General features: G+C 35.7%; 2 protein-coding genes across 2 annotated transcripts; both read left to right on the top strand.

Annotated features, from left to right (window-relative positions):
* Positions 1–25181: 25181 nt before the first annotated feature.
* Positions 25182–27987, top strand: LOC131611413 (uncharacterized). Its single transcript, XM_058883443.1, has 5 exons — positions 25182–25523; positions 25641–25738; positions 26741–27079; positions 27431–27479; positions 27599–27987. Exons 1-5 carry the CDS (start codon positions 25288–25290, stop codon positions 27678–27680), a joined length of 804 nt encoding a protein of 267 aa, XP_058739426.1. The 5' UTR covers positions 25182–25287; the 3' UTR covers positions 27681–27987.
* A 4244-nt stretch (positions 27988–32231) lies between these two features.
* LOC131609083 (probable 2-isopropylmalate synthase) lies at positions 32232–55668 on the top strand. The gene is made up of 10 exons (XM_058880724.1): positions 32232–32895; positions 35167–35380; positions 36573–36653; positions 47448–47540; positions 47619–47705; positions 47795–47895; positions 51344–51377; positions 51462–51536; positions 55029–55113; positions 55209–55668. Exons 1-9 carry the CDS (start codon positions 32351–32353, stop codon positions 55104–55106), a joined length of 1308 nt encoding a protein of 435 aa, XP_058736707.1. The 5' UTR covers positions 32232–32350; the 3' UTR covers positions 55107–55113; positions 55209–55668.
* Positions 55669–72089: the final 16421 nt, after the last annotated feature.

Below are 72089 nucleotides of genomic sequence, written 5' to 3'. Positions count from 1 at the left end.
TTTATAATTCCATCGAACCAAATTATTATTACACTCAATATTATATTACAGAGACTTAATTTGTACTAAACCGACACGAGACAATTTTCTTTTGCCACAACATTTAATTAACAGAACCAGTTTCTTATCGATTTCTAAAAAGAACATCACAACAGCAACAATAACACAGACAATAACAACACCAACACATACAACAACAATACCAACCACAGTATAAATTTTAACGACCCAAGACCCCACATATCATCCATCATATTCCCGGTTATAGAGTCAGAACTCCACCCTTACCTTGAATTGGAGACCGCTCTATAATTCTCTGATCGAATCCGAGCTTCGCCGTAGATTCCAACCTTTGCCTCTTCTGCAACTTTTCCTCTTCACCGCAACTCTTCGTATCTTCACCAAATCCTTGTGCCTCTTTTCCGATAACCTAAAGAAAACCCTCACTGCTACTTCTAATTCTGTTTTCTTATTATTCCACTTAATCAATATAATATCATTGTTATTACCTCATTCTCATTGGGCCTAATATTCACACCCCTAATAATGCTACTTCTAACCATTCAAAGTCCATAATAATAATAATAATAGTATTATTCTAATACTATTTCTTCAATTTAATCAACCAATTTAACTCAACTAATAACACCACAGCTTAAATAACCATTTCACAATGACTCACACTTCGACAATTTAATCGCGAAAATATTCAAAAATATTTAACATAAATAATTAAATATCGGGCGTTACATATAGACATAGGCGACAGACTGAACTCGGTAGAGTATTCAGTGAAGGAGAGTTACAAGATGCTACGGGAAGAGAACATGACTGCATGCAGAAAGACGTGGTCTATGATATGGCACAAACCAATACCTTCAAAAGTATCGTGCCTAGCATGGAGACTACTCCACAATAGACTGCCGACGAAAGATAACCTAGTTAAGAGAGGTATCATCTGTCATAATAGTATTTGGTGCGCTAGCGGGTGCAGAGAGGTTGAGTCGGCTTCTCACCTTTTTTTTAAGTGTCCTATTTTTGCAGGAATTTGGCCTCAGGTTATCAAGTGGCTAGGTTTGCAGGCGGTGCTGCCAAAAGAGTGCAAGGATTATCTTGAACAATTTGAAGCATTACTCGGCTGTGGCAGGAATACTGTAACACCCCAATTCTACCCAGGCTTATAGGTACAAATATCAGAGTATAAAAATTAAATTCATAAAAACAATTAGGGCGTTACACTTAAGTAACCACATAACCAAACATAACATACTCGCAAAAGATGCGTAACACAAATAATCAAAGAGGACGGATATTCATAAACACCTGAATGTATTCACACTTATATAAATGCATCGGTAACAAAGTATCCACAACATTCCTCCAAAATACATCGCATGAGAAGGTATCCAAAATACATAATACGAATGCATCTAAAGGATCAAATATACATCAAAGGATCCTATAAGCATTATCTACAAAATAAGTGTTCGATCCCCCCTAGGTGTTACGTATCACGAGCGGACGACACCAAAACGGACGACTACAAAGAGAGCACCTACACTTGCGGATCACCTGCACGTTACCCACGAGTAGGTAACATTAAGGCAGAAGGGTGAGAATATAATTCATAATGAAAGCATGATCAATATAGTAATGCCCACAAATATCATTAAGAATCATATAACAAGATAATCCAACAAGTCAACCACAGTCAATATATAAGTAATGCGGTACATGAATGATAACATAATTATAAAGACTGACGATGATGAATGAGACTCGACTATGCGTATGCATGTGGTACCAAATCCGGAGTAAAACTCCTCCTTGTCATTATGACAAAAACACCTGCCAAGCATTATGCTGGGACTTTATTCCACTCAGGAAGCCCGCAGGCTGTCGTCATCGAGCATTTAGCTCCCACTGATGACCTCTTGCCACTAAGGCTCATTCCGTTACTGAGCATTAAGCCCCTACTGGTAACCATGCCCGCAGGCCATCTGTTAACAGCATTCCGCCATTAACGTATTGAAATGTTATGCTGTGCAAATATAAGACTCTTTTACACGACAACAACATCATCAACAATATAACACGATCATACACTCACGTTACATCGTTTATATTCTATCCAAAAGGATACATCACCAATTAATAACATCGTTATCAATTACATCACACCATAATTACCACACAGGCATTAATAAGCACACAGCACACATATACCGTCAAAACATACTTGATTAGCGAATATCATTTCACAAAATACATTTATGAAAAATTCATTCAACCACCAATACACTCCTCTTTATCATAAAGCATGCTCAATAAGCTTCATAACGATTCGAACGGCACATAGAAACGACCTCCGGTTCAAAAGATAGAGCAAAACGAAGTTTGGAAAAATAAGTTCCAGCACTGGCCGCTTAGCGGGTCGCAACTGGTCGCTTAGCGAACATTCCAGTAGCAAAATGAAAAAATATGCAAGAAGCTCCGCTTAGCGGCGCACTAGCGGTTTCTGCGAAATTTCCAAAAATATCTTCTTCCGCTTAGCGGACCCAGGGCCGCTTAGCGAACCTGCGAAAACTCAGAAAAACCAGTCCTGCAACAGACCTGCTAAACCCAAATCAACCATCCCAAAACCTCATGTGAACTTCCCTACACCTCCTACACAATCCACACATGCCATATATTCATGCTAACAACCAATGATTCATGGTTCATTCACTAAATGTAAAATAACCTAATAATTCCTTCATCAATAATAAGACATGGAGAAATGTAAAGCAACCATGATCAATGAAGATATCTATCTTCATACAACACATACACACCACAAAATCATATTCATAACTTCAAAACTCACAAAACTCATAACCTAACATTTTTGGCAAAAGCATAGAAAATGTTCAAGAACAAGAACAAAAACAAACTACAAGGATCATACAATCAAGATAAACTATATTCATCCCCCTTACCTTGGTTGGATTCTTGGCTCTAGCTTGGTTTGGATTCTACAACTCTCTTCTTCTCTTCTCTTCACAAGTTCCTTTCTTTCTCTCCAAAATATCTCTCTTTCTTTCTATATCAAAATATCTCTTTTTCTCTCTATATCTCTTTCTATTTCTCTACTTCTCGTTTTCACCCACTTAACTCTCATTAATTCTAATTTTGGCCCAAATGTCACTAAACATTAATTCTAACCAATTAACACCCAAAACCTAATAATTACACACATGGAAAGTAATAATTAAAATATTAGCATAATTAATATTTACCGACTGACTCGACTCAAAAACGGTAAAATTAGGAAAATGTAGCAAACATCACAATTAATCAGAAAAACACATTTACGGGCGTTACAACCCTCCCCCACTTAAAAGATTTTCGTCCTCGAAAATAAAAATTTACCTGCTACAAACAACTCAGGATAGGAGCCTCGCATCTTACTCTCCAACTCCTAGGTCATACTCTCACCTGCCGCACTTAACCATACGACTTTCACCAAGACGATCTCCTTGCCTCGCAGAGTCTTAGTCTCACGATCCTCAATACGCACTGGCATCGTCTCAACCGTCAGGTTCTCACGCACTTGCACATCATCCATCTGAATCACATGGGACGGATCCGCAATGTATCTCCTCAACTGAGACACATGGAATACATCGTGCAGATTAGCAAGACTTGGCGGCAACGCCACCCGATACGCAACTTTTCCAACTCGCTCCGATATCTGATAAGGACCAATAAAACGCGGAGTAAGCTTCCTCGATTTCAAAGCTCGTCCAACACCCGTCATAGGCGTAACTCTTAAGAATACATGATCACCCGCTTGGAATTCCAAATCTTTCCTTCGCCTGTCATGATAACTCTTTTGCCTACTCTGTGAACTTCTCATCTTCTCACGAATAAATTTCACCTTCTCTGTAGTCTCTCTTACTATTTCAGGTCCGAGTACCACACTCTCGCCCGATTCAAACCAACACAATGGAGTTCTACACTTACGACAATATAGCGCTTCAAAAGGTGCCATTCCGATACTAGAATGAAAACTGTTGTTGTAAGTGAATTCTATCAACGGAAGATAAGTATCCCACGAACCTCCCTTCTCTAGAACACACGCCCTCAACAAGTCTTCTAACGATTGAATAGTCCTTTCGGTCTGACCGTCTGTCTGAGGATGATAAGCCGAACTCAACCTCAACTTAGAACCTAGAGCCTCTTGCAAACCTTTCCAAAAATCTGATGTGAACCTTGGATCTCTATCCGACACAATACTCAACGGTATACCATGTAGTTTCACAATCACTTTGATATAAATCTCAGCTAACTTCGCAACTGGAAAAGTGATGTTAATAGGAATAAAGTGAGCAGACTTTGTCAACCTATCAACAATCACCCAAACCGCATCGAAGCCTCTCACAGTATTTGGTAAACTCGTCACAAAGTCCATAGAAATACTATCCCATTTCCACTCTGGAATATTCAACGGTTGCAACAACCCTGCAGGACGCTGATGTTCCACCTTCGACTTCTGACATACCAAACACGCATATACAAACTGAGCCACATCTCTTTTCAAACCAGACCACCAAAAGATCTTCTTCAAATCCTGATACATCTTATTGGCTCCCGGATGAATACTCAAACTGCTTCTATGACCTTCCTCTAAAATCATCTTCTTCAGCTCGGAATCATCAGGTACACAAATCCGACCACGGAATCTCAAAACACCCTGACCATCCACTCTGAAGTCGCCATCATCACTTTGATTTGCCACTATAAACAAATCAACAAGTTTCACATCCATCCTCTGTCTCTCGCTAACGGTTGACAGAAAATCATTCGTCACTTTCAACATACCCAACTTCACACTATCTGGTGTCAATTCACATACCAAACTAAGATCACGAAACTGCTCCAAAATTTTCCACTCCTCCGCCATCATCGCGGACATATGCAAAGATTTCCGACTCAAAGCATCGGCAACCACATTAGCTTTACCAGGATGGTAATTCAAGCTAAAGTCATAGTCCTTTAGGAATTCCAAACACCTACGTTGTCTCATGTTCAATTCTTTCTGATCAAATAAGTATTTCAAACTCTTATGATCACTAAAGACCTCGAACCTTGCACCGTAGAGATAATGCCTCCAAATCTTTAATACAAAAACAACTGCAGCTAACTCTAAATCATGAGTGGGATAATTCTTCTCATGAATCCTTAACTGCCTCGAAGCGTAAGCCACCACCTTACCTCCCTGCATTAAAACACCACCTAACCCCATATGCGATGCATCACAATACACCACAAACGGTTCCTTAGGATCAGGTAAAACCAAAACCGGAGCTGAAGTCAACCTTCTCTTCAACTCTTCAAAATTCCTTTCACAAACTATGTCCCAAATAAACGCCTTACCCTTGCAAGTAAGCTGAGTTAACGGAAGTGCCAACTTCGAGAAGCCTTCTATGAATCTTCGATAATAACCCGCCAAACCTAAGAAGCTTCTGATCTCAGTAACTGATCTCGGAACCTCCCATTGTAGCACTGCATCTACCTTGGATGGATCCACTGCAATCCCGTTACCTGAAATCACATGACCAAGAAAACTCACCTCTGATAACCAGAACTCGCACTTGGATAACTTAGCATACAACTGCTTCTCCTTCAAAACCTGTAGCACAACACGCAAATGCTCCTCATGCTCTTCCGGAGACTTAGAATAAATCAAGATGTCATCTATGAAGACCACAACAAACTTATCCAACTGATCATGGAATATGCGATTCATATATTCCATAAACACACCAGGTGCATTAGAAACCCCGAACGGCATTACCAAAAATTCATAATGCCCGTACCGAGTCCTAAACGCAGTCTTCTGAATATCCTCCTCCTTCACCTGAATCTGATGGTAACCAGATCTTAAATCAATCTTGCTAAACACACTGACTCCCACCAACTGATCCATCAAGTCGTCAATCCTAGGAAGCGGATACTTATTCTTAATCGTCACCTTGTTCAACTGGCGATAATCAATACACAACCTCATGCTTCCATCCTTCTTCTTTACCAACAAAACTGGAGCTCCCCATGGTGAAACACTAGGCCTCACAAAATGTTTTGCTAGCAACTCTTCCAATTGTTTCTTTAATTCCACTAACTCTGATGCCGACATTCTATATGGCGCCATAGAAACAGGCCTCGTATCAGGAACTAGATCTATGGAAAACTCCACCTCTCCCCTTGGCGGCACATCAGAAAAGTCTTCAGGAAACACTTCGGGAAATTCTCGCACAACTGGAAAATCCCCAACTGCAGCTCGACTCTCCACAGTCAACGATGCAAACACACCAAACAATTGTGCCCCATCTTCTAACAGTCGATTCAACTCCTTGGTAGATAAGACATCAAAATCCACATCCTTCTCAAGAAATGGAAACCTCACCAACTTATGATAACAATCGATATGGACACGATTATTCATCAACCAATCCATTCCCAGAACCACGTCTAACTCGTTCATCGACAAACAAATCAAATCAACAGTAAAGTCCTTACCGAAGATTGATACCGGACAATTCTTACAAACCAAAGAAGTAGTCACCGACCCCATTGCTGGTAAATCGATAACCATCTCACCACCCAAATCAGACATAACAAGACCTAATCTTTTAACACAATCATCGGCTATAAAACAATGCGAAGCACCCGTATCAATAATAGCAATTAAAGAAATGCCATTAATAAAACAAGTACCTCTGATCAGTCGATCACCCTTATCCGTCTGAGTTCCAGCCAACGCAAACACCTTCCCACCAGCTTGAACTTTCTTCTTCGGACATTGACCGCTCATGTGTCCCTCTTCACCATAATTAAAACACACTATTCCCTTGAACGTACAGTCGGATGACATATGTCCTGCCCTCCCACACTTGAAACATTTCCTCGCATCACCATTGCAGACATTACTTTTATGGCCAGGTTTACCACACTTAAAACATACAATCTTAGCAGGAGCATCTCCCCCACTAAACCTTGGTCCATAATTCATCCTTTGCTTACCCTTCCCTCCATCATACGGCTTCCCACGATTCTGCGGACCTTTGTTCCTCTTTTCATTAATCACCTTATGATGAGCATTATTATCCTCATCATAAATCCTACAGCTGTCCACCAAATCTGGAAACACCCGAATCTTCTGATAACCTACCGCCTTCTTGATATCAGAACGCAACCCATTCTCGAACTTAATGCACTTAGAAAATTCTGCCCCCTCACCAACAAAGTGTGGGTAGAATTTCACAAGTTCATTAAACTTTGCCGCATATTCAGACACAGACATGTTGCCTTGAACCAACGCTAGAAATTCAGTCTCTTTCTTTCCACGGACATCCTCCGGGTAATACTTCCTCAAAAACTCCCTCTTGAACACCGTCCAGGAAATCTCTTCACCGGTTGCTTCTAACCTTGCCAAAGTCTCCAGCCACCAATCATCAGCCTCCACGGCTAACTGATGAGTGCCATACCTGACTTTCTGCTCTTGCGTGCAATCCATCACACGAAAGATCCTCTCCATCTCCTTCATCCAAGTCAAGGCTCCCTCGGGGTCATGCGTTCCCTTAAACACAGGAGGATTCTCCCTCTGGAAAGTCGCTAAACTCCGAGTCCTTGCATTCTCATCCGTATGCATAGCTTCAGCCATAGCTTGCAATGCAGCAGCAATAGCAGCGTCATTACGTCCAGCCATCTCTAAACTTCACAATAACACCAAGAGAAGTAAGCCCAAAGAATAACACAAGAATTGTTAGACCAACGACACGACACTTGGTCGGACAAGACCGACCCGCTCTGATACCACTAATGTAACACCCCAATTCTACCCAGGCATATAGGTACAAATATCAGAGTATAAAAATTAAATTCATAAAAACAATTAGGGCGTTACACTTAAGTAACCACATAACCAAACATAACATACTCGCAAAAGATGCGTAACACAAATAATCAAAGAGGACGGATATTCATAAACACCTGAATGTATTCACACTTATATAAATGCATCGGTAACAAAGTATCCACAACATTCCTCCAAAATACATCGCATGAGAAGGTATCCAAAATACATAATACGAATGCATCTAAAGGATCAAATATACATCAAAGGATCCTATAAGCATTATCTACAAAATAAGTGTTCGATCCCCCCTAGGTGTTACGTATCACGAGCGGACGACACCAAAACGGACGACTACAAAGAGAGCACCTACACTTGCGGATCACCTGCACGTTACCCACGAGTAGGTAACATTAAGGCAGAAGGGTGAGAATATAATTCATAATGAAAGCATGATCAATATAGTAATGCCCACAAATATCATTAAGAATCATATAACAAGATAATCCAACAAGTCAACCACAGTCAATATATAAGTAATGCGGTACATGAATGATAACATAATTATAAAGACTGACGATGATGAATGAGACTCGACTATGCGTATGCATGTGGTACCAAATCCGGAGTAAAACTCCTCCTTGTCATTATGACAAAAACACCTGCCAAGCATTATGCTGGGACTTTATTCCACTCAAGAAGCCCGCAGGCTGTCGTCATCGAGCATTTAGCTCCCACTGATGACCTCTTGCCACTAAGGCTCATTCCATTACTGAGCATTAAGCCCCTACTGGTAACCATGCCCGCAGGCCATCTGTTAACAGCATTCCGCCATTAACGTATTGAAATGTTATGCTGTGCAAATATAAGACTCTTTTACACGACAACAACATCATCAACAATATAACACGATCATACACTCACGTTACATCGTTTATATTCTATCCAAAAGGATACATCACCAATTAATAACATCGTTATCAATTACTGAAGGATAGAAAAACACTTAGAAAGGGGGGGGGGGGTTTGAATAAGTGTAGCTTTAAAAACTTGACAGATAAAAATAAATTGCACAGTTATTTTTATCCTGGTTCGTTGTTAACTAAACTACTCCAGTCCACCCCCGCAGAGATGATTTACCTCAACTGAGGATTTAATCCACTAATCGCACGGATTACAATGGTTCTCCACTTAGTCAGCAACTAAGTCTTCCAGAGTCTTCTGATCACACACTGATCACTCCAGGAACAACTGCTTAGATACCCTCTAAGACTTTTCTAGAGTATTCTGATCCACACGATCACTCTAGTTACAACTGCTTAGATACCCTCTAAGACTTTTCTAGAGTATTCTGATCCACACGATCACTCTAGTTCCTTACAACTTAATGTAATCAATTCTAAGAGTATTACAATTGCTTCTTGAAAGCTATAATCACAAACTGTGATATTTCTCTTAATGTTTAAGCTTAATCTCACTAATATATTACAACAGCAATGTAGTGAGCTTTGATGAAGATGAAGATTCTGAGCTTTGAATAGAACAGAGTGTCAGCAAGTTAATATGAATTGTTTTGTGCAAAATCGTTAACCTTGCTTCTCATCAGAACTTCATATTTATAGGCGTTGGAGAAGATGACCGTTGAGTGCATTTAATGCTTTGCGTGTTCCGTACAGCATCGCATTTAATGTTATACGCTTTTGTCAACTACCTCGAGCCTTGTTCACGCTGTGTCTACTGACGTTGCCTATAGTAGCTTTTAACGTTCCTTTTGTCAGTCAGCGTAGCTTGCCACTTGTACTTCCTTCTGATCTGATGTTTGTGAATACAACGTTTGAATATCATCAGAGTCAAACAGCTTGGTGCAAAGCATCTTCTGATCTTCTGACCTTGAAGTGCTTCTGAGCGTGATACCATCAGAACTTCAGTGCTTCTGATCTCATGTTCTTCTGATGCTTCCATAGACCCATGTTCTGATTCTGCTTCGACCATCTTCTGATGTCTTGCCAGACCATGTTCTGATGTTGCATGCTGAACCCTTTGAGACAAAGCTTCTGAGCGCTGAATTATGCATACTCTTTATATATTTCCTGAAAAGGAAATTGCATTGGATTAGAGTACCATATTATCTTAAGCAAAATTCATATTATTGTTATCATCAAAACTAAGATAATTGATCAGAACAAATCTTGTTCTAACAATCTCCCCCTTTTTGATGATGACAAAAACATATATAAATGATATGAATTTGCGATCAGAAAGAGCAGACGGCAAAAGACAAATTACACAGCTATAGCATAAGCATATGAATATGTCTCCCCCTGAGATTAACAATCTCCCCCTGAGATAAATAATCTCCCCCTGAAATAAATACTCGAAGAACTTTAATAAAAGACTTCCCTGATTATTTCGGTAGAGACGATCACATAAGCTTCTGTCTTCAGAGAATTCATAGCTTCTGACTTCTGCTTCCATTGGACAGCTTCAGAACTAGAATTTCTTTAGATCTCTAGAACACTCACAGCTTCTGATTCCTGCTTCCATCTAGGACAGCTTCAGAACTTGAATTTCTTCGATCTTCAGAACATTCACAGCTTCTGATTTCTGCTTCCATTTAGGACAGCTTCAGAACTTGAGCTTTCTGGATCTTTAGAACATTCCCAGCTTCTGATTTCTGCTTCCCTCGGATAGCTTCAGAGCTTTGAATTTCTACCAACATCACTTCATGCTAGATTTGTATCAGAACATTGTTGAATGTACCAGAGCATCATCAGAGCATCTCTACATCCTGAAATGTTACAGAACAAAAACTAAACGACAAAAGTCAGCATGAACGAGTCAGAACATAAAGTGTATATTCGAACACATGATATGTATCAGAGCCATATAGGCTAAAATAATGTATCAGAGCAAATAGAATTTTGTCAGAACAAATAGACAAATATGGATCAAATTCTATTATCAGTGCTTCTGATTCATTCTTCTTTCTTGCTTCTGATTTCTGAAGCTTGACAGCACTCGGCTTGCTTCAGTTTCCATGAGTTTATTCTTTTTACAGAATAACACTTCTTATGGTTTTGCTTCTTGTGTTTGCTTTGAAGATTCTCTTCACTTCTTTATACCTGCAAAACACTTAAACCATATAGAACTTGCAGTTCTTGTTAGAAAATGTGTGGGAGCTTTACCCAGCAACTGATAGATTAATCAAATCATTTATCATTTATCTTCTCCCCCTTTTTGTCATAACATCAAAAAGAATATATCAAAAGATTCAGATGAATAAAACGACAAATAAAATCACTAGAATGTAAAACCAAAGAAACTTTTCATTTATAATCAAAAAAGATTACAAGAGAGGAATGCAGGAAAACAGATGCAACAAGGAAAGAAAACTACTAAGACCAAAAACTAAGACCCTAGCTAAGACAACAATCTGTGCCAGCATGTCTTGAACCCTGTCATTAGTTGCAGTTTTCCTTGCCATGATGGAGTGAAACGCATCATTGACTGCTTCTTGGGCTTCCAGGCCAGGGGTCAGGGAGACTTGGTTCTGATGCAGATCTTCCACAATCTTTATCAGAAACAACATTCTCAGCAGGTGAAGATGAAGAGATTTCTTTGGAATGGGTTGAGGGAGAGGTAAGGTTAGATGAAGAGGAAGTTGAGTCTTGAAGGTAAAAAGATGAGGAAGAAGATGGAGATGATGGAGGGCTTTCACCAGGGGGTTGAAACACACGTCTAGAATAGTTTCCAGACAACTTTGCTTCGAATGGATTCACCTTGAGAGGGTCATAGGTGATCTTTATCTTTTTGGGTTTGGACGAAGATGTTTCAACAGCTTTTCTCTTTTTGTTTTGATCATTTTCATGGTTTCCTGGGCTTGATGAAGAGTTCATGATGGATTTGCAGATACTGAACAGCTAGGGTTTGATATGAATGCAAAAAAAATAGAGAAAGAAAACACAGACGGAGTGTAATAGAGAAAATATAAGAGGGAAGGAGAAGCGTTTGAAGAGAATTTAAAAGAAAATAAAATGAAACAAATGATGGATAGCATTTAATGTTACGTGACATGAGGAGAGATAATAAAGACGAATGAGGTGACTAGCACAGTTACCTATGGTCGGCGTCCCTTCAACTGCACGCGCGCTTATCCATGAATAGTAACAACAGGTTTACCATCCCGAGATAAAACGTTACAGCTGTTTTGCTTTAAAAGAGGTTCTGAATCAACTTAGACAATGAAACGTTAGTAATAACCGAATCATAATTTCTAAAAGAATTCAATCAGAACTTCTGGAAAAAAAAATCCACATTCATTTCAGAAGATACTCATACGTAAGAGCTTCTCATCTTCTCATTCTGGGCATAAATCCATACTGATATTCTTCAGAATGAACTTAAACCTATCTTCAGCCAGGGGTTTTGTAAAGATATCAGCCCATTGATGGTCTGTATCAACAAAGTTTAAAGATATAACACCCTTCTGAACATAGTCCCTTATGAAATGATGTTTAATCTCAATATGTTTAGCCTTTGAATGAAGAATAGGATTCTTAGATAAACATATAGCAGAAGTATTATCACAGAATATAGGAATGTTACTCTCATATATCTGATAATCTTCTAACTGACTCTTCATCCAGAGCATCTGTGTACTGCAACCAGCAGCAGCGACATATTCTGCTTCTGTTGTTGATAGAGCAATAGTTGCTTGCTTCTTGCTATACCAGGAGATCAAATGACTTCCAAGAAATTGGCAACTTCCTGAAGTACTCTTTCTTTCAATTCTGTCTCCAGCATAGTCAGCATCGCAGAATCCTACTAAGTTGTATTCTTTAGATTTTCTGTAAACTAAGCCAACATTAGTAGTACCTTTCAAATACCTTAGAATTCTCTTAACAACAGTTAAATGAGATTCTCTAGGATCTGATTGGAATCTAGCACACAAACAAACACTGAACAGAATGTCAGGTCTAGAAGCAGTCAAATATAGAAGAGATCCAATCATACCTCTGTATAACTTCTGATCTACCTTCTTACTTACCTCATCCTTACCTAGGATGCATGTTGGATGCATAGGAGTTTTGGCTTCTTTGCAGTCTAGAAGATTAAACTTCTTCAGAAGTTCCTTCACATACTTGGTTTGGTGAACATACGTTCCTTCTGATGTTTGATTTATTTGTATTCCAAGGAAATACTTGAGTTCTCCCATCATGCTCATTTCAAACTCAGCCTGCATAGACTCAGCAAACTCCTTTCCAAGTGTAGCATTAGATGTTCCAAAAATAATATCATCTACATATATTTGACAAATTAAAATATCCCTTTTAAAGGTTTTACAAAAGAGAGTAGTGTCCACTTTTCCTCTAGTGAAACCATTATCCAGAAGGAAAGAACTTAAGCGTTCATACCAAGCTCTGGGAGCTTGTTTCAATCCATACAATGATTTCTTGAGTTTAAAAACATGATTAGGAGACATAGAGTCTTCAAAACCAGGAGGTTGATGGACATAAACTTCTTCATTTATATAACCATTTAAGAAGGCACTCTTAACATCCATCTGATAGAGAGTGATGTTATGTTGAGTGGCAAATGAAATTAATAGACGAATAGATTCTAACCTGGCCACTGGTGCAAAGGTTTCTGTATAGTCAATCCCTTCTTGCTGACTATAACCCTGAGCCACCAGTCTGGCTTTGTTCCTTATCACTTCACCTTTCTCACTGAGCTTGTTTCTGAAGACCCATTTTGTACCGATTATATTGAATCCATCTGGTCTAGGAACAAGATCCCAAACATCATTCCTTGTAAACTGATTCAGTTCTTCTTGCATAGCAATTATCCAGTCTGGATCTTCTAGAGCATGATCAACAGAAGTTGGCTCGATCAAAGATACAAGACCTAATTGACAGTCTGCATTGTTCTTAAGGAATGCTCTTGTTCTGATTGGATCATCCTTCTTGAAGGATAGAAAAACACTTAGAAAGGGGGGGTTTGAATAAGTGTAGCTTTAAAAACTTGACAGATAAAAATAAATTGCACAGTTATTTTTATCCTGGTTCGTTGTTAACTAAACTACTCCAGTCCACCCCCGCAGAGATGATTTACCTCAACTGAGGATTTAATCCACTAATCGCACGGATTACAATGGTTTTCCACTTAGTCAGCAACTAAGTCTTCCAGAGTCTTCTGATCACACACTGATCACTCCAGGAACAACTGCTTAGATACCCTCTAAGACTTTTCTAGAGTCTACTGATCAACACGATCACTCTAGTTACAACTGCTTAGTTCACTCCTAAGACTTTTCCTAGAGTATTCTGATCCACACGATCACTCTAGTTCCTTACAACTTAATGTAATCAATTCTAAGAGTATTACAAATGCTTCTTGAAAGCGATAATCACAACTGTGATATTTCTCTTAATCGTTTAAGCTTAATCTCACTAATATATTACAACAGCAATGTAGTGAACTTTGATGAAGATGAAGATTCTGAGTTTAGATTTGAACAGCGTTTCAGCAAGTTTGATATGAGTTGTTTTGGTGCAGAATCGTTAACCTTGCTTCTCATCAGAACTTCATATTTATAGGCGTTGGAGAAGATGACCGTTGAGTGCATTTAATGCTTTGCGTGTTCCGTACAGCATCGCATTTAATGTTATACGCTTTTGTCAACTACCTCGAGCCTTGTTCACGCTGTGTCTACTGACGTAGCCTAGAATAGCTTTTAACGTTCCTTTTGTCAGTCAGCGTAGCTTGCCACTTGTACTTCCTTCTGATCTGATGTTTGTGAATACAACGTTTGAATATCATCAGAGTCAAACAGCTTGGTGCATAGCATCTTCTGATCTTCTGACCGTGAAGTGCTTCTGTTGCGTGATACCATCTTCTGAGCTTCAGTGCTTCTGATCTCATGTTCTTCTGATGCTTCCATAGACCCATGTTCTGATTCTGCTTCGACCATCTTTTGATGTCTTGCCAGACCATGTTCTGATGTTGCATGCTGAACCCTTTGAGACAAAGCTTCTGAGCGCTGAATTATGCGTACTCTTTATATATTTCCTGAAAGGGAAATTGCATTGGATTAGAGTACCATATTATCTTAAGCAAAATTCATATTATTGTTATCATCAAAACTAAGATAATTGATCAGAACAAATCTTGTTCTAACAATCTCCCCCTTTTTTATGATGACAAAAACATATATAAATGATATGAATTTGCGATCAGAAAGAACAGACGGCAAAAGACAAATTACACAGCTATAGCATAAGCATATGAATATGTCTCCCCCTGAGATTAACAATCTCCCCCTGAGATAAATAATCTCCCCCTAAAATAAATACTCGAAGAACTTTAATAAAAGACTTCCCTGATTATTTCGGTAGAGACGATCATATAAGCTTCTTGTCTTTAGAGAATTCATAGCTTCTGACTTCTGCTTCCATTGGACAGTTTCAGAACTAGAATTTCCTTAGATCCCTAGAACACTCATAGCTTTTGATTCCTGCTTCCATCTAGGACAGCTTCAGAACTTGAATTTCTTTGATCTTCTGAACATTCACAGCTTCTGACTTCTGCTTCCATCTAGGACAGCTTCAGAACTTGAATTTCTTTGATCTTCTGAACATTCACAGCTTCTGATTTCTGCTTCCATTCAGGACAGCTTCAGAACTTGAGTTTTCTGGATCTTTAGAACATTCGCAGCTTCTGATTTCTGCTTCCCTCGGATAGCTTCAGAACTTTGAATTTCTACCAACATCACTTCATGCTAGATTTGTATCAGAACATTGTTGAATGTACCAGAGCATCATCTGAGCATCTCTACATCCTGAAATGTTACAGAACAAAAACTAAACGACAAAAGTCAGCATGAACGAGTTAGAACATAAAATGTATATTAGAACACATTATATGTATCAGAGCCATATAGGCTAAAATAATGTATCAGAGCAAATAATGTATCAGAGCAAATAGAATTTTGTCAAAGCAAATAGACAAGTATGGATCAAATTCTATTATCAGTGCTTCTGATTTCTGAAGCTTGACAGCACTCAGCTTGCTTCAGTTTCCATGGTTTTGCTTCTTGTGTTTGCTTTGAAGATTCTCTTCACTTCTTTATACCTGCAAAACACTTAAACCATATAGAACTTGCAGTTCTTGTTAGTGAATGTGTGGGAGCTTTACCCAGCAACTGATAGATTTAATCAAATCATTTATCATTTATCTTTCTCCCCCTTTTTGTCATAACATCAAAAAGAATATTTTAAAAGATTCAGATGAATAAAACGACAAATAAAAAACACTGGAATGTAAATCAAGGAAACTTTTCATTGATAACCAGCAAGAATGATTACAGGAGAAGAATGCAGGAAAAACAGATGCAACAAGGAAAGAAAACTACAAAGACCAAAGGACTAAGATTCTAGCCTACGCAAAATCCGCGCCAGAACATCATGAATCCCGTCAGTGCTTGTAGCTTGCCTTGCCATGAAGGAGCGAAACTCAGCATTGGCTGCTTCTTGTGCGTCCAAACGAGAAGCCAGCATAGCTTGATTCTGATGAAGAGTTTCCAAGGTCTCCATCAGAGCTGAGGTTTCACCAGAAGAAGAGGCACCTGAATTTCTGCCTAAGGGGACAGCAATTTCAGCAGGGTGATCTTCTGGAAGATCTTCAGCTTGTGCATCTTCCATTTCCTCATCTGAGTCTGACTCAGAAGTAGCCTTAGCATATTCTGGTTCAGGCAGCTCAGAAGTTCCATCTTCCAACGCTTGAAGAATAGCTGCTAGGTTTGTTGGAGGAGTAGGACCAGCAGCTTCAGCACGATAAACCACTACTGGAAAGACCATGTGAGGTGCTTTTTCAGAAGGGTTCATTCTGAACCAGTTGAACAGCCACTGAAAATCTCCAGTCAGCACAGGAAACCATGGTCTCCACACCACGATGTCTCTGCAGAGATTTTCTTCTTCCAACTCATCTGCAGGTATCTTCTTCTCAAGAACACTTCTGTTCCTGATGAGATGGTGACGGCTGCTTTCACCAGCTTCCAGCCGAAGACCACGAATACCAGGAGCTTCAGACATGATCCTTCTCTGAGTGTCTGTAGCCTTATCCAGAAAATCCTGACGAAAGGTATTCCAAAGGTTGTTTGTAGCATACTTATCCAGATGATTAAGGTGAGCAGCACCCAGAATCTCCAACCAGCCATTTACATCAGCATGTAAAAGCTCCAGATAAGATTGAGTGGTAGGGGTTGGAGGGATGACAGTGAACCTGGAGTCGGGAAGAACAATACTATAGGGATTAGGTGTTCTGGTGGGAAAAGGGTGTGAGAGAGATGAAGAAATATCTGATGGAAGGGTTGAAGGGGAGGAGATATCAGATGGTGAAGAGAGTGGTTCCGAGAGGATGAATGAGGAGGAAGAGGTGGTGGAGGTCTTTGAAGAGGGAGGTGATTGAGGGGTACCGTCAATGGGTTGATACACTTTTAGAGGGTCATAGGTGATCCTTACTCTTTTTGGTTTGGTTTCTGGTTCAGCAGTTGCCTTTCTCTTTTGTTTCCGATCATTATCTTGATTACCAGAGCTTGACGATGGATTCATGATGAAGTTGCAGATATTGGAAACTGCTAGGGTTTATGATATGAATGTAAAGAGAGAGAACGAAAAAGAAACTGTATGCAAAGTGAGAGAAATATAAGAGGGAAAAGAAACGTTTGAAGAATATATAAAGAAAACTGAAAGGGAGTTAATGATGAAAAGCATTTAATGTTACGTGACATGAGGAGAGATAATAATGACAAAAGACGTGACTTGCACAGTTACCTAAGTAGACGTCCCCTCAACTGCACGCACGCTTGTCCAGGAGTAGTGAACACGTGTTTACCATCTGGATAGCCAGTTACAGCTGTTTTGCTTTTAAAAAGATTCTGAATCAACCATATATAAGAACTTCTCATCTTCTAAATTTGGGCTTGTTTCTGAAGACTCATTTTGTACCGATTATATTGAATCCATCTGGTCTAGGAACAAGATCCCAAACATCATTCCTTGTAAACTGATTCAATTCTTCTTGCATAGCAATTATCCAGTCTGGATCTTCTAGAGCATGATCAACAGAAGTTGGCTCGATCAAAGATACAAGACCTAATTGACAGTCTGCATTGTTCTTAAGGAATGCTCTTGTTCTGATTGGATCATCCTTCTTTCCAAGAATGACATCTTCTGAATGACCAGAGATGAGCCTAGATGATCTTTTGACAGATGGTTCTTCAGAAATGCTTAGATTCTCCAGAGAAGCTGATACTTGATCTTCCGATTCTTTGCTTCTGAGAAGCTCTGCTTCTGATGCGTTGCTTCTTGGCTCAACAACTTCTGATATATCAATATCACAATCTGCAAAATTATCAAACTGCTTTGGTTTTTCAGAACCAAGCTTATCATCAAACCTGATATTGATTGATTCTTCTACAATCAATGTTTCAGTATTGTATACTCTGTAGCCTTTTGAGCGTTCAGAATATCCAAGAAGGAAACATTTTTGAGCTTTGGAATCAAACTTACCAAGATGATCTTTAGTGTTCAGAATAAAGCATACACATCCAAAAGGATGGAAATAAGAAATGTTGGGCTTTCTATTCTTCCACAATTCATAGGGAGTCTTATTTAGAATAGGTCTGATAGAGATTCTATTCTGAATATAGCATGCAGTGTTTATTGCTTCTGCCCAGAAATGCTTAGCCATATTGGTTTCATTGATCATGGTTCTGGCCATTTCTTGTAGAGTCCTATTCTTTCGTTCTACAACTCCATTTTGCTGTGGAGTTCTAGGACAAGAGAAATCATGGGCAATACCATTTTCTTTGAAGAATTCTTCAAAGGATCTGTTCTCAAATTCACCACCATGATCACTTCTGACCTTTATGATTTTACACTCTTTTTCAGATTGAATCTGAATGCAGAAATCAAAGAACACTGAATGAGTCTCATCCTTGTGTTTCAAGAATTTTACCCATGTCCAGCGGCTATAATCATCTACGATGACTAATCCATATTTCTTCCCTCTGACAGATGCTGTTTTGACTGGGCCAAACAGATCAATGTGCAAGAGTTCTAATGGCCTTGAGGTAGAAACAACATTCTTGGACTTGAATGCAGGTTTGGAGAACTTGCCCTTCTGACATGCTTCACAAAGAGCATCTGATTTGAATTTCAGATTAGGGAGTCCTCTGACAAGATTCAGTTTGTTAATCTGAGAAATCTTTCTCAAACTAGCATGACCTAATCTTCTGTGCCAGACCCACTGCTCTTCAGAAACAGACATAAGACAAGTCACCTTCTGACTCATAAGATCTTGCAGATCTGTCTTATAAATGTTGTTCTTCCTCTTGCCTGTAAATAGGATTGAGCCATCCTTCTGATTTACAGCCTTGCAAGACTCTTGATTAAAGATTATATCATAACCATTGTCACTCAATTAACTGATAGATAAGAGGTTATGTGTTAATCCTTCTACAAGAAGTACATTAGAAATGGAAGGAGAGTTACCAGACTTTATAGTTCCAGAGCCAATTATCTTGCCCTTCTGATCTCCTCCAAACTTGACTTCTCCTCCAGACTTAAGCACCAGGTCTTGGAACATAGACCTTCTTCCTGTCATGTGTCGTGAGCATCCAGAGTCCAGGTACCATGACATGTTGTGCTTTGTCCTTTTTGCAGTCAAGGATATCTGCAATAGGAATAATCTTATCCTTAGGTACCCATATCTTTTTGGGTCCTTTCTTGTTAGATTTTCTCAAGTTCTGATTGAACTTGGGTTTAACATTATAAGCAATAGGAGGAACAGCATGATAATTCTTAATGTGAGTTCCATGATATTTCCTAGGTTGTGTCACATGCTTTTTGGTGTGTGTTATGTGAAAACTTTGAGCATGTGAAGTGTGCCTAATATCATGGGAGTGGCCATACTTGAACTGATCATACAATGGCTTGTATGTGAATTTCATTTCATCAACAGGTTCAAGTTTGTATGGGGTTTCACCCTCAAAACCAATGCCAACTCTTTTGTTTCCAGACACCGCATATATCATAGAAGCTAGATGACTTCTGCCAATACTTCTAGATAAGAACTTCCTGAAACTTAAATCATATTCTTTCAGAATATGGTTTAGACTAGGAGTGGATTGTTCTGAATCAGAAGGAGATCCAACATTATTGGATAATTTTAAAAGTTTTTCTTTTAATTCAGAATTCTCCAACTCAAGCTTCTTTGTTTCAAATTCAAATAGCTTTTTCAGCTTTTTGTATTTGAGACTGATTTGAGATTTGAGTTCCATAAGTTCAGTTAGACCGGAAACTAACTCTTCTCTAGTAAGTTCAGAAAATACCTCTTCAGAATCTGATTCTGATGTAGATTCTGATCCGTCATCTTCTGTCGCCATCAGCGCACAGTTAGCCTGCTCATCTTCAGAGTCTGAATCATCTTCTGACTCATCCCAGGTTGCCATAAGACCTTTCTTCTTATGAAACTTCTTCTTGGGATTTTCCTTCTGAAGATTTGGACATTCATTCTTGTAGTGTCCAGGCTCATTGCATTCATAGCACATGACCTTCTTCTTGTCAAATCTTCTGTCATCGGAAGATTCTCCACGTTCAAATTTCTTTGAACTTCTGAAGCCTCTGAACTTCCTTTGCTTGGTCTTCCAGAGTTGATTTAGCCTTCTGGAGATCAAAGACAGTTCATCTTCTTCTTCAGATTCTGATTCTTCAGGATCTTCTTCTCTAGCCTGAAAAGCGTTAGTGCATTTCTTGATATTGGATTTTAATGCAATAGACTTACCTTTCTTTTGAGGCTCATTTGCATCCAGCTCTATTTCGTGACTTCTCAAGGCACTGATAAGCTCTTCCAGAGAAACTTCATTCAGATTCTTTGCAATCTTGAATGCAGTCACCATAGGACCCCATCTTCTGGGTAAGCTTCTGATGATCTTCTTTACGTGATCAGCCTTGGTGTATCCCTTGTCAAGAACTCTCAATCCAGCAGTAAGAGTTTGAAATCTTGAAAACATCTTTTCAATGTCTTCATCATCCTCCATCTTGAAGGCTTCATACTTCTGGATTAAAGCGAGAGCTTTAGTCTCCTTGACTTGAGCATTTCCTTCATGAGTCATTTTCAAGGACTCATATATGTCATAGGCCGTTTCCCTGTTAGATATCTTCTCATACTCAGCATGAGAGATAGCATTCAGCAAAACAGTTCTGCATTTATGATGATTCCTGAAAAGCTTCTTCTGATCATCACTCATTTCTTGCCTTGTCAGCTTTACGCCACTGGCATTTACTGGATGTTTGTAACCATCCATCAGAAGATCCCATAGATCACCATCTAGACCAAGAAAGTAACTTTCCAGTTTATCTTTCCAGTATTCAAAGTTTTCACCATCAAATACCGGCGGTCTCGTATAACCATTGTTACCGTTGTGTTGCTCAGCAGAGCCAGATGTAGATGCAGGTGTAGACTTTGCAGTTTCATCAACCATCTTTTACTGAAGCGTTTTTCTCTTCCTGAATCTTTTCTAAACACGGTTAAGTGCTTGCACCTTAGAACCGGCGCTCTGATGCCAATTGAAGGATAGAAAAACACTTAGAAAGGGGGGGGGTTTGAATAAGTGTAGCTTTAAAAACTTGACAGATAAAAATAAATTGCACAGTTATTTTTATCCTGGTTCGTTGTTAACTAAACTACTCCAGTCCACCCCCGCAGAGATGATTTACCTCAACTGAGGATTTAATCCACTAATCGCACGGATTACAATGGTTCTCCATTTAGTCAGCAACTAAGTCTTCCAGAGTCTTCTGATCACACACTGATCACTCCAGGAACAACTGCTTAGATACCCTCTAAGACTTTTCTAGAGTATTCTGATCCACACGATCACTCTAGTTACAACTGCTTAGATACCCTCTAAGACTTTTCTAGAGTATTCTGATCCACACGATCACTCTAGTTCCTTACAACTTAATGTAATCAATTCTAAGAGTATTACAATTGCTTCTTGAAAGCTATAATCACAAACTGTGATATTTCTCTTGACGTTTAAGCTTAATCTCACTAATATATTACAACAGCAATGTAGTGAGCTTTGATGAAGATGAAGATTCTGAGCTTTGAATAGAACAGAGTGTCAGCAAGTTAATATGAATTGTTTTGTGCAAAATCGTTAACCTTGCTTCTCATCAGAACTTCATATTTATAGGCGTTGGAGAAGATGACCGTTGAGTGCATTTAATGCTTTGCGTGTTCCGTACAGCATCGCATTTAATGTTATACGCTTTTGTCAACTACCTCGAGCCTTGTTCACGCTGTGTCTACTGACGTTGCCTTTAATAGCTTCTAACGTTCCTTTTGTCAGTCAGCGTAGCCTGCCACATGTACTTCCTTCTGATCTGATGTTTGTGAATACAACGTTTGAATATCATCAGAGTCAAACAGCTTGGTGCAAAGCATCTTCTGATCTTCTGACCTTGAAGTGCTTCTGAGCGTGATACCATCAGAACTTCAGTGCTTCTGATCTCATGTTCTTCTGATGCTTCCATAGACCCATGTTCTGATTCTGCTTCGACCATCTTCTGATGTCTTGCCAGACCATGTTCTGATGTTGCATGCTGAACCCTTTGAGACAAAGCTTCTGAGCGCTGAATTATGCATACTCTTTATATATTTCCTGAAAAGGAAATTGCTTTGGATTAGAGTACCATATTATCTTAAGCAAAATTCATATTATTGTTATCATCAAAACTAAGATAATTGATCAGAACAAATCTTGTTCTAACAATTACATCACACCATAATTACCACACAGGCATTAATAAGCACACAGCACACATATACCGTCAAAACATACTTGATTAGCGAATATCAGTTCACAAAATACATTTATGAAAAATTCATTCAACCACCAATACACTCCTCTTTATCATAAAGCATGCTCAATAAGCTTCATAACGATTCGAACGGCACATAGAAACGACCTCCGGTTCAAAAGATAGAGCAAAACGAAGTTTGGAAAAACAAGTTCCAGCACTGGCCGCTTAGCGGGTCGCAACTGGTCGCTTAGCGAACATTCCAGTAGCAAAATAAAAAAAAATGCAAGAAGCTCCGCTTAGCGGCGCACTAGCGGTTTCTGCGAAATTTCCAAAAATATCTTCTTCCGCTTAGCGGACCTAGGGCCGCTTAGCGAACCTGCGAAAACTCAGAAAAACCAGTCCTGCAACAGACCTGCTAAACCCAAATCAACCATCCCAAAACCTCATGTGAACTTCCCTACACCTCCTACACAATCCACACATGCCATATATTCATGCTAACAACCAATGATTCATGGTTCATTCACTAAATGTAAAATAACCTAATAATTCCTTCATCAATAATAAGACATGGAGAAATGTAAAGCAACCATGATCAATGAAGATATCTATCTTCATACAACACATACACACCACAAAATCATATTCATAACTTCAAAACTCACAAAACTCATAACCTAACATTTTTGGCAAAAGCATAGAAAATGTTCAAGAACAAGAACAAAAACAAACTACAAGGATCATACAATCAAGATAAACTATATTCATCCCCCTTACCTTGGTTGGATTCTTGGCTCTAGCTTGGTTTGGATTCTACAACTCTCTTCTTCTCTTCTCTTCACAAGTTTCTTTCTTTCTCTCCAAAATATCTCTCTTTCTTTCTATATCAAAATATCTCTTTTTCTCTCTATATCTCTTTCTATTTCTCTACTTCTCGTTTTCACCCACTTAACTCTCATTAATTCTAATTTTGGCCCAAATGTCACTAAACATTAATTCTAACCAATTAACACCCAAAACCTAATAATTACACACATGGAAAGTAATAATTAAAATATTAGCATAATTAATATTTACCGACTGACTCGACTCAAAAACGGTAAAGTTAGGAAAATGTAGCAAACATCACAATTAATCAGAAAAACACATTTACGGGCGTTACAAATACAACGAGCAGAGTAGAGTGGTCTGGTTTGCCTGCATTTGAGGCATTTGGAAAGAAAGGAATAAAATGGTATTCGAAAACATTGCTGAATCGGCTGATCAGACATTTGAAGCTTTCCAAAGGACCTCATGGAATTGGTTGAGCTGTAAACTACAAAGCTGTGAGCTGATGCAATGGTATGTAAATCTCAGATTAATTTTATGCAAGGGGGCGTGGATTGGAGGTCGGTAGTAATGTAGCCGTTTGGGGTTCAAGCGCAGAGTTATTCCGAGCAGCTCTGTTTCAGTGCAATTTTTTCTGCGAGACGGTACCGTTTCAGTCCTGTTGCGGGATATTTTGGGTTTCTTGCCAATGTAACAAATTTGGTTGGTTGTTAGAAACAACTTGTGCATGCTGAAGCTGGTTAATCCTGCTGGAAATTTTAACAATTACAACATTGGTGGCTTTCAACAACAACCTGTCTTGTAGTCTGTTTTTTACTGTTAGTCTTTAGTGTTTTTTTTTCATCTGGCTGTTAGGACTTTGTTTTTATTCGGTTACACCCTGGCTGTTCAGGTTTAGTTATTTTGACAGGGATAGTTGTTTTGCCCCTGATATGGTATATTGTAGGGGTGGTAAAACGGGCGGTGGCCAGCCGGGCCGACCCGCGCACCTGCCAAAAAATGGCGGGTTGGGTTGAGATTTTGGGCCCGCCGCCCACCAAAGCCCGCCCCGCCAAAATCCGTCGCTCTCCTAAGCTCGCCCCGCCAAAGCCCGCCGCCCGCTAAAGGCCGCCTCACCTATTCGTTAAGCTCGTCTCGCCTTAAGTCCGCCTTTTTTAGTTAATTCTAGTAATTCAAATTTTTGATGATTTTATTTTATATATTTATTTGTAAATATATGCAATATTTTTTAGGTAAAATTTATTTAAAAGATGTTTTATAAAAAATTATTTTGAAAAATAAGTGAAAAATTTAATTGAAAGTTAAAAAAGACTATTAAACTATTAAAAAAATAAATTTAAAAATAAATCTTTAGACGGGACAGGCACAGGGCGGGACGGGCGGCCCATTTTGCCACCCTTAGTCTATTGCAGTTCAAACTTTCTTTGTAATGGTGTTGTGGTCTCATGCTGCACTTCTTGTGCTTAGTGTGGGATTTATAATTTATTAATATATTTAGCTTCTTCAAAAAAAAAAAATAATAAAAATGTTTTTTTTCTTATATAAAAAATTATAATGAAACGACGCCGTTAAGCAAATGAGTAGTATACTGAATCCATAGGTTTTGTCTACTACCCTCGTCGCAACAAAAAACTCAGGGTTTTATCTGACCAAAACAAAAAAACCTCGATTCAGGTTCCAGCAAAAAAGGCTATGGCGACGACGGAAGAGAGTGTGAAAAAGAAAGAAGGCTACAACCTATTAGGTTCACCAACATTCAAAGAGATTGAAAACGGCCGATTCAAATGCGTTGAGACAGGTCACGAGGTTCTCTCCAAAGACATACCCTTTTACTCTAACAGCAAAAAATGTCGATTGGGTCTCATCGATTTCGCTCTCTCTAATAAAAAATCACCTCTCAATATGTTCAATCAAGACCCTCTATGTCGGTAATATATCCATTCGTTAAACTTTTTTATGTAGTTGTTTTAGCATGATTCAATGTTTGTGTTTTTTGTTTTTTTGAGTATTTGATTGTTTAGATATTTGTTTGATTTTGTTTGCAGTTCGAAATTGATATGTAAGCTAACTGGAGACAATGTTAATAAATCAGAAGAACATATCTGGAAGCATATGACTGGGAAAAGATTTCTCAATAAATTAGGTCTGTAATTTCTTTTACTCATTTGATTTTTCGGTCAGTCGTTCTGTTTTAGTTCGAGCAATTTGATTATCTAAGTTTACTAAATGGAAAATTAGTGTATGACAATGTTTAGGTAAACAACTTAATTAAGCGCTCATGCTTGTATAAATGAAATATAATATGTTTGGTTCTGCGGTGAAAAAAAATTAATTGAGTGAATTGATTTTGATTAAAGTGAATTGAAGGTAAAATGATTTATGTTTGGATAAATTCATGCAAAAATGCGGTAAAAATCACGTTACACTCAAAAGCTATGAATTCTAGCTTTAAGTAGAATCAATTCTACTCGAGAGCAATTGTGCATGTCAAAATCAATTCTACTTATCCAAAATTAATTCCAAGTGTTCCAACTGTGAAACCAAACATACATTTAGATAGCATATGAAAATAAGCTATTTCTATATGTTCTCACAAACAGTCCTGCAGTTTAGTTTGATGCAAAACATTGAACAGTGGGAGTTTTAGTTAAGCAAATTTACGATCTTGTGACATGCTATAGAGACTGATTTGATTGACAATCTTCAATTTCATAGACCATTTGCTGTTCTGTGAAGTTGGAAGACTGATTTGTCCATCTGCTATTAATTGGAGGATCAAAATTATGGTTCACTCTTTTTTTTTTTTTTGGAATGATGTGGATGCTTAAATGATATAACAAGGTTTGGTTTTTCAACTAATATTAGGGTATGGACCCGAAATTTCTTCCGTTGGGGTAAACACAGAATCACACAGTTAAGGGATCTCGACTGCTGAATGTTATGTGAATCATAAATTGACTTGATCAATTTATTTTTAAAATACACATTGAAATATGAGTTATCCAATCTTCATCTAATGTTAGAGATCAACAATTGCATGATTGTAGTAGAGAATTCAAAATACGTTCGTCGAGTATATGATGGTTGACTGGGTATTTCTTAGAGCTTCATTAGCTTATGCGTTTTAGCTTTCATTCATAAACAGATCAACAAGAAGAAGAGAAGATGTCATGCAAAGGAAAGGAAAATAACGAGAGTTTACAAGAGAAGCAAAGTGTAGATTGTGGAACTAAAGCTGAAATGAAGAAGAAGAACAAGCAGAAGAACAAGAAGAAGAAGAGGACAAAGAAGAAGAAGGATAAGAAAGTTGAAGAGATTATTTCTGAAGTTAGGAAGTCTTGTAATGAGGAAACAGACTCAGAAGAAGACGACTTCTGGATGCCTCCTGCTGGAGAACGCTGGGACAACGATGATGGAGGAGATCGATGGTGTTCAGATTCTGATTCCGAGTCAGAACAGGAAACTGAAGAGGGGGATGTAATTGGTACGTATACTCTCATAAGTCATAACATATTTTCTCTTATCTCAAATGAGATTCACTGTTTAGATAACTTGTGAAGTCAATACTATAGCTTAGCCTATGAAAGATGATGTTGATATTGATAAATAAAACTACACAAGTTTATAAAGAGGACAAGGGGAAAGTAAGAATTGATAATAAACATCTAAATCTTGATCAATAACATGAACAGCTAGATGCTTTTGCTTACATGTTCACGTTATTTATTTCTTTATTTCCTTATCTCAATTGATAGTGAGATAAGTGATATGTCTTATGGTTCCTATTTTACTTGCACGAGAAAAATTCGCTGATTAGATGATATTTTTCCTGTAGATGGTGTTGCTGATGGGGACTGCAATGAGTCAGAAGAGTTATCATCAAGGTATTTTATTTCAGCAAAGAATACATGAAACGAAGTAGTTTTCAAACATTAGGACAAACTAGAAAAATTACGGATGTTTCAAAACTATACGTTGAGTTTCTTTTCCTTATACTTTGCAGAACAAAAAGAATGTCGATAGAAATTGGACCCAGCAGCTTCGCTTCTAGAAAGAAGAAAAGTAAGAAGAACGATCAGACTTGATTGATAACTGAAATTTAGTTGAAGGGAAACTAAGCAAGGCAGAACTTTTGCATACAAAGTGGACTTGGGTTCAAAATGCTCTTTCCAAATGAACTGTAACATGTATCAAGAAGCTGTTTTTTTTTTTCAGTAGATTTTTTTGTGAGATTAGCTCAAAACAGTTAAATCTTGTTTCAAATTAAGCAATTATATCATGATTTCAAAACAATTACTGTAATATTCCTTTACACCAGTCATATGGGTGGTAAATTTTGGTGAGACTGAATAAACTTGTAACTTTGGATGAGTTAATAGCTTTAGTAGATAACTTTTTTTTGTTGTGATTGATTAGGTTTGAACAGAACTGTCTTTCTCACCTTGCATTGAAGTCGCAGGTGTGGTGATATACGCTTTTCCAACCTTGCATTTTTATGACACTTACAATCTCTTGACAGCCATATCCTGATCGGCTTCTATCAATAACCCTCAGCAAATAAGTTTTTGGATGCAAAAGTTGAGATGAGTTGTGTTGCATCACTGTTGACAAAAGTGTTATGCTCACATAAGTAAGAGTAAACATTTCCCTTATATGGAGTAATGTTCTCGTGAGCAATAATCTTGTAGCAAGGCATCATTAAACAAAACAGCCTCTACCATTTCCATTTTACCCTAAACTTCAAATTTTCCAAAATTCTCAAGCATTTGCAGAAGCACACTACAAAGGCTACTTTAAAACAACATCCTATTGTTCTCCAACATTCAAAGACCACTTCTAAAGCACCACCAACATCACTTCAAATCTGTAAGTTCTCTCAACTTTAAATGTAGGATTAAAATTGATATTAGGGGTGTTAGAAATTAGTACAATATAGTATATTTAAGTTATTATATGTCATTGAGTATGGTTAGCTAAGAAAAATATGATTTTGAAGCACTTAGGACAACATGTGGAGGTTATGCAAAAATGGAGTTCGTAGGGGGGTTTCGGAAGTGCATTTTCGAAAACACCTCCTTGACCAGTTTCAGAAACGCACTTCCGAAATGAACCCATAAATGTTTTTTTTTATTTTTTTATTTTCTTGTTTGTTTCGCACTCTTGTGGATTTCAATTTTTCAGGAAAATGGCAGACAACCCCGCACGACTTAGATAGGGCAGAGAGACCCAGACAGCGTCGGCTAGACGCGAGCAGGAGGCACAGTTGGCATCGACACAGGGACGGGGGTACGAGTACCCGTGCAGATGGATGAGGCTGGTTCCTCATCTAGATCGAGGAGTCGTCTGGCTCGGGTGTCTTCTTCCCACCAGGAGTAGGTACGGGAGGATGAGGAGGAGGTGAGATACGAGGAGGATGAGGAGATACCTGATGTTGACCCTCCGCACGGGGAAGAGGAGGAGGAGGATGGCTTCCCGGGAGGTCATAGGGACACTTCCTTGCTGATTTTCTACCACGACCACGTCGCTTGAGACGTGTCTAGGAGGGAGAGGTATTTTTTTTTAATTTAACCGACTTTATAATTTAACCGTTTTTTATTTAGTTTTTTATTTCACTTTGTCTTAACGGTCTAACTAACAATCTCTTTTGTTTTTGTTTTTGTTGTAACAAGAAAGACCGACGATAAAATCCGTTAACCACACACGGAAGATTTTTGATATGTTTAAACTATAGGCCCAGTGGTTTAATGATGTGGTAACTGCTTCCGGGCTCGGCGGGTTGTGCATGACCGACTATACGACTATCAGCCACGGCATGCAGGGGACTTTCATTGAGCGGTTGCACAAGGAGACGTCTTCTTTCCACTTTCCTGTTGGGGAGTTGATGATCACCTTGCACGATGTTCAGTGCCTGCTCCACCTGCCGATCAGAGGGAGGCTGCTGCACCATTCCCGGATACAAAAGGTCGAGGCAATTGAGTGGATGGTCGATTATCTGGGTATGGACCCAAACATGGCTGACTACGAGTGCCAGGCGACAAGTGGGGCCCATATCCGGTTCTCTAGCTTCAGAGATCTGTATGAGAACCACTTGGTGGCGGTGGCCGAGTCGGGGCAGGAGGAGGACGAGCTTTTTACAAAGTATCACCGTGCCTGCGCTCTGCGGTGCTGGTTCATGTTCTCGGTAGGCACTGCACTCTTTGTGGACAAGAGTGCAACCTACGTCGACGTGACATATATCCGTTACTTCATGGACCTGACTACCATTCACTAGTGGAACTGGGGGTTAGCTATTCTGGTATGCTTATACCAAAAGCTGAATGAAGCCTCCAACTAGAGGACCAGGCAGTTGACTGGATCTTCCACACTGCTGACGGTACGTTTCCTTTTAATTATTTCACATTTATTCATGGTTCATATTTATTTTTAACATATTATCGTATTGGTGTTTCAGGGCTGGATCATCTCCTACTTCCCCCGCATCCACGGCTTCGCCATTGATCCTGCGTACACTGACGCCATGCCCAGGGCCGCCCGATACGTTCTCCAAAGGGGGAATAACGCAGTGCCACCATATCGCGTGTACCGCGATCGCACATCTCACGATAATATCCGTTGGACGCCGTTCACCGACTACAGTGCTATTGTACCATTCGACCGCATTGCGTTATACTCTGGATGATTGGCATGCGGGGCCAACACCAAGGTGAGGTATCTGCCGGAGCGGTGCATGAGGCAGTTTGCACGTGTGCAGATGATACCGAGGTCACCATTTGAGGCTGCTCCCGACACAGTTACCCGACTAGAGCTCACTACTATATTTGAGGACTGAGCGCATCATTTGGTCCCGGAGGAGTATCGGCGTATGCAGGCCACCAAGGAGTGGCATTGTGTGGAGGGGTACATGACATGGTTCTATCGGGTGTCACATCCTCTGCTGACACCCGTCGCTCCCGGAGCTCCTAGGCCAGCACACGAGGAGATCTTGGAGAACCAGCAGGCCGATGATGACCATGCTACCGATCTCCTTCGGATATGCCAGCGGATAGAGATGCTTGGGCGGGACGCATTGGACCGAGGTATCATTGCGCACGGCCGTCCAGAGGCAGTTGCCATCATGGAGAGGATGGTCGGTGACGCGGTCGGTGCGGCGACATATACCAGACAAGGGAGGTCCCAGGGAGTTAGGGTTAGGCATACTCAGTAGCTGGTTCCAGTTTATTTTTCATTGTTGACTTTATTGTATTCGAGTTGTGTTTTTTGACATTTACGTACACTATTAGTTGTATATATAATATTAGTATTTTATTCCATTATGCGTGTTATATTTAGTATATATCAAAAAAACTAGTAGAAAACAAAAAAAAAATAGCTTTCTGCATATTTCGGAGATACATCTCCGAAACACCAAAAAAAGTGAAAATGGTGTTTTCGGAGATGCATCTCCGAAAACACCCCCCAATTGAAGTTTTCGGAGATGCATCTCCGAATTCTGGGACAATCTGAAAAAAAATACTTCGAAGATGCATCTCCGAAGCAGGGGTATTTTGGGGTTTTTAGCAGGGGTTCTCCCTCTTGGGAGGTCTGCAAAAAAATTGTCCAATTTAATTATGTCCTTTTCATATTTCTCATCACATATTTTGAGGTATGTGGTGGGCTGTATATGATGACTGCCGGTGAGAGTGAACATACTAAAAATTTAATTTTGTCATTTTCATATTTCGGAAATGCATCTTCGGACACATCCAATATACACAAAAAGTGTTGAAAGTGAGCCACATCCTGTTTATGTCAAAAACTAATTCGAAGACGCATCTTCAGAATCAATGATGTATGTAATTGATGGATATATGAAAATGTCGAGCAGAAAATTTAATAAAACACCACCCTTATATGTTTTCTTCATGATAAAACACCACCATTTTGATAAAACACCACCCTTACTAGTTTCACTCTAAAAACTTAAACCTCCCTTAAAAAACAAAGGCTTTCCGACTCAGAATTTGAGGAAGTCCAACTTAATTGAGTAACCTGACGTAAAGCCTTTTCTTTGAGAGACTCGGTTGTTATTATAGTATCAAATGTCTTCTATCTGGTTTTAACATCTCATTCTACTTTTATTTAAATAGTTTTTTTAAATCTATAAACATAATATGAGTTTCCTTTTCTTAAAATCCAATTTGACATGACATCTTATTGTAAAAAAAATTAATATAAAAAAATATAAGAATTTATTTAATATTGATCTGTCAAAAATATTTTTGAGGTGGACCTTTAACTTTCTAAATAAAAAAATGAATCTTTTAATTATATAAAAAAATTAACAAATATATTATTAGTACAATTTACTCATATTGATAAGCATCCCCTTTAGACATTTTTTAAAGGTACATATTAGATTTAACTAAATATAAGCATGATTCATAGCAAAGTTGGTTCTCCGCAGTTTTCAATCGCATATTAACCTTTAATCAACTTAGAGAGAGGGGGCAATTGACAGATTAAAATGAAGAGAAAAAACCTTTGTATGGTTTTAAAAATGTATAATCTCAGCCAACAGAATAAAATAACAATAATAGTATTATGAAAAATAGGGGTACTAATTAACAAGTAGATTTTTTTTTTTAATTTATTTAATATATATCAAGTGGAGATAAAACTTTGAGGTCATGCTTCATAGATATAAAACTTCAAAACTTCTCCAATTCATTGATTATACTTGTTTCCAATAACCCAAAAAATCAAACAAAAATCTCATATGGCAGCAAAACCTTCTATTTCAAGTTATAAATCCTCAAAAGGCACAAACGGTAACTTTTTGTACATTCCAAACCAAATTCCTATACCAACCTATGTTCGCATATTGGACACCACCCTCCGCGACGGCGAACAATCCCCCGGGGCCGCGATGTCTTGTAAAGAGAAACTCGACATCGCGCGCCTACTAGTAAAGTTGCGCGTTGACGTCATTGAGGCAGGGTTTCCTTCTGCCTCCAACGAGGACTTCACCGCGGTTAAAATGATTGCGGAAGATGTTGGCAATGATGTTGATTGTGATGGTTATGTTCCTGTTATAGGTGGTATGTGTAGGTGCAATGAGAAGGATGTTGCCATTACATGGGAGGCTGTAAAACATGCAAAAAGGCCGAGAATTTGTACTTTTATAGCAACTAGTCCCATTCACATGGAATACAAACTTAGAAAGACTAAAGATCAGGTACTCAAGATTGCTCGTGATACTGTGAAGTTTGCACGAAGTTTAGGATGTTGTGATATTCAGTTTGGCGCGGAAGATGCTGTCAGGTTACAATTACTCATTTCATAAAGTACTAATAATTATAGAAATAGTATTAGAAATTGAGTTGCTAACGTTTATTTTTATAAGAGAGGGATGATCATATTCTCGGTTGCGCAGGAGAAGGCGATGAACCAATAAATTGAACATAATAAGCACTGACAGACAAAAAAAAAAACCTTATTGCTTTCAAATCCATTTATTATACCATCTTGAAAATATAGGATCGGTTGTTTTGGCTTGTTTTAAAAATAATTTTTAAAGAGTTATAAAATTTTGTATAAAAAAATTTTATGGATAAATTTTTTATAAAAGTTTCAAATGAAAATTTGGTTTGAATAATTATTTTTAAAATGTAATTTTAAGTATTTTATCTATTTAATTTCAAAAAATCACTTAATTTTAAAGCTATTTCAAATAAATTTTTATAAAAATCATTTTTAAAATACAACTTTTTTGAAAAAGTTAAGATTTTAACTAAGTTTTGGTTTCTAATAATGTATGTTTATGTTATAGGATGTTAAAATGAGTTTTTCATTTTAGAAAAAACGAATATAAAAAAATTTGTAATATATAAAAAAAAATGAGTCACCTCCAGCCAGCGTAAGACCATTTACAATGGTTGAAAAACTCAACACCCACTTTTTCAACTCCCAACACTCCACATCATTTTCTCTTTCTTCCACCTAATAACTCAACACCCATTCAACTTTTACCCTCTCCAATGGTTTTTCACTCAACACCCTACCCCACCACTTTTTATTTTCATATTCTTATTTAAATTTTATTTTTATTTTTATGATTACATAAAATTACAATTATCGATTAAAATTAAATTAAAATAATAAATACTTAATAATTTATTTTTAATTTTTTGTAATAAAATGATTATTGGGATCCATTTCACTAAAAAAAACACTTAACTTAAAAAAAACACTAATAGAAAGATAATAATAGAGAAAGATATTGAAAAACTTGGTTTTTTTTTGTGTCCAAATCAAATGAACCAAGTCTCTATTTATAGAGAAAAAAAAATCGTGAATTTTGGTATAAAAAATAAAAAATAAAAAATTAATTTGCAACGAAATAATTGTGTTCAAAGTATTTAAATGGATAAAAATCTGGCCAGCCAATCAAAACCAGCCACGTGGCAGTTTACATGGTGTTGAGTTTTCTCAACACCTCTCTCCTCCAACACACACTCAACACTCCACTAAACACCCCATTGCACTTGATTTTGTGGTGTTGAGTTTCATTAAACCAACCATTGTAAATGGTCTAAGTTGTTTTTTTCAAAATTTTTTTATTTCTCTATGAAGAATGTATCTTTCTCCTAAAACTGAGATCGGTAAAAAAATAATAAGAATAATCAAATCGCACCACCTCTGTAATAAGTTAATGCCTCTTTTTCTCCAGAAATTGTCAGAATTATTCGTAATAAGATATTGGCTACAATGATAAAGGTCTTATCAATAAAATTTTCATTTATCCGAGATCTAGTCATAGGTAGCAATCCATTCTATAATTTATTTTTTATCGCGTGATAAAATAATTCCCCAAACAAAAGAATTGTACAATACAATATGAAATAATTAATCAAATTTTATTTTACGGTAGGCCTTGAAGTAGGTTTTTTTTTTTTTTAAAAAAAATTATTTCTATTTTATTAGTTTCAATTGTTTGTGTGCGCCTACGCAAACGGCGTATAAATGCCTCACTATTCACTCGGTTTAGGGGCATAATCATTATGTAGAAGAGATGGCCGTGTGGATCGGGAAGATACAGAGAAACAAACGGATCCAATAACATATCAGAAATATAGAGCGAAGATTTTCAAATACACATAATTCTCTAAAAATGAAAAATGATCTCTTCCACTTAAATTTGCAAATCAATTCCCTTGTTTTCATCCTACCAATATTCTAATATGATACTGGAATAAATAATAAAAAGTGGGTTGTACTGGAAGAGTTTGCATATTTGCTATCTTACGTGTCATTTGATTTTGCTTTAGTTAATTTTCAATCTCAAAGAATTTTTTAATATTCGTTATATATACTAATAAAAATATCTTTAAAAAATCCTAATAAAAAAATGGGCACCCTCGTCTATCATATTTTTTCTATTCTGTTCTACTATATGTATATTTTATTATTTATTATATAATATTTATTTTATTTAATTCGAAATTTATTGATCCAATGGTTAAAAGTAAATATGTGCTTGGTATAACACTATTTTAAACAATAGAATTGGCCTATTTTGGCATGTTACAATAGATCGGAGAAGCAATTCCTTTATCAAATATTGGGAGAAGTTATCAAAGCTGGGGCAACAACAGTAGTCATACCTGACACTGTGGGCATAGCAATGCCATTTGAATATGGAAATCTCATTGCTGATATAAAGAAGAATACTCCTGGAATTGAGAATGTTATCATTGCAACTCATTGTCATAATGATCTTGGACTTGCTACTGCCAACACCATTGAGGTAATTACCATAAAATCATAACTAGTAAATCACCCGTTATATATATATATATATATATATATATATATATATATATATATATATATATATATATATATATATATATATATATATATATATATATATATATATATATATATATATATGAGTGAATCTTTTTTTTCACTCTCCTACTTCATTTATTTCAAGATGTAGTAGAGAGAAAAAAAAGATTCACCCATAATCTCCACCATTAATTTTAAAATCCAATAGTTCATATTCATTCTCACATTCTCATATAAATATGGCATTATCATATGTAAATATGGCATTGATATATATAATTGTATAAAAAATAATGATATATTCATGCATTTACATAGGTTAAAATAATTTTTTATGGTGGTTTTCTACTCAAATGCATATTGAAAACAATATTTATATAAAAAATATGCGTGAATTTAACTGATCGTGTCCCGTTACAAATTTATTTAATATGATATATATTTTATTTAAATAAACATATAGATATTTTATCGATAGTGCCCTGTGAGAAAAATAAAAATTTTGATATTTGAAAATAAGAATTTTGTATCTCAAATAAAAAACAATTGTTAATTAAAATAAAATATGTATTTTGCTATTAGTTTCCAGTAAAAAAATAGAAATATTGACATTTGAAAATAAGAATTTTGTGATTCAAATAAATATAATGTTAACTAAAGTAAAATAGGTATTTTGATGATAGTGATCAATGAGAAAAGTAGAAATTTTGATATTTTAATTTTTTTTAATAATTATGAATAATTTTGACATTTGAAAATAATATTTTTAATAATTATGTTAATTCAATTTATTAATTTATTTATGTTTAAAAATAAAAGAGAAAAGAGAAAATTAAGAGAGAAAAAATTAAAATGAAAATATTGGAAAGAGAAAAGAAAAATGATAATTTGAAATGTGAAAGATTGAAGGCATGTGTTGCATTTTAGTTTGTTTCAAAGTTGAATAAAATGGTTGGATTATGAAAAGACAATTTAATTTTTTTGTTTTCGTCAATTATTGGAACAGAAAAGATAATTTCAATAGAATGATAGACTTCTTTTTTTAATAGCTTAATAATAGAAATAGATTATACCATTCAATTTGTTCTTAGTAAACATAAAATATCAGACATTAAAATAAATTTTATCTATTCATTTTCTGTTTCCAGGGTGCTCGTGCAGGTGCTAGACAATTAGAAGTAACAATTAATGGTATTGGTGAAAGGGCAGGTAATGCTTCATTAGAAGAGGTGAGAGTTCATCTTCTACTTTTCATTAATAATAATAATAATAATAATAATAATAATAATAATAATAATAATAATAATAATAATAATAATAATAATAATAATAAGGGAAAATATCCTTTTTGGTCCTTTATGTTAACCTCGGGATTCATTTTGATCCTTTAATTTTAAAAAGTGTTATATTGGTCCCTTAACTTTTCAAAAGGTATCATTTTAGTCCTTTTTGTCATATTAGCGACTGATTTTTGAGTTTTTCCGTCGCTAATGTGACAAAAAAACTAAAATGACACATTTTGAAGAGTTAAGGGACCAATATGAATTAATAATATCAAAAAAGCCAAAATTGTTTTTTATAAGGAATCGAACACTGGGTCTTTACCACTAGGCCAATGTACATTCATGACAAATAATTCTCACGGTTTCTACTACTATTAACAAATTCTACACATAAATTATTACCTATGAGGTCTCAAACTCAAGTCCCTTCAGGTTAAATGATATTCACTTTACAACTAGAAAAATCAATTTCTATTCTTAATAAAGTGACTATCATGTACAACTAGAAAAATCAATTTCTATTGTTTGTAAAGTGATTATTACTTATAACAAGACAACTCAATTTATATTGCTAATAAAGTGACTATCATTTATAATTAGACAAATCAATTTCTATTGTTAATAAAATTACTATCATTTACAACTAGACAAATCAATTTCTTTTGTTAATAAAGTGATTATCATTTACAACTAGACAAATCAATTTCTATTGTTAGTAAAGTGACTATCATTTACTTGTTAATAAAGTGATTATCATTTACAACTAGACAAATCAATTTCTATTGTTAGTAAAGTGACTATCATTTACAATTAGGCAAATCAATTTTTACAGTTAGTAAAGTGACTATCAATACCAACTAGACAAATAAATTTCCACGGTTAGTAAAATGACTATCAATAAGAACTAGACAAATCAATTTCTATTGTTGGTAAAAATCCAAGAGGCAGTCCAGTCACGGTTTAAAAGTAGAGAAAACTCGATTTGACAAAAATAATAACAGAAGGACTAATATGGTCCGGTTAAATTTTGTAAGGGATTAAATTAGATCTATTTTAATGTGAACGACTAATTTGGATTGTGTAATTTTTGTGAGGGACCAAAATGGATCTTCACTATAATAATAATAATAATAATAATAATAATAATAATAATAATAATAGAAATTTTGTATAAGAATTGGGGACTTGGGAGATCCATTGCTAGAATAAGACACGCCTACCCAATCCATAATCATGAACCAAACATCAGTAGCAATAGAACAATAAAAATGATGATAAGACTCCTCGAGGCCAAGACACAACGGGAAAACAAGATTATGAACACTTAAAATGACTCCTCTCTTAGCAAGTTCATCCCTCGTTTGTAACATCCACGCGAACACTTGAAGACACGTTGGTATTCCAAATACAATTCAAGGTTGACTTCACATTACTACTAAGTTGTAATTTCTAGAACCACACCCAAATATAACCATTCATAAGCATATTTAACCGAATACCCAAATGATGCACACCACCACATAAACTGATCTGATTGCAAAGGGACCGAGGAAAGATGTTGCAGAATGGAAATAAGACTGTCATACTATAGTGTAGCTGCAACGCCCGATAAATCCTCTAGGTTCACACACAACCTCCAGCTCCAATGATTCCAAAACCATGAACCAATTTCTTTAATCCTCACCCTCAGTTCCTACAAATCCGCAAACAGAATCAAAAATTGAATGCATAAAAGATCTTTCCTAATCTAGCAGTTCCTCCAGAACTCAATGTCGAAGCCATTTCCAAACCTGCACGATGAACTCGAATTGAACGAGTTAATATCAACAGACCTGGCCCAGTGACCATCAAAAGCCTAAAATTCCTCCACCATAACGAAGATTTTAAATTGCTAACCGACAAAAAATTATCTTGAATCACATTCTTTATGTCACCATATTTGAACAAAAGAACCTTGTGCCATAGTGAATCTTCCTCTAACAATATCTTTCATTCTCAGTTACAAATTAGGACCATATAAAACGAATCGTAATGCTTCACGCCTAGCCCTCCTTCCGCTTTTGACATACAAATTATTGACCATGCCACCCAAGATACTTCTGTAGCTTTTTTGACCATTTCACAAGAACGCATGTTGAATCTTGATAAAATCTTGAATAACTACTTCCAGTGCATTATAAAAGGAGAATGTGAAAAGAGGAATTGAATTCAAAACTAAATTAACCAGAGTTACTCTCCCACCTAGAGATAAAATTTTCCCTTTCCAAGAGGACAATCTATTCCTTACCTTGGCAAGAACCAAAGACCAAGCGGAGCACCGTCTAGGATTTCACCCGATTTGAATACCAAGAAAATAAAAGGGAAAGGGACTAACAAAAACCATAAGATAATCAGAGGAAGCTTTCAAAAACTCTAACCCCACATTGGAACCAAGAATTCTACTTCTTTTAAAGTTTACAAATAAACCTGAACAATGCTCAAAATCACGAATCAAGAATTTAATAGTCTCAATATTCTCCCACGATGGTTGTCCCATAATCATTATATCGTCAGCAAATTGGACAAGATCAATGTGAAGATTATCATTCAAAGCAAAAAGGTGGTTGCAATGATTTGAACACACATTCCTCAATAAACCTGCAATCCCCTCTACTGTCAGGATAAAGAGAAAGGAGGAGAGAGAATCCCATTGACGAAAACCCTTTCTAGCTTGAAATTCAATCGTAGGACTACCATTAATCAAGACCAAGAAAGAAGAAGAACAACACAAGCCTTAATCCATTTTAACAATTTACTACAGAAATTCATCCTTTTTAGGATGCATAGCAAGTAGTCCCAAGAAACAGAATAAAAGGCCTTTTCAAAATATACTTTAAGAAAATAAGCCTTTCCTATTTATCCTTGCAAAGCGTTAAGTTCTCCATTTAAGTATAAAATGCCTCTGACAAATTATAATAAACTTGTCTCTTTGAGAGTTAATTTTAATCTAATACACATTGTTATAAAAAGTTATGAGAGTCTAAGAGTGTATTTGGAAGAAGTGATAGGAAATTTTTAAAAAGTGATAGGAAAATTTTAAAGAATTTTAATTGTTACACTCTTAGATGTGCCCTACAAATAGAGATAAAAACTCAAAAGTACAAAAAGGTGAACTCAGTCAGCACAAGATGTGCCCAACTAAAAGCATTCTGAGAAAAACATAATAAAATGGGCAGCAAAACCAAAATACAACAAAGTCAGCAAAACAACATCGAATAGAGGCTCAGACAACCAAAATCGAACTCCTAAAAGGCACAGGCTAGAGCTCAAAACTACTTGGGCCATCATTAAACAAATATAGAGACCTCCAAAAAGAAAACCATTATCTAAAAAATGGAACCTAGACACAGACACTCAAATTGCTATTGGTTCAGACATATGATAAAATTTAGAAGCCAATCAGAGAAGGAGCATGGGTTCTCCAATAATCTAACAAGATACCACTTCTAAGTTTAAAAAAATGCTCTTGGATTTCAGATATTTCATGGTTGTTGAAGAGATAGAAAAAATGATATCATTTTGAACATTCCAAATAGTCTGAACAACATAATGTTAAATCATAGCAAAACCACCCTCAATCCTCGCCGAACATCTAAAAAGACGAAAAAAAACTCAAAATGAAGCATATGATCCCTCAAAAGAACCACTATCCAACCTAACAAATTAAAGATTTAATACCATGCTGATGCAGCTAACTCAAAAGTAACAAACAAATGGGAAACCTACTTAACCACATCCATACACAAAGGATAAGAGCCTGCTGTTAGGCCAAAATCACTCTTATGTTAAAAATATTTTCTATAGAGGGTAAACTATCTTGTAGAAGTTTCAAAGAAATAATCAATCCTTAAAAGGTGTCCAACTAATCCATATGAGAGGAAGGGTTTGGTTTAGAATATATATATATATATATATATATATATATATATATATATATATATATATATATATATATATATATATATATATATATATAAGGGTTTCATTCACCTCAGATTCTAGATTACTTACCCTTCCTTCCACCGACCATTCTCTCCCAATGCCCCATCTGGCTGCAAAGTAATATGATAGAATCTAGGGAAACAAAACTTCAAGGGAGAGTCTCCGATCCAAGGGTAAGCTCAAAAAATAGGTCTAAAGACCCAATTCCACTTCCATAAAGATACCTTCCACCAAAAATTTGGAAGAATCAATTTCTTTCCTTCCCAAAAGAGACACTTTTTTCCACCAAGTGGAGATAGATAAGAAGCCCATAATCCTACGCCATTTCCCCTACTTAGAGAATTCACAACACCAGGACGTTATCTAGAAGCTAGGATATCACATGAAAGACCGAAATCCCCTGTAATCAACCTTTACCTTCATTTAGCCAATAGGGCCAAATTAACAAAGTGAATATCTGTAATCCAGAAGCCACCTTGACTCTTAGGTTAACAAAAATCAGATCATTTGATACAATAAATATTAGAGTCATATTTCACCTTATCCCACATGAACTACCTTTGAAGCTGGCTATCTTTAACAAATAATGAAGAAGAAGAAATAGATTAATGCCAGCTGTCAGATTGGTTGGTTGAGATGTTAGTTACTTTTAGTTAGGTTAGTTACAGTTTATACTTGAATATATATAGACTTGTATAACCAATGTAACAATCTCTCATCAATGAATAGCAGAATCTACTTCTTCTCTTTCTATCTTCTTCGTTCTCATGCTAATAGCTTGTAGTGCAACATCTTCATCAATGGAGTTCACCATTGCTTAGATGGTATCAGAGCAGGTTCGACCTGCTCTGCTTCCGCTGCATACGATAGGTGAAGTTGTTCATTCTTCTTCTTGTATCTTTTTCTTTTGTGATTGATTCTTCTTGAATCATTCTTTGTGTTTCGAATCTTTCTCGAAGCTTTTGTCTTGATTCAGTTTCTTATTTCGATTCTTTCTCGAAATTCATTGTTATTCATTGTTAATCATTGTTGTTGAATCATCTTGTGTTGATATTTGGTTAAACCCTAATCATGACAAGGAACACTGGTAGTAGTGCGCAAATTGTTGATACTCTTGATCCGTACTATGTTCATCCTTCAGAAAATTCTGCAACTGTGTGTGTAACACCGGTACTATCGGGAGAAAATTATCATGCTTGGTCTATGAAGATGAAGCGAGCATTAGCAATGAAAAATAAGTATCAGTTTGTTGACGGATCCATAGAAGTACCAGATGTCAACGATCTCAACTTCAGAGCATGGCAAAGATGCAATAATCTGGTTCATACTTGGATTATCAATTCAATCAATCCATCAATTGCACAAAGTGTTGTGTTCATTGACAATGCAATTGTCATGTGGAATGACCTTAAAGATAGGTTTATGAGAGGTGATAGAATACGAGTTGCTCAGTTACATCAAGAGATTTCAAATCTGAAGCAAGGAACCAATAAAGTTTCAGATTATTTCACTGAGTTGAGAAGCTTATGGGAGGAATTTGACCAATACAGGCCTATGCCAAACTGTACCTGCAGAGTTGCTTGCACATGCTTGGCTATGAGGGATAGTCGAGCCTATAGAGCTGAAGACAGGATCATTCAATTTCTGATTGGTTTGAATGAAGAATATCATGGAGTTGTATCTCAAGTCTTGTTAATGGATCCCCTGCCTCAGATAAACAAGGTATTTTCAATGGTGATGCAGCAAGAAAGGAAAATTTGTGGAGGAATCTCTATTGGAAATAACTTGGTTGAGGATAACTCAGGAATGGTGAATGCCACTGAATCTAATAAGTTGACAGGTAATGGAAGAGGTAGAGGGAATTTTAATGGAAATAGCCAAAGAGGAGGTCATAGTTCAGGTAGAGGAAGAGGAAATGTGAAGATCTGTACCTATTGTGGGAAGACAGGTCATATCATTGACAGTTGCTATAAAAAGCATGGATATCCACCAAGCTTTGGAAGAGGAAATGGAGGCAATTCCTATGCAAACCAGGTAGCTACAGGAGAATCAAATGGCAAGAGCACTGAAGCCTCAACAAGTGATAACATGACCCTCACAAAAGAGCAATACCAAAACCTAATGAGCCTACTTGAGAAGAACACTAGCAATGTCAACTTGACAAAAAGAGGTAACTCTTTTCTTGCCAATTTTAAATGCAGTAGTAAAGTTAATTGGATTATGGATACTGGGGCTACATATCACATTTGCCATGATCTCAATTGGTTTGTGAAGTATTGTGATATTAAACCTATCATTGTTAATCTGCCAAATGGAAATACAATAACATCAAAAATATGTGGTAGTGTGAAACTGTCTAGCCAGCTTGTCATAGAAAATGTTCTTTACTTGCCTCAATTTGAAGTGAACTTGATTTCAGTTTCAAAACTATGTGCAGAACATAACTGTCAAGTTGTTTTTGAAACTAATCAATGTGTGATACAGGCAAAGAAGGATTTGAAGAGGATTGGTTTGGCTAAAGAGATAGATGGTCTCTACTACTTGGGAGCCACTGAGCCACATAAAGAAAGCACCTATGCTGGCCATGTTTCTAGTATTGTTGTCAATAGCAATAAGGAAGGCAGTGGAGTGCTATGGCACTTAAGGCTAGGGCATTTATCTTTTGAAAGAATGAAATGTATGAAAAAGATATATAGTTACATCTCAGATAGTGTACATAGTGCTTGTGATGTGTGTCACTTATCAAGATAGAAAATTCTCCCATTTCCCATTAGCAATAATAATGCCACTCATGTATTTGATCTCATACATTTGGATATTTGGGGCCCTTTTAATACTCCTTCTGTGCATGGCTTTAGATATTTCCTAACTATTTTGGATGATTATAGTAGGCATGTTTGGGTTGTCATGATGAGATCCAAATCAGAAACTTCCCAAAGAATTAAAGAGTTCATTTTAATGGCTGAAAATCAGTTTGAGAAAAGGGTAAAAATAATCAGAAGTGATAATGGCTTAGAGTTTCTTATGCCATCATACTATGCTTCCAAGGGAATAGTGCATCAGCAGAGTTGTGTCTATACTCCACAACAGAATGGGAGAGTGGAGAGAAGACATCAACACATTTTGAATATAAGTAGAGCTCTAATGTTTCAGGCTGGATTACCAAAGAAATACTGGTCTTATGCAGTGCTACATTCAGTATTTCTTATGAATAGAATCCCTACAAAACTACTCCAAAATAAATCCTCATATGAACTTATGTACAATGAGTTACCTGACCTAACTTGCTTGAGAGTTTTTGGATGTCTCAGCTATGCATCCACCCTACCAGCCAACATACATAAATTTGATCCTCGGGCAAGGAAGTGTGTTTTCTTGGGCTATAAGTCAGGAATGAAAGGGTATGTTCTCCTTGATCTTTCCAATCATGAAATACTTGTCTCAAGAAATGTCAAATTCTTTGAGATGGAGTTTCCTTGTCACACTGATTCCTCTACAAACACACCTCATGACATTTATGTTAATTCTCCCATTGAGAATTTGGCTTCCAATGTTCCTGAAATCCATGATGATGCTGTGAGCATCTCTGATATCCAGGCTGATTCAGTTGAATCTGAAGTAGTTGAGCCTCATGGATTCACACCACCTGTTGTGCATCCCAATGAGGATACTCTTACCCACACTCCTGCTCCTATTGCTATTCGAAGGTCTAGTAGAAATGCTGCTCCTCCAGCACATTTGAAAGACTACATCTGTAGTTCTATTACTACTACTTCATGCCAGTATCCTATCTAAGATTACTTATCCTGTGCAAACATCTCTCCATCTCATCAGGCCTATATTCTAGCCTTGGAATCTGAAACTGAACCTACCAACTACTCTATGGCTTCTAAAGATCCTAGGTGGGTTCAAGCTATGGAAAGTGAAATTGATGCTCTTCATAGCAACAATACTTGGGAATTTGTGGATCTTCCCCCAAATACTTCTCCTATTGGTAGTAAATGGGTTTATAAGATCAAAAGGAAAGCTGATGGTTCCATAGAACGATTCAAGGCCAGGTTGGTTGCTCAAGGGTTCACTCAAACCGAAGGCCTTGATTATTTTGAAACCTTTTCTCCTGTTTCCAAGCTTTCTACAGTCAGGGTTCTACTAGCTATAGCTTCCATCCATGGCTGGCATTTACATCAACTCGATGTTAATAATGCCTTTCTCCATGGAGACTTACATGAAGCTGTTTACATGAGGATACCTCAAGGAGTTGTTCCCTCTAAACCAGGCCAAGTGTGCAAACTCATTAAGTCATTATATGGATTAAAACAGGCAAGTCGACAGTGGTTTGAAAAACTTACCAAATTTCTTCATTCTCAGGGGTTTGTTCAGGCACATGCTAACCATACTCTCTTCATTAAGTCTGATTCCACATCCTTCACAGCACTCCTTGTGTATGTGGACGACATTATCTTGGCAGGAACTTCTCTACAAGTTTTTGATGCTTTGAAAACATCCATGAACAAAGCATTTCGCATAAAAGATTTAGGACAACTGAAATTTTTTCTCGGCCTTGAAGTAGCCAGATCCTCCTCTGGGATTACCCTTTGTCAACGAAAGTACTGTTTAGATCTTTTAAAAGATGCTGGTCTCATTGGTTGCAAGCCTGTCTCAACACCTTTAGACACTGCCACACGTTTGTCACATGACAATGGATCAGTTTTTGCTGATGTGACTGCATATCGTAGACTTGTTGGTAGATTAATCTACCTAACAACAACACGACCTGACATTGCGTTTGCCACACAACAACTCAGTCAATACATGAGTGCTCCCACTGACACACATTACAAAGCAGCTTTACGTGTGCTTCGATATCTCAAGAGATCTCCAGCTCGTGGCATATTTTTATCTCACTCCTCTGACCTTCAAATCCTTGGATTTAGTGATGCAGATTGGGGAGGATGTATTGATACGCGCCGTTCTATTTCTGGCTATTGTTTTTTCATAGGTAAATCATTAGTTTCCTGGAAATCAAAGAAGCAAGTCACTGTAAGCTGTTCATCTGCTGAGGCTGAATATCGGGCTTTAGCATCTGCCACCCGTGAACTTCAATGGATGTGTTTTCTTCTTCAGGATCTTAAACAACAACCATCACGCCTACCTGTGCTCTACTGCGATAATCAAAGTGCTCTGCATATTTCAGCTAATCCGGTGTTTCATGAGCGTACTAAACATCAGGACATTGATTGTCATCTTGTCCGTGAGAAGCTCCAGGCTGGTCTCATGCGTCTCTAGCCCGTTCCTTCTCATGCACAAGCTGCAGACGTATTTACTAAAGCTCTTGGACCAAAATCTTTCTTCAACTGCTTGTCCAAGCTTGCCTTGGTAGATATATACCAACCCCAAGCTTGTGGGGGGGGGGGTAACAAATAATGAAGAAGAAGAAATAGATTAATGCCAGCTGTCAAATTGGTTGGTTGAGATGTTAGTTACTTTTAGTTAGGTTAGTTACAGTTTATACTTGAATATATATAGACTTGTATAACCAATGTAACAATCTCTCATCAATGAATAACAGAATCTACTTCTTCTCTTTCTATCTTCTTCGTTCTCATGCTAATAGCTTGTAGTGCAACATCTTCATCAATGGAGTTCACCATTGCTTAGAATCTTCTTTCAAACCTTAACGGGCATTACTAACAAATACACACTATCATCCAAAGTCTTCACTTACCATTAAACTCAAATATGATGAACATATAATCCAGAAAGCTCCAACTAAATAATCACACGCTTTCAAAATCCATTTTGAAAACGAGATAAGCCTTGGGGAATTTCTTTTCCAAATCAATGACCTCATTAATCGCCACTACATTGTCAACCAATACTTTTACTTCGAGGAAAATAGATTGATTCGGGGAGACAAGCTTATCAATAGTATAGTTGCCAATACTTTGGCTACCAATTTATATAATAACCCACAACATTATCTAACTTCTGGAGAAGAAAGGGAGCAGTAAGGACACTGAGCCACTAAACTATCTAACTTCGAAAGAAGAAAAAGGACAATAAGGATAAGATTATCAGCCTTAGTAAGAAAGTGGAAAATAACCCCATAAAGCAAAGGCCTATCATCCATTGGATTTTTAAAGAGATTTCAAAAATAATTGACCACTTCTTGTCAAATATTAGACACCCGTTCTATCAAAGCGTCATCAAACTTAAGGGCTAAGATAACTTTCTTAATACTCATACTTTTGAGAGGCTGATGGAAAAAAACCCGTATTAGCATCTCTTTATTTAAGCCACTTAAATTTGTATCTATTAACCAATTGAGAATCTTTAATCATTAGTAAGGGCCAAAGTTCTACAATAGCTCCATCCCTAACTTGGATTTCATCCTCTGATAACTTGAGTCCTAAAACCAAACCCCCATATTACTACAAAAATATCATAATAACAAAAAGACCAGAACCAAAAGAACTCCATCAATAATTACTAGGTCAAATATAAAGAAGAAAGACACCAAAATTAATCTATATTTGGCCATACCCTAATCTTCAAAGTCATTATTGTAGGAATGCAAATAATTGATTCTTACCAAGCCAAATTAATAAAAATGTGTTACCTCTTCATTCTCAATTCATCTTCATTGAAGTTTATATTAAAATTAATAAATGTATATACTTAATTTCCTCTCATTTTATTTAAATTATTATTCAAATTACTACTTAACCACTCATTGTCTATTTTCTTTGTACTTTCAAGGTTGTAATGGCCTTGACATGCAGGGGTAATGATATCTTAGGTGGTCTACATACAAGAATCAATACAAGACAAATATTAAGGACAAGCAAAATGGTTACATATTTGAAACTCTTTTTTTTTAATTTTTAATTTCCCCTTTTCAGTTTAAGATGTCATAATTATTGTAATTAGGTTGAAGAGTACTCTGGGATGCTTTTACAACCGCACAAGGCTCTTGTTGGGGCTAATGCTTTTCTTCATGAGAGTGGCATTCATCAGGTTTGGTTTGTGATATCAATACCTATAATACTTATGAAAATACATAAAATTTACTTTCTTTCTTCTGATTAACACCTTATGCTTTATAGGATGGAATGTTAAAACATAAAGGCACATATGAAATAATATCTCCTGAGGATATTGGTCTTGAAAGATCCACTGAGGCTAGTATTGTATTGGGGAAGCTTAGGTATGTCATTTTCCTTTTTATATTTAAATATTATTAGGTTTATGTGAACTTTATGAGTATTTATAAAAGTTTGAACCATAGGTTTTAGTCACAAACAAAAAAACATAATAGAAAATGGGATGAATAAAATCCAACAACAAAAACAAAAAACAACATATGCATGTGCTTATAGTATTTCCTTTTTTCAAGTCAAAATGTAAAATCTATAAACAACATTCCAAAAAAATTCTAAATTAGTAAACAAAGGAAGTGTACAAAATTTTCTTGGGACGACATGCATTTAAACTATATCATGTATCCATAGAAGTTTTTATTGATATTCAACCATATATGAATATGTTCATTCCTAAACACACTAGCATCATGCATTCAAACCACCATTCTTGAAATTCAACCTTATATGAATATATTCATTCATAAACATCTAGCATTCATATAGTTGACTCAATTCCATGCTTTCGTTCATAATACACAACATTATCACCTTTTTTCTTCTTTTGTCATTGTTATATTGGTTCTCAATCTTGTGCAGTGATATGCATTTATTTTCTTGTGTATTGCTTAAACATCTAAAAATTAGTATCTCATTTTTTTTAGGCTCATTTTTTGATACATTCATTATTAAACACCTTGCTTGGTGACCGCTTAGGATTTTTTAAATGGAATGATTATTGTATTGGTTTTGAGAGTCAGGAAGAAGATGATTTAAAAAGTTTGAATTTGACAACTAATGAGTTAGGTGGAAGATTTCCATTTTCCTCTTCTTGGCCTACGGTTGGAGAACTTGGTTGTGTTGAGGTAGGTGGACAAGTGTGGTAGATTGTAGATTTCCATTTTCCTCTTGGCCTAGTATTCAGTCTACAAAAGTGACAAGTCATCATATTTATTGCTTGGATAGTGTTGGGAATCAAGTATGAGTGGTTAAGTCCCACATCAACTAAAAACTTAGGAAATGTTAGGAATATAATAGAAAGGATACATACCTCATTTCCTTAAGATTTTGGTGAATATGTGATGCCAATATCTCTTGGTTCCTGAATGTTTAGCCCATTGAAATTCCGGGCACTCCTCGAACTCCTCAACGAGTATTATTAAAGTCATGGTTAGGCTCGGTAAGGGAGCAAAAGGAGGATCCTAGTATTTGTCAAGGCTAGTAATGTGGGTGAATAATGCTTCAGGGGGAGATTATTGGGAATCAAGTGTGAGTGGTTAAGTCACACATCAACTAAAAATAGAAGAAATATTGGGTATATAACAAAAAGGATTCATACCCTCGTTGCCTTATGCTTTTTGATGGATATGTGGTATTAATGTCTCTTAGATTCGGACTCCCCAAACAATCATATTGGCATGGTAGACAGGGAAGGATACCTTACTCTATCTAATTGTTTGGAAGTTACTTCTCGTCCTCTTTTTTCCCATTTATCTAATCTGATGCTTCTTTCCCCATGGATTTCTAGTGAGTAAGAAAGTAGGAAAGTAGCTAAGTTAACTAGGTTACCTGAAAGTTAGGTTGCCTCTTATATGAAAAGTGATAAGCTAGAAGTGGAGAGGTTTATGATTTTATAAAGAAGAGACCAGTAGTAAAAGGCTATTATTCTTTCATATGCTCACTCCATATCTAATAAATGAATATTCTCCTTAAAATGTGATGTGAGAGAAACTATATTACCCAAGGTCTATAAAGGAGTGTAGAAGAAAACAAAAATTAAGGAAAACAAGAGAAAATAGTCAAGAAAAATATTTTGAATCTAATGGATAATGTACAACTGAAACATGGTGTATATAAATCTAATTCATGATCACAAGAGGATATTCTCACGAGACAATCAAATTAAGTTCCCATCAAACAAAATCACATGGGCAAAAAATAAAATAGAAAGTGCATTGAAATTGTTAGAAATGTGGTTGGGCCTAACTCAACACTACAAAATCGGCTTGTAGGGTGAGGATTGTCTCCACTTATAAGGACATGTTTAGGCCATATATTGTCCGATGTGGAACTCTTAACACACCCCTCACACCCAAGACTAGACAACTAGAGCATGGAAATAAACGGTGGGTGACCCGATAGTGGAAACCTGATAGCAGGTGGCCCACCGGATCTTGGCCCACCGGATCTTAAGCGAGGCTCTGATACCATGTTAAGAAATATGGTTGAGCTTAACTCAACACTATAAAACCGACTTGTAAGGTGAGGATTGTCCCCACTTATAAGGACATGTTCAGGCCATATATTGTCCGATGTGGGACTCTTAACAGAAATATCAAGTCACCAAGACTTGAATAAAAAATTATCGAGAGTTATACCAATAGAGTGAAAACTAAAGCTATTAAAATATTTATCAGGGGTATATCATAAGTATATAAATTACACTGACAATTAACCAACTAGAGATTAAATGTTACCTCATGAAACTCCCAAAGAATTTTTTCGTATTCATTGCCATTAGATATTTCTCCTTTTAAAGGTTGAATTCTTGTGAGTCATTCTCCTCTAAAATATGCCTACTCCATGTCTAATAGAAGTATGCTCTTTGATAACTTTGCAACTTCAAATTTTGTTGTTGATTTGTAGATTTTATGATATTGATTTGCAAAGTTTGTGATGTCTAATAGAAGTTTATTCTTTGAAAATTTGCAAGTTCAAACTATTTTTTATCTAGGAGTCTTTTATGATGTTGATTTTCTTTTTAATATTCGAAATTTAGTAGTAGGATTAAAAAGAATACAATGAAAAGCTTATTTCGTCCAACCCTTTAGAGTTTAGGGAAATCCAAGAAACTAAACTTAGTGAGATATTCATATATGCCTCTTTAATTTATTCTTTGTGAGGAAATTATTTTTGTGATTGAAGTATCTTTCTGGTTGTTTTGAGCTATTATTTAATTCCTTTTCTTTTGCGGTTTTATTTGCGCTTGAGTATATATTTTATTGTTTTCTTTATCATATCAGTACATTTTGTGCTATAGAACTTCTTCTCATACCTTATTAAATTTTTTCCCATCGTTTATATTATTTTATTTTTCCATTAAAAAGACTTGGAATGACAAAGTTACCTTAAATATTAAAATGTACAACAATCATCACCTAACCTCCTAATTAAGTCCAATGGAAACAAAGTAAGAGATTATTTATTTTTTTCCTCAAAAAGAATTAAAACATGTCAAACTAGTATTATTAAAATTAGATTTGTATATAAAAGTTCACACAAACTTAATATCACTAGTTTTTACATTGACCTCGAATAAATTGTAAAAGTTGTATTTGTCAAAGTGTTTTTGAATGGTGTAACATTATCAAAATGACTTATTTATTTGATTATTTACCAATATTAATTTTATATTTTGTTTATAGTTTGAAAATGGTTAATTTAATTAGTATTTGCTTGATTAATTTGTGACATATTTTCTATATTTCATTGACTATTTTATCCTAATTATAATAGTGGACGCCAGGCATTGAGAAAGAGACTTGAAGAGGTAATCATAATTTCATTGATAAACAATAAAGGCATGTTACATGTTTTATAAGTTTGTTTCACAACTTATTATGTGTTATTTCAGCATGGTTATATACTAAAGGATGATGAACTTGAGACTCTGTTCTGGAAATTCAAACTATTGGCTGGGACAAAAAAGGTTAAGAACTAGTTTTGTTTTTCTTGTTTTTTATATGCCAAATGAAATTTCAAAATAAAAAGAGTAAAATGGGGTGCTCCACCCAGGGTACAAGGAAAATTCGAGCAAAAATCATAAAACAAAATCAACGATTCAAGCAAAGACGCGACTTAGCTTCCCAATCCACCCAATGGGACTCAAGATTATGTGTGACCCCAAGTAACCACCACTCCTACGTTTGAAACTTGACCTTCCCAACTATATCCTTCAATACCAACATTCTTCCTTGAAACAAAATTTTATTCCTAGTGAGCCATATAGCCCAGACAAGCACCAAATTCTATTCATGCTTGGTTACTTAACATTCAAGGAACAAGTGTGCCACACTTTCTATGTTGCAAAACAAAGGTGAAAACCATGTTATGGATTATCCATCGCCTTGCCAAATCACTCATAGTATAGAGTCTATCCAAAGTAAGTTGCCAACTAAAGATAAAGATTTTAATTGAAACTTTTAATCTCCAAATTTTTTCCAAACACTTCAACCATATTTCATCCACATTTATAAGATAATTGCTTAAAATCTGCAGTATTTAATAATAGCTTTTTACTGAAAAATCGTAACTAGATATCCACCAAACAAATACATGCTCCAAATCAAGAATCCACTATACCAAGCTCAATATTTCTAGAAAATCACCTAATTGCGGGTTTTTGAATGTAGTAAGATCAACTTTCAACAAGAAAATGTGCCAAACACATGAATTCTTAATAGAATATCCCATGTCAACTGTTGTGCTATCAAGCAGTTCAGAGAGTGTAATGAGAGACGAAAATAAGGAGCTCAGAGGAACAAAACTAAGCTAAAGAAGATTCCAAAAACAATGTCCTTACCATTTTCTAGCGCGCAAGAAATTGAACTAAAGAACCAATTACTACCTTCCACATGATGAGAAGCAATAACCTGGATGTCTCTACACCATAGAGAATCTTGACCTCCACTTGAAGGAATCGTAACATTCAAGATCACATCCTTAATGTTACCATATCTAAACACCAATAAATCAAACCAAATTGAATCATTGTCATTTAAAATCCTCCAAAGCCACTTACTAAAAAAAATATATTGAATGTTTCACAATTTTTTATCCCAAGCCTCCTTTTTTTGTCTTGCAAATAACCTCCCAAATTATCCAAATAATTTTCCTCTTTTGATCATCACCTTCTTAGAAGAAAGAATGTTGCAACTTCAATATCTTCTTCATTATTACCTTTGGAGCTTTGAAAAATGAGAAAAAAGAGATAGAGAGATTAGTTAGCACTAAATTCAGCAACACCAAATCTACCTCCAATGGACAACTGTTTTTCCTTCCACGATGATAATTTCCTACACATCTTATCCAAAATGGAATTCCAATTTTCCCTTCACCTTGGGTTAGCACCCACCGAAATCCCAAGGAACGATAAAAGGATAGATCATATCTTACAAACTAAGAATGTGGAAGAAGCTTGTAAGAAGTATAGTTTTAGATGAATACTACAAATATTACTCTTGTTAAGATTCAAACATATCCCACTTTCCAATTCAAAATCTATTAAAATTGCCTTTAAGCTCCATAAATTATTACAAGAACCGTTGCATATCTCCATTGTATCACCTGCAAGCTTAATCAATTCAAAATGAATCTCCTCATTAACTTGAAAATCTAAACACTCCCCTTGCACAATTGCATTGTGAACTAAACCTGCAAGACCTTCTGCAGCCATAAGGATTAGAAAAGGGATAAAGGATCCCCTTGACATAGACCTCGCCAAGGTTAAAAATCTAATATAGAACTACCATTTACAAGAGCAGACAAAAAGCTATTAAAACCAGAGCTTCCACCCTTTTTTGGCCAAATAGGGTAGAAGCCCATCATGTTCAAAAGATGCCTGAGGTACCCCCAAAAGACGCAATGATAGGCCTTTATGAAGTCTAATTCACCTACAGGCATTATGTATTGAATCTCTTAATAAAATCCAGTACTTCATTCACAACCAAAATACCATCTAACATTTGACCTATGAAGGCAGATTGCCATTTGGATTTCATACTACCATAAACCTATTGACTATATTAGACAAAAGTTTATATAACATTCTATAATTACTTCCCACTAAATAGATGAGTCTGGATTCATCAATGCTTCAAGGAAAATTTGGTTTAGAAATCGGAGCTAAAAAAGAAGTTGTCACTACTTTTGGAAGTTTAGCATTATGATATAATTCATTCACAAACTTAAATGCATCCTCCTTCAAAAAAACCCAACAAGATTTAAAAAAAGCCATGTTGTAACCATCTAGACCGGGACTTTTGTCCCAATCACTCTCCCACACAATTTCCTCTCCTCGAACTGGAAAGGAGCCTTAAGAAATATCATATCTTCTTCAGACAAATGCTTGAAACAAACACCATCCAAAAGAGGCCTATTAAATATATGTTCTTTGTATATATTCTTAAAGTAATTTTTAATCTTCAATTTAACCTCATCCACTTGAATAATCTTTCCTCTATCAGTATTAAGACTCACAATATCATTTTTTTAAAATCTTGGAAGAGCTTGGAGTTGGAACATCCCCCTTTAATTCACTTTTGCCTTTATTTTGGTTTAAGTATGCTCTCTTTATTTTGGAAGAACTTGGAGTTAGAATCCTCCTCTTTCATCCACTTTGCTTTGACTTTTGTCTAAGTATACTCTCTTTATGATGCATTATGTGCCAAACCTTCTTAAAATAAAAAATTCATCTGTCTGCCAAACAACCAGAATTTTATCCATACAATCATTAGAAACTAAATAATCTAAGTCATTTAAATCCTTAACAACTACATCTACTTCCAAAACATTGATACATAAGACCTCTTTATTCCAACCTTTCAAACTGTCTTTCAAGATCTTCATCTTTTCTTTCAACACCAACACAATTTACCATAAACCACACACGAATTCCAAATCCTCTTCACAAAAGAGACAAAATCCTCATGCTTAATCTAGAAATTAAAAAATTAAAAAGGTTTAGGGCCCCATTTCGAATAATCACACAAGTCCATTGTTCCTACACTTCGATAAACAATTTTCCACTTCTCAACCAACCCTTTGAAAAGCATAAATCTATCAAGCCGACTCATAACACTACCATCAAGTTTGAACCAAGTAAACTTGTTTTCAGACAAATGAACATCCACCACATCAATAATTTTGCGTGAATGTAAGTAATATAAATATAGATATAAGAACCAATCATTTTGTAGGCTTTTATAAAATATTTTTAAAATTGAGAGGTTCTTTAAAATAATTTATAAATATCTACTTAATTAAATTCCCCAAACTTACCTAATAAGAGCTAATAAAACTTCTTGCCTAAATGGTTGCTTTAGTTAGAAGCTTAGTCTAATGCGAATTATGTTTATATGTGATTCTATGGAAATAGTTATGTCCCTACTAATTGAGTTCAATGTTTTATTTTGTTATACAGAGAGTAACCAATGCAGACCTTAAAGTATTGATGTCAAATGAAGCATATCAAGATGAACTTGTCTACAAAGCTGCATGATTTCTAGGTAACTTGTAATATAATTAGATTTAAACTAAATGTTTGATGCAATGGCTACATTAAAAATACTAAAAGTACTAATTGATCATTATCTAAATGCAGGTAACTTGTGGTACTTTGAATCCCTCAATACAAAAGTGGAGAAAATATTACTTTGAAAGGAAACAGATCATATGATTAAGTGTGGACCCAAATATAAGTAGAGTCATGTTCGCAACATAGATTGAAGGATTATATTATACAACTTAGTAAAACTTTATTAACTCACTTGTTCATATATTTTAAGGTTCTTATTCTATTTTCTTTATGTGTGTTTATTCATTCAAGAACTTATAGGGTCTGTTTGTTTTAATTTTTAATTTTTTTGTATTTTTAAAAAAAGATTTTATTAAACCGTTTTTTAAATTATTAGTAGTAAAAGACCCGTGCGTTCGCACGGGTTTTATTGTTACCAAGTTCAAGTAAAAAATGTAGTGTAATGAAAAGTGTTGTATGTAATAAACAATTATAAGTAATTGATAGTCACTTCAATAAAATAGGTATTATGGTGATAGCCTCCCGTGTGAAAGTTTATATCATGTTTCTCTTAATTTTTTCAACTTATACTTCTCTTAATAATTTCATCTCACGACAATAAAATATTAAATTAAACATGGCCACTTCAATAAAATAGGTATTGTAGTGATACTGACCCATGTGAAAGTTTATATCATGTTTCTCTTAATTTTTTCAACTTATACTTCTCTTAAATATTTCATCTCAAGACAATAAAATATTATACTTCTTCGTCAATCCACTATCCCTTCATTTTAAAAACCAATACATCCGCATAGAGAAAATTCACCGATAATTTAAATAATTTGATAGGACAAGCCTTTTTATTAACATGGTATCCCACAATTTAACTGATGCTCCAACATCACTGCTTCTGTAATACTTATAAATTAAAGTTGAATATGTTATACAATCAGGGAAAATTCTTCTTTCAGTCATTTCATAAATAATGAAGGGGAATACACACATAGTGCATGAAGATAACGATGTTCCACACTCCTCGTAAGTCTACAGAAACTATAAGAGCAAATGAGCACCTTATACATTGATAGCAATTATGTACTATTCAGACCAACATTTAAATTGACTTGCAATGTGAGTGCATCCAAAAGCCATGTCCTTTGGATTGGACAAGCCAACTGTGTATTTTCATTGTGATGTTAAATACTTTTCAGATATTGTTTTATTTATATGAAAGATCCACAACATACCACAATTTGTTTTAACTATTCTTTTCATATATCTAGTCATTCTTTTTAAGTATACTGTAAAATTAGGAAACATGGATTGATATAGAGTAAGTGGTTGAATAATATGATGTAGTAGGATTGTGAACTGTGGAGTTCGACAATCACATTTAGAAGCCATTGTAGAAACCAACATTGAACACCTAGTGAATACAATGTATTATCTGTATTTTTAATATGTGTAGTTATCTGCTAATCATATTTACAAGTGTAATCATATCATATTTTCCAATGTTATTTCATATAAATATAGAAGGAACATGTGTGGGAGAGTACCAATTTGGTCCTTCCATTATATTGTATTTGTAGGTCAATTTTATTTAAAAACGTGTTATATTACCCATGCTTTTAAAAAACCAAGTTAGAATTGTAACCACTTGGATAACAAATTAGAAAGGAATTGAACAAAGAGAAACAAAATTGAGATAGAACTAAGTGTTTAAAAAACATTAAATGTTGATTGAACATATACTGATGTAGCTTTGTACTATGCATTGTTATCGACAAGCATGCATAGATGAAAAGTTGAAATGTATTACATAGAGTAGCAGGTATTCATGAGTTGTTGTGCTGATGTTGACAGAACTTAAGAATCGTACGCATGGCTTTATTTCAACAGTCTGTGTTGAACTGAGGCTTTTTTAGAAGATTATTTGTCCCTGCAAGAGTCAATTAAATTAATCCATTAAATAATTTTATAAGATATATTGTAGAGTTCTTTATAACCTAGCAGTAAGTTAGTCCGTAAATTGGTCAGGATTGTCATACCCAAATTTTTACCCCCCTAAGATTTTAAAGCATACATCATCTCATATACATCATCAGCTCAAAGCTGATACCCAGGGCAGTTGCTTGTTCACCAAGTCTTCAAATTAGGGTTTAAGGCTTCAAGAGATTCAGGCAAAGGATCAATCAATGATTGAAATGATCCTCAATGTATCAAAAAGATCAATATGTCTCATTCATCCACATATAATCTCAAGTCTCAAGGCATCAAGCCTCAAGTTCATCAAGAACACCAAATTATGGTTTTTGATTCATCAGGGTCTATAGTTAAAACATTCATATGAGAAGAATTTCAAACTTCAAAACATGATATAAAGAGATCAAGAATTCTCATATTCTCATATGATTCCCCTCATCAACATCTAAGCCCAGGTGTGCTTCAATTCAAGATCAACAAACTTTCAATGTCATCTGGTCCACAATTAGGGTTTTTCCTAATTCATTCTGGGAAGTGGACTTTTAGTCCAAGTATGACTCCATGGATTAAATCATGATTCAATGGCCTCCATTATATCATCATAATCCACTCACATCATTCATTTGGATGGAAGAGTCTGATTCAATTGGTACTTACAAGATTGCAGTTCATTTAGAAAAAAGTCAATTGTTTAAGAACACATTTGACTTTTGAGGAAATTGGTCAACCATGGACTTTTAATGATCAAAATCATGAATATTTGGTTATTGAAGCCATTTAATCAAGAAAAATCAAGAAAATCAATAAAGGATAAAAAAGTCAACAATTAGGGTTTTGATTTTTTAAAGGAAATATACATGTTTTTCACTCAAACTTTGAAAGGTCATAACTTCTTCATCCCTTGGCCAAATGTTTTTGTTCCAAAGCTTATTTTGAAGAAAAAGTCTAGATCTACAACTTTGTCATGGTGAAGAATTTCTCAAAAACTGAATGGTTTCTATAACTGAATGGTTTCTATGGTGGCGGCGCCATTTTTGAAACTTAAAACGTGTTTTAATATATTATGATTTGTTTGTGTATTATTAGTTGAAATCATCGTCTGCCCTAGTGGCCAAAGCGCGCGTCTAAACTCCCCTCTTGCCTAAGGTCTGGGGTTCGATTCCGCCCTCAGACCTTTTATTCATTTTATTTTTTTAAAATACACATAACACTTGTTTTAAAATATATTGAATTTAAGTCATTTGTTTAATAAGACTGACGCGTTGGCCCAGTGGTAAGAGTTTTGAGTGGTGACCATGAGGGCGTGGTTTCAACTCCTTTGAGGGCCAAACCTAATTTTTTAGCACTATTTTCTTCATTTTTCTTTTACAACTTTACTCAATTAATTAACATAGAAAAATTAATAATTTTCAAATAATTTTTTGCACACTCTTCATTTATCACACATATTTCATGATTATACAAAAAATAATATTTATTTGATACATTTTTATTAGGTTTAAAGTAATGCTTTCTTTTAGTATTTTTAATATTTTAAAAATGAATTTTATTTTTAATTTTCTTAACCTAATCAATTTCAAATTTTCATGTGAATAAAACACCGTCTTTTAAATCTTGATAAATGTACATAACATGTTTTTTCTTGACTTACTTGTTTTTGTTAATTAATTTCGTTTTGTTAAACTATCAATTAACCAGACGATTAGGGTTTTCTTTTTTCAAAAACCTTCCCAAAATCTCAATCAAATCAAACCTTTTTCAAAACACCTTTTGGGCCTCTATTAGAGTGTAAGTCCCAACCCCTTATGTACATAAATAAAATCATCTTCAATATTTTTTTCAAATAAATTTCATGGGCTTCTCCTTGAGTTGTAAGTCCCAACATTTTCATTTGTTTTTCATAAATAAATACCTTTTACGCCTCTCCATGAGTTATAAGACCCATCCCTTTCTTGTCTCTTTCAATTCAATTCAATTCATTGGGCCTCTATCGGAGTGTAAGACTCAACACCTTTTCTTTTCAAATACCTTTTGGGCTTCTCCTTGAGTTGTAAGTCCCAACATTTTCATCTGTTTTAAATAAATTTCATGGGCCTCGATCAGAGTGTAAGACCCAACACATTTTCTTTTCAAATACCTTTTGGGCTTCTACTTGAGTTGTAAGTCCCAGCATTTTCATCTGTTTTAAATAAATATCATGGGCCTCTAGCAGAGTGTAAGACCCAACACCTTTTCATCATCAATATTCCTGGGTTTCTCCTTGAGTTATAAGTCCCAACATCTTTTCTCCTTTCACTAACAAACTTATTCAAAATCACAATTAAACATCAAAACCCATTTCTTTTCACTCATTCATATTTAAATTACTGTTCACCTGAGTTTATTGTATGCTTGTTATAATCATCATATAATTTTTATACATGTTATACTTGTTGTACACCTTTCAAATATAGACTATATATATATATATATATATATATATATATATATATATATATATATATATACACACACACTTCTTAGATCTTCCCCCTGAGAAAATCCTAAGCAAACACACATATATATATATATATATATATATATATATATATATATATATATATATATATATATATATATATATATATATATATATATATATATATATATATATATATATATAGGAATATGACCAGGATGAGGATTACTTCCCGCTTAAGCCTCTCCTACTTCGATAATCATAGCATTCATCCCTAAAAGAGGAATTATTCTCGGTGAAACCTCTTAAACCCCTTAGATCAATCAATAGGACACATCCACCCGAAGAGGATTATTTCCCGGTGAAACCTCTTACGCTTTTTCTTAGAGCCAAATCAAGCAAACCCACATAGCTTTCTCTTGGGCTAAAATAAGAACCCTTGATTAGCCTCCTCTTGGGATCAGAATGCAAGGACCCACATGCTTCTTAAAAGTTTCCCCAACTTCCTCTTGAGCTTTTATTACAAGGACCTTCAGGCTTCTTAAAAGCATAGGACATGTCTTATTCACCTTTAGCCATTCCTTGTGAGAAACTTCAAATCATACAATCACAATCATTCAAGTGCTTAGGATTCTCTCCCAATCCCCAATACCGAGTCAGTTCCCCAAGAATAAAAGACATGGAAAGTCTCAAACACTCAATCCCTCCTCAGTCCAGTCAGCCTCAATCTCAGGATTTTTATGAGACAAAAATATAATCCTCTCGAGAGTCAGCCTCAATTCTGGGCTTAGTACAGAACAGATAAAACTCCCCAGTCAAATAAATTTCAGTGGAGTAATCCTCAATAGAATAAGTTTTCAAACTCTCTTTAAAGCCTCAATTCTGGGCCTTGTACAAGTGTCATACCCCAAAATTTGCCCATCATATTTATTCATATTTCAGTCCCTCGGGCTTTCAAATACTCAAAGACACACAAGAAGGAAGCATGCACTCTCTCTCTCTTAAACAACAACCCTCCAACTAGGGTTTTGCTCCTCTCAAGGTAAAATCAGGTTCTGACCCCTCAAGTGGACCTCTTGGCCTCTCACATGATTCAAATAATCCTCATGCCAAGTTTCAAGCTCTGATTCACAAGACTGCTCAGCTAAAAGCTCTGAAAGACAACAGTCGACTAGTTTGACCTAAAAGTCAACTGTGGTCAAAGTACAGTCAAAATTTCTGATTTTTGGTCAACATCAACATTTTAATGTTAGATTCATCATTTGATCAAGGGTTGATCATGATTCATCAACAAAATCTCCAAAATCATCAAAAACCTAAGTTTCTAAATTAGGGTTTTTGGACTAAAAGTCAACTAAACTTTGACCAGCCATAACTTTCACATGGAACATCAGAAATTTCCCATCCAAATCTCATTTTGAAGGAAATTGAATTATCTACAATTTTGTCTCTCACATGCCAAGTCTAAAAATGATTCATTTGAGAGATTTGGATCAAAAGATTATAGGTCCTTTTTGAAAGTCAACCAAAAGCAGTGTTTTGTCAAAGCCAATATCATTAAGATAAAATCTTCAAATGCAAAATATGTTCCAAAGTGGCTTGCAGAGGACATCTTGAGCTTTCCAAAAACTCCTAGAACTCTTCCATATCTTAAAAATTGAGGGAGATATGCCTTGTTAAAGTTGGACAAATTTAGGTGAAATTCATGAGACAAATAGGGTTCAAAATGGATTTTCTTGCAAATGGGCCCAAGTTTTTATGATCCAATATTGCTCTCCAAGTTATCTAGAAGAACCAATATGAAATCCACGAATTATTGATAATTATTTGATTTTTTAGTGAATTTTATTCATTAAAAATTATGGAAAAATCAAAGATTTGATGAAAGTTTTGAAAAGATTTGTTTTGATTTTAAGTCCCAATCAATTTCAATCACATTATGCACCAAATATCTGATGAAATTCATAGGGAAGCAAGATTGGCAAGAGAAGATGCAATATTGGTCAAAAATAGCAAGATTTACATCAAAAATATTCATCCAAAAATCAAATCAAATATCATGATTTTGTGAGGATTCAACACAATTTTATTGCCCTAATTCGTTCTCCTATAAGTACACAAACCTTCTACATGATTGGGGACCGAAAAATTCTAAGTAACAAACCCCATCCATAGAGAAAAAATCGTGAAAAAAGTGAAAGAGTCAATCAAGTTCTAGGCCAATTCAAGACCTTCCAATCATCAAACGAGTTTCCTTGACGAATTCTGAGATTAACCAGATCATTACCATAGCCCAGAACATCTTGAATCAACTCAGACAAGCATTACGGTTTGTCATTCTTTTGTTTTTTGATTATGGCAATTTGTGCATCATGAATATGTTTCGACTATATTTTGTGTTTAAAATCATGTCTGCAAGCTTTCTGTATCATTCAATTGGTGTTTGAGTGCAAGGTTGGTGTTACACCATGGCTAGGTTTCAAAAGCTCAAAACTAGGGATTATTGATATAGACGAAATTGCCCAAAACTAAGGGCACCATCGGTTCCGTGAGTTGATTTCTAGTTAATCCATTGCTTTATCTCTGATTTATGCTTCGATTCGTTGAGTTTTGAGATATGCAGGGCTATAGCCATGTTTAAAAACCGTAGCCAAAGGTGTTTGGTTCAAAGAATTGAAGGAGGAAGATGACGGAACAGTAAAGGCGCGTTTCCTCTATTTGAATTCTAAAAATGCTTTAAACTTTGTTTATTCTATTTTTGTGTGCTTCCAATAACAGCGGAGACATGTAGCATCACTGGCCAGGCGAAGTGTGTGGGAAGCGTAAAGACCCAGGTTTGATCCCTGGGTGGGTTTTGATTTTTATTTTTATTGACATGCTGGTACCTGAAAGAATCCAGCGCACCCAGTCAACAAACGCCTATGATGCACTTCCAATCTCCACCCCTGGATTCTCACGTGATCTGATCTAAGAGCCAAGAATTTGCTGGTCCACCATGCATCTCCAGGGACGTGCCACACAGGATCCAAAGCTATGTTTTTTCCAATTTTTTTTTTTAATTTTATTTTATTTTATTACTTTTATTTTAATTGTTTTTTAACTAAAAATCTTTTTAAAAATTAATCTTTTTTATAAAACCATGATGAACTTTTGATAATGATTTAATTTAATTTAAATTATTAGAATATTAATTTAATTTGATTTGTTAATTTAGAATAATATTTTAAATTATTTTATTAAATTAGAATAATAATTTAAAATAGGTTTATTAATAATTTTTTTCTAACTTATTAATTTAATTATTATAATTTTTTCTAAAATTTAATTGATTAAATTAATAATTAAGGTTAGATAATTTAATCGAAAACCTAGTTTTTTGCCGATTTAATTAATTAGGTTGAAAGCCAATAATTAACTAATTTAAGGTTTTATTCTATTAACCATGGTTAACTTGTGCCCTGATCAGGGTTGCGAGGTTTGCCAATAGATCATTCATACACTAACCCTTATTATTTTCCTTTTAATTTTCAGAATTGATCGAGGGTTCGAGGAAGATCAAGGCATTCAAGGATTTTGATTAATTATTGTTCCCTCTTATTTTCTGCCTTTATTTCCCCTTCCCCGCAGGTGTTTATTGTAATAGCGTAGGACTATTAATCTGTTTTACCTTTCTGCTGTGGTTAGTAACCCTAGGAAGTGCAACCTTGAATTGAATTAGGATAACTAATTACAAGATAAATAATTAAATTTAATCACTTGATTGTGCACCCACACACCTTTAGGGTAACCCTTCTTGTTGCCTTATTGTTGCTTGTTGCCTTATTGTTTCCTGTTGCCTTCAAATTGTTAAATAGTCAAGCCCCTCGATTCCGAGGATACCTAAAGTAAGAGTTGCCTTAATCATGGATATCATCAATCATTGTCCCTCGAAGTTGCCTCGGTAAAACATGATGATTGTCCCAATTACTAAGGTATCCTCGCATGATGCCTAAAAAATTAATGACTATTCTATCCTTCCCTTAGACTACCTGCCCTCTTTATGGCAGGGACAGTCTTGTGGCGAACGATTATTTCGACGACCCGTCAACCTCCAATAAAAGGACTTCCTACCCTCTTATGGTATGGATAGCCCTGAAAGGATAAAAGAACCTTTTTAATAGGGGTAATTATCTCCTAATTGCTTGCTCTGGTTTAAATCTTTTTCTTACCCTTTATCAAAAACCTTCAAAAAGACTACGCTTATTTACAAGCTAAAGTCCTTATTTCAAATCTTTTTCTTTATTCACTACAAACATTTTCAAACATTTCAAAGTGAGCTAAGCAATTAAGAGCCCATGGAAAACCATGGATGCAAAGGGTGCCTTACACCTTCCCTTTGTATAACTTACCCCCCGTACTCAAAATCTTTTTTAAAGGTCTTTTCCTGTTCTTTTAGCCTTTCTATATATTGGATAAAATAAAAGTCGGTGGCGACTCTTGCTTGCTGCGACATTTTTCTTTAAAGTCAGTTCACCGTATTACAACAAGACACTAAAACTCAAATATTTTCCCAGGGATGAGACATGAGTCATCTTTATGGAAGAGATGTTTCTTCTATTACACCACATTCAAAAAGTAAAAACATTATTAAACATTTCCCATTTAGGTGATGTAAGAGGCACGGTCTGGTGATTCAAAATCCAGCATGTAGTCCCTCCCTTATGGTTGAAAATTTCTTCTTTTCATATAAGATGACGTAACTGGAATTCTTGAACACCCAAGTAAGGTCCCTCTCTTATTATGAAAAGAATTCTTTCTGTTACTTTCAAAAATGTTTGTGGTGAAATAGGCGAGATATCTCTCCGTTAAGATGACAATTTGTCTCTTTCTCTTAGTGGAAATCAATTTTAGCTTCAATCTTGAGCTTTGAACAAGACACAAAAATTCAATCATTGCCTACTAGTTCCCTGAACTACAATTTCTCTGACTTCCTTTAGGGATATGTAGGCATGAGATTTGCGAGAATCTTTGCGAGCAAACGAAATCAAAAACCTATTTAGTTCCCCCGTCTTTTCAAACAATTATCACCCTCTACCTTACACAAAGGAGAAACTTTTCCAATAAACAACAAGTAACACAACCCATAGCACAAACATAAGCAAGAAAAGGCTCCCGTAGAATACTAAGGATACTTAGGGTGCTAATACCTTCCCTCTATATAACCGACCTCCCGATCCTTCGATCTCTCAAGTGTTCCCCACACCTACATGAACCCAGGGATTATTTAGATTTTTTCCCTTCCTCCTCGTAGGAAAGATTAAAAGTTCAATGTTACACGTTCCCTTCCCCAATGGCTAGACAGACTCCTTCTCCAGAAGAGCAGGGTGTCACCTCCGCGCCCTACAGAAAAATGGCGACTCTGCTGGGGAAAGATTGACCTTTTTCTAGTTCATTCCCAAAGAGAGGTTCTGGTTACTTTCTTACTTATATTGCATCTGTAGCAACCTGCCCTAAAAAATTAGATTTAGAGTTTCCACCTATTCTACAAGGGCGAATAGGAAACCCTACGCAGTTAAGAGATTCGGGGTAAGTTATTATATTCGGGTCAAGGGAAGGTGCTAGGCACCCTTAACCCTTTCCTAAGGTTTTGAGTTTAAGGCAAAGGTTTATGGCTAAAAGTGTTAAGGTTTATAGCTAGGGAATTGAATAGGGTGAAAAGTGAGATTTTTGGGAAGGGGACTCGCCTTGGTTATCCAAGTGCCTACGTACCTCCTTATGGAGGATCAAAGTCTACGTAGTTTAGGCAGGGTCGTACGCCTTAGATTTGATATGAATGTATTTGAAGGTATTTTGAATTACCTTATCGTAGTTTTGAAATTCGCAGTTTGCAAGGTATTTTGAATTACCTTATCCCAGTTTTGAAAATCCGTAGTTTTATGAAAGAGGTGTGTTTTAAATGGCGTCCAACCCTGATTTTAATATGTTCTATTAATCGCAATGATCAATAGGTTTGATCACCATCATTAACAGATTTAACGAAGGATTTCTAACTATTCTAATCGATAGATTCGATTATCACTATTAGCAAATTGATGTGTTTTAATTAGTTTATTTGAATTGTTTTGGGAATTGAATTATTTTATTATTAATCATCGCAACCAATTGATTTGATTAGAACGATTAATAAATTAACGAAGGATTTCAATCATCGTTAATTATCGTAATCAATAGGTTTGATTAAAACAAATAACAAATTTATGAAAATTACTAATCATCGTAACCAATAGAATCGGTTAAAACCCTTTAGCAAAATAAACCTTATTCGAGTTTATATATTATTTAATTAATTAAATAATTAACTTTTAACCATCGCGACCGATTAATTCGATCGAAACGAATAATAAATAAATCCTAATACTAATTATACTATTAATTCAATTTTAAAAAACCAAATTATATATATAAAAAATATACTAGATTTAATCATATAATTATACAAATAATATAAAAACATAATAAAACCTGGTTTTGATCCTGCGTACGTGACTCCTGAGCGTCCATGGTGATCCTTCAATTCTGTATGTGTTGGATTGGCATAGAAACAGATCCAATGGCTATATGCTGAGGTCCTACTGTGAGCAGTCCTTGACAGGCCACGCTGGATACATGAGAGCAAGGGAACAAATGATAATAACAAAAAACGCGTATGTCGCTGATCAGGTTCGAACACACGTCTTAGACCACCAAAGCCTTTGCGCACGCTTTCCTCCACTGGGCTATGCTTGCTTCGCTGTTAACAATACGCGCGCAAGTAATAATATAAAAAATGCAATCGAATCAAAATTTAAAAAAACCTTCCCCGCGCCCAGCTTCGTCTTCAACCTATGGATTTTTCTGAAAAAATACAAACCTTTACCCACGGTTTTCTTCTATTGCTAAAGCCCTGCAATCATCAATCTCATTATATGGATCAAATAAATTTTAGATAAGAACATGAACCGACTAGAAATTGGCCGCTGAGTCCAATGGTGATCTCCATTGATCCTAATTTTGCCTCTACCAGAAACCCCCAAATTGAGAAGCAGAAACCCTAGCAATGGCACCCCTTTAAACCTATATCGAAACTTCAATCAAACTAACCAGACACCATCGAAATATCATGACAAACTAGAATATATGATCAAATACAATTAAAATTGCATAAATGTATGAAATCAAAATCTAAAAAAACGCCTAAACCGTGAGTTCTTGAATGGTGATTCTGGGCGTTTCAATTGATGGTGAGGATCCTAATAGCTCCAGAAGGCAACGAGGGATCTCTTTTGATGTTCAGAATTGGTTGAATTGTCCTGAAACCTTGACTGCACCTTCACCTTGTTCAACGTTTTTTCTTCTGTTAGGGTCCTTTTTGCCGAGATTCTCCCCCTCTGCATCTGAGTACGTTTGGATACTTATAAGGAACGAATTAGGTTTACAAAACTGCATCCAATCTTTATAAATTACATGATTGGGATTTGATTTGGAAGTGATATAGAAACTTTCCAAATTTGGTTCAAATATCCCTCATATCTCTCCAATTTCCTTTTGCTGCGAATTTGACTCAAGATTGTAGTGTTTTGATAATTGAATTTTATTGGGAATCAAAACTAAACCAAATCTCTCATGTTTCCTTTAATTATTTTGTTTTAAATTGTACTTTAAATGAATAAAAATTCATAAAAAATATAATAAAAAATAAATTAATCGTGGGATTGGGTTTAGACACTCTTGATGATCCTAGAAGCAAGTTTAGGTCATAAAAGGATGGGCCCATTTGGAACAAAAGTCATTTTGAACCATTTTTGTTTCACATTTTGTCTCCAAAATTTCCCAACTTTGACAAGGCATATCTCCCTCAATATTTAAGATATGGAAGAGTTCTAGGACTTTTTGGAAACCTCAAGATGTCCTTTACAAGCCACTTTGGAACATATTTTTCATTTGGAGATTTTATCTTGATGATATTTCTCCTAACAAAAAACAGCTTTCTTGCAATCTTCTAGAAGGACCTGTAATATTTTGAACCATATCTCTTGAATGAAGCATTTCTAGCCTTGGCATGTGAGAGACAAAGTTGTACAGAATCCAATTTCCTTCAGAATAGGATTTGGTTGGGAAATTTTTGATTCTCCATGTGAAAGTTATGACCATTCAAAGTTCAGTTGACTTTTTTAGTTAAAAAACCCTAATTTGAACCTTTGACTTTGTTCATTTCTGAGTTTTTATTAATGAATCATGATCAACCTTTGATCAAATGATGGATATAACCTCAAATACTTGATGTTGACCAAAAGTCTTGAAGTTTGACTGTATTTTGACTATAGTTGACTTTCAGGTCAACATAGTTGATTATTGATCATCTGAACCATTGACTGAACAATCTTGTGATCCAAAGCTTGAAAATTTTCCTGGAGATGCTCTGAGACATATGAGATACCTTGAGGTCCATTTGAGGCCTTAGAGATTCAAACTCCTTTGATAAAATGCAAACCCTAGTCTTGGAGATCCTGGATTAGGAGGAGCTTTGTCTGATAGAACCCTGAGTGCTCTTGGGCAATTGAGGAACCTTTGATTGAATATAAGAGGGCAAATTTTGGGGTATGACAGCTGCCCCAGTTCAATCTTCTTAAACCTGAAGAGTCTGATAGGCACGTCTGCCTATCGTGATCTAAAGGTAGAAGATGATTGAACACTAAAGTGCCCTAAAATTTGCATTTCCTGGTGCTAGCCAGGGTACTATGAGGAATAGGCTTAGAGATGCCATTTGCAGGAGATCACAACCAACGGGATGAGATTGTGATAATAATATTTCTTGAGAGCATGAACCCCATCCTGAATTGTAAAGTTAGCTTGATGCAATGTTATGATGCATGTAATGTATGATGCAGTGAGCTTCTCAAAATAAATAAGAGCAACGTACGTATATGCACTATGAATGAGGTATGTAATTGAATGATGCATGACTATTAGCTATGTTAGTTGAAGTATGTTAGTAACTTTGGAAAAGAAAAATAAAACCCTTGTTTGTTACCGGTGAAGTTTTGAAGAAGATCACTGCCGAGGGACTAACATGATGAATAAACCCAATTGAGGAACCCTTTGTAAAAACCTGTTGTAAAACCCTTTGTAGATCCTTATCGTAAAACCCTTTTGTAAAACCCTTTTGTAAAACCCTTTGTAAAACCCTTTGTAAAATAGTCTACTTGCCACACCAGCTTACCTACCCCAAAGTTCCTGGAAAGGACGAGAGATGTATGGACACCACTATGTGGTTGAAGCGCATTAGTGACTCCGTATAACAATCTGTGATCAGGGAAAAGAAATCCCTATTTTCTGCCGTAGATGATATTAATTAGCGAGAAGATTTGAAGGAGATCACTGCCGAGGGATGTCATACCCCAAAATTTGCCCTCCTCTTCAAAGGCTCAAAGTTCAGGGGTTTTCTCAAGTCACTCTCTCCCATTCAAAACTAGGGTTTGCATTTTATCAAAGGATGTTAAATCTCCAAGGCCTCAAATGGATCTCAAGGTGTCACATATGTATCAAAACATATCCATACCAAAAGTCAAGCTTCAATTCCAAGGATCGCTCATTCAACGGCTCAGATGACCAATAATCGGCTATGCTGACCTAAAAGTCAACTTTAGTCAAAACACAGTCAAACTTCAAGATTATTGGTCAACATCAAGTATGTGAGTTTAAATCCATCATTTTATCAAACGTTGATCATGATCCATCAATAAAAACTCAGAAATGAGCAAATGCAAAGGTTCAAATTAGGGTTTTATAGGAGAAAGTCAACTCAACTTTGACTAGTCATAACTTTCACATGGAGTATCAAAAATTTCCCAACCAAAGCCTATTCTCAAGGAAATTTCACCCTCTACAACTTTGATGTTGGGCCCAAGATCAAGAAATGCACCATTTGGGAGATATGGTCAAAGAGATTATAGGTCCTCCAAAAAGTCAACAAAAACACCTTTTGGGTCAAAGCTCATAACTTGAGCATGGAAGATTCAATTGAGACGAAACCAAAAAGGTCTTTTAAAGGAATCTTTAGGCTTTCTAAAAAGTCCTAGAATGCATTCATCTGATTAAAATCGAGGGAGATACGATGCGCACAAGATGGTCGATTTTTGAGAAATACATGAAGCCCTAATTGATGGATTTCATGTTTTTGAATAATGGGCCTATCATATGGCACTTTCCACGAAATATTAGGTTCATAAAGTGTCCATGGATCAACTTCCAATTATTTTATGGATTTATCTTATTTTATTTTGATTTTTATCATTTAAAATCAAATTAAATCAAAGTAAATCAAGATTAAATGGAATAAGATTTTATAACACATCTAATTAGTCCAATGCTAATATTTTAAATCAAAAATATGTGAAAAAAGATTTGCAAATAACATGGGCTCAAAATAGTAAGTTTTGGTGGAGATTTTCAATCAAGAATCCAAGGCATTTAATCATGGATTTCTCCTTACTTCTTAACCTAATTTAGCCCATATAAATAGGTAAAGAACATCAGATGGAGGGGGGACGGAAATTGGCTCATGAATCCCTATTCTAAGTTTAAAAAAAAATCAACAAAACTAGGGCAGACTTGGATTCATAGTTGGAGGACGATTCGAAGACTAAAAAGCATTCCACTACACTTCTGAGAGATCCCAGGAAGAGTACAGGTACTTTTAGAGGTTAACCATACGAAGGAGGTACGTGTTCAAATCCTCCACTTATACTCATATTTTAAAATCTCGAACTGCCTATATTTTTGTGTTATAATCTGGTTTGAGTGGACTAACATGTTTACCTAGTCATTTAGAGCATATCTGGGCTGTCACAGGGGCCATGAAACGTCAGATTCTCCATTGGCCATTGATGAGGTTTTAAGCTCCAAGCTTCTCGTTTTCATGGTTATGGCCATTTTCGAACCAAACTAACGCAAAATTCATGATCAGGGGAAAGTTTTAAGGAGTCCTGGGCCATTAGTTTCCTCAGTTTGATTGGTTTTTGAAGGTTCCAAGATTCCAGAAAGAACAAGGTAAAAACCGCAGGTAATCTTGCAGGAGATTCCTCAAGAAATTCCGCAGGTCACCATGAAAGTGACGATGAACAGTGCTCGTCTTTGGGAGTGGACGGTTCAGACGCTACGATTGGCCAGTCATTCTCCTTTGACTTCTCTCTCCACGAGTTGCACGCTGATTCGTGGGTCAAAGGAAAAGTTTTCTCTTCCTTCACATGATTGGTGATTCAACGCCTTGTGGGACCCAGTCTGACCAGTTTTTTTTTACTTATTTTGATTTCTTGCTTATTTAATATATATATATATATATATATATATATATATATATATATATATATTTTGGCACGCAGCTGAGTGGCGATGGAAGATCATTGTAACCATGCTGGCAAGGGTTCGAACCCTTGTTGGGCAATATATTTTTTCCAGTTATTTGTTTGCGTGATTCAATGCTACGCCTTCATGTGCATTCACCACGCACCCCCAGCATCAGTCACAGGATCTCCTAAAATCATGATCTAACGTACACAAGGCTTAAGGCATACCATGGATCATCATATGGCACACACACCAAATCACTACCCAGGTTTTATTTAATATAATTATTTATTTTGTTTAACTATTTAGATTTAAATAATAAATAAGTATATTTGATTTAATTTATTTATTTTAATTAGGATTAGGGTTAGGAGTATAACATTTTCCCCCGATTATTCGATTATGTCGATTATTCGACTTAATTGATTTAATTAATTTTAATAAGTATTAAATCATAAAAACCCTAGGAGTTGTGTAACCAAAATATTAGGGTTTGCCCGATCCCATTACCGTTTGGCAAAACATTAATCTTAATATTAATTTTCTCCCCGAACCGACTATACCTATTAGTCGCAGTAGGCGAGAAATAATTTTGATCAATTTAATTTATTAATAATAATTTAATTAATTCTTGCTAATTCTCTCCTCGACCCGACTAAATCTATTAGTCACTTTAGACGAGAGATAAAAAATACATATAATATAAAAATACATTTTAATTTGCTGCCCGCGACGATCAATCTATCGATCTGAGTAACCAGCAATGCCCCATAATCCGTTAGCTATACTGACCAAATCTATTGGTCATCGCATCTAACGGTGCCATATCAAATCAGGGTTGTACACCCAAAACATCTAAAACACACTAAACCACGACACTACGGATTTTCATCCTTGTCAATCAGGCAATTCAAAATGCCTTTCAAATCACAATTTCAAAAACTACGATAGGCCATTCAAAAAGCCTTCAAACAATCAATTCAAATTCAAAGGCGTACAACCCTGTGCCCGAACTACGTTGACTCTGATCCTCCATAAGGAGGTACGTAGGCACTTGGTAACAAGGCGAGTCTCCCCCCTTAAAATTTCAATTCATTCTTAAATTGTATTTTTTACCCTTTTCAATTCATTAGCTATAAACCTCATAATGCCATAAA

The sequence above is a fragment of the Vicia villosa genome, linkage group LG6, assembly GCF_029867415.1.
Source record: "Vicia villosa cultivar HV-30 ecotype Madison, WI linkage group LG6, Vvil1.0, whole genome shotgun sequence".
NCBI classification, from domain to species: domain Eukaryota; kingdom Viridiplantae; phylum Streptophyta; class Magnoliopsida; order Fabales; family Fabaceae; genus Vicia; species Vicia villosa.
The sequence above is the reverse complement of the archived record's forward strand: the minus strand, read 5'-3'. Positions and strand labels throughout refer to the sequence as shown.

Excerpts from the sequence above, each read along its gene's own strand:
- LOC131611413 (XM_058883443.1), top strand. The coding sequence starts at position 25,288 with ATGGCGACGACGGAAGAGAGTGTGAAAAAGAAAGAAGGCTACAACCTA. Across the intron at positions 25,524-25,640 it reads AATCAAGACCCTCTATGTCG|TTCGAAATTGATATGTAAGC; the intron begins GTAATATATCCA and ends TTTTGTTTGCAG. Across the intron at positions 25,739-26,740 it reads AAGATTTCTCAATAAATTAG|ATCAACAAGAAGAAGAGAAG; the intron begins GTCTGTAATTTC and ends ATTCATAAACAG.
- LOC131609083 (XM_058880724.1), top strand. The coding sequence starts at position 32,351 with ATGGCAGCAAAACCTTCTATTTCAAGTTATAAATCCTCAAAAGGCACA. Across the intron at positions 47,706-47,794 it reads ATGAGAGTGGCATTCATCAG|GATGGAATGTTAAAACATAA; the intron begins GTTTGGTTTGTG and ends TATGCTTTATAG. Across the intron at positions 51,537-55,028 it reads TATTGGCTGGGACAAAAAAG|AGAGTAACCAATGCAGACCT; the intron begins GTTAAGAACTAG and ends TTTGTTATACAG.